This window comes from Carya illinoinensis, chromosome 7 (genome assembly GCF_018687715.1).
Source record: "Carya illinoinensis cultivar Pawnee chromosome 7, C.illinoinensisPawnee_v1, whole genome shotgun sequence".
Classification (NCBI taxonomy): Eukaryota; Viridiplantae; Streptophyta; class Magnoliopsida; order Fagales; family Juglandaceae; genus Carya; species Carya illinoinensis.
In genome coordinates this window covers 26,613,091-26,685,179 of record NC_056758.1, presented here as the reverse complement: position 1 = coordinate 26,685,179, position 72,089 = coordinate 26,613,091, and the positions used below count along the sequence as shown (strand labels likewise).

General features: G+C 35.6%; 1 protein-coding gene and 2 pseudogenes across 1 annotated transcript; 1 reads left to right on the top strand and 2 right to left on the bottom strand.

Annotated features, from left to right (window-relative positions):
- The first annotated feature begins 23,851 nt into the window (after positions 1–23,851).
- LOC122316274 lies at positions 23,852–35,630 on the top strand (annotated as a pseudogene).
- A 7,170-nt stretch (positions 35,631–42,800) lies between these two features.
- On the bottom strand, positions 42,801–44,282 carry LOC122316917 (adenylate isopentenyltransferase 3, chloroplastic). Its single transcript, XM_043133763.1, has 2 exons — positions 44,095–44,282; positions 42,801–43,913 (listed from the first exon to the last, which is right to left on the bottom strand). The coding sequence occupies exons 1-2, from the start codon at positions 44,205–44,207 to the stop codon at positions 42,899–42,901; spliced, it is 1,128 nt and encodes a 375-aa protein (XP_042989697.1). The 5' UTR covers positions 44,208–44,282; the 3' UTR covers positions 42,801–42,898.
- Positions 44,283–55,880: 11,598 nt separating this feature from the next.
- Positions 55,881–56,285, bottom strand: LOC122317376 (annotated as a pseudogene).
- Between the last annotated feature and the right edge of the window lie 15,804 nt (positions 56,286–72,089).

Here is a 72,089-nt window from a genome sequence, read left to right as displayed (position 1 = left end):
ATTATTGCAGCTTCTATTTGCATCTTCACCGAATCCTTGTTACATCATCACAATCACAACAACTATTACAATAGGAATTTAACACAGTCTTAACCCATTCTGTGTTCCTCTACTGATCGCCCTGCCATTGACCTTGACCCAGACATTTGGTTTCACCTCATGCTCCCTTCCTCTTTTGGTGTTGCACGGTGCCTTTTTCTCTCGGTAAGCCTTGCCACACGTTCTTTCCTTGCCTCTCTCAAGTGAACGTTTGCTTTTAAATGGATAGTGGGCCTTCAAGCCTTTCAGCCCATTTCAGTTAAGCATGTGCAATATTATACAAATGCCATTCAGCCAATGTACGTGGCATATGGAGCCTACTTTCAACAGATGCCTTTTAATGGTTTTTCCTTTTAGTAAATATTGGGTAGATGTCTTTTAATGAATTTTCTTTTAGCAAATATTGGGTAGCCCTCGTACAGTCTTTATAATGTACAGGTTGTAACGATTAAATTGTGCTATTGCCCTTGCTGCTCTATTACGTGTTATCTGTAATTGAAAATGTTTTCTACATTTAGGTCCAAAGTATTACAAAAACGGCCTCTAACCTTTAAGTTGGGTTGATTTCACGTGGGCCTTGTTTTTAGGTTGGGCTTATTCCTAAGTTCAACTAGTATTTTTACGTTGGACTTATTTTTATAGTAGATTGTGTTTAAGTTGGACATAGTTTATTTTTTTTATTTTTTATTTTTTATGTAAGCTCATAAACTTATATTTTTACGGTAAATACTTAGAGGTTAAAGTTAAGTTATTAAGTATTAATTTTTACAACTAAATTTTAGTAATAAATATAAAAGTTTAATTTTATTTTGAACACTTAAATATGATTTAAGTCTATCTTACTAAATTAATTTCTCTTTTTTACGTTAATTGATTTTGATATAATTATTTTATGAAGTTGTAAATTAAAGTGTAGATATGTTATTATAATTTAAATAATATTAGTATTTATTAATTCTGGAATATAACAGAATAATTATTAATGTTATTTTCAAAGTATATATTTAATTAAATAGAGTATCATAGCACATATTTTTAAAAATTTAGTGACTTTAATACTTCGTAGAGGTGAAGAACTAAGAAGTGAAAATTCAAAAGCAGCGCTATGAGATAAGGCCAGTTCTTTAGAAGCCAATATTTACGTACCAATCATGTCATGATATCTGCAAACAATTCATTCAATATCATACATGATCACGTTTAATTTTACATTTTACAACTATGTATGTTATGTATGTCATACATCTCACATTGTATAAAATACTTAAACTTTCATAATATCAAGTGTAAGACAAAGATCATATTAATGAGATGTTCATTTAGATGTATGGTACCAATGCAATTAGGATAGATGTGTAAGCCACATATTCAAGCGTGGTTTACCATAGTATATTACTATCAGATTAGCAGTTTCCCTTGTAGCCACATGATGTGGGACTAGTACACAATCTTGCATGCAAGATTAAGTTTGTTGGCCAGTCAGATCAATCAAATAAATCAGATAAGTCAAGATTAGTTATGATAAGAAAAGTTATGCATATCATACGCATATGCATGAATAGTCATGATTTTAATTATCTCAAGCATGAAACATTTTATCAAAAACCTATATTTATTATGTTTATGTTGTGATAGGTTTCTTATAGAGTTTTCGACTCATTTTAGTCTTATTTCATGTTTTTAACCACTTAGGTGAGGATTATGATAAGTACGAGAAGGTGGGTCAGACATAGATGGAGCAGACTGCTAAGATTTAGTTATAGGCTTTTTAGTTAGTTTTTATAACAGACATTTCCCAATTCAATTATTTGAAGACTCTGATTTAATTTTTCAAAACATGTTTTATTTATAAATTTTTTATGTAATAAATATTTATTATAGTAATTTATTAGATCCATTGCCTGACATTATTTATGTAAATACATGACATTCTTAACCTAAGGAAATGGGGTGTTATGTTGCTCATATGAACAGTGACATGAACATATGAGGAAGATGACTTCTTGGGTCACTAGGGTGTCAAATGGGTCCCATTCTCGTGTTTTCTAAAAGAACAAAAACTTAAACCCTTTTTTTTTGGTACAACTCAAGAGGCTTGTAGCCTAACATCGGACTTGTTTTTTTTAGCCTAACCCAAGTGGCTCATTACTGGGCTTAGACAATTTTCTTTTAAAACAAGAAAAATAAGCCAAGTGAACTAACGGTTTGGATCCCAAAACCTACAGGCCAGCAAGAGGTAGGTGCCCCTCACTAGCTTATGTATTCCTTTATTGTAGTTATGCTAAAAATAAAATTTAATTATTATTATTTTATTTTTTGGCATACCTATTTATTCTCATATATTACTGTTTTATATGTGTATTCCATGTTACTATATAAGATTTATTATTTGATATGAAATTTCATGTGAATTGTTTTTAATTGATAACATGTGATTTATGAAAATATTTTATCACAAAGTTTGTTAGGTTATTTATTTATTTTGGCCTACAAATGTTTTTGGGAAGTGATAAATAGTGGAAGTATGGTTGAAATTAAATTGGATTTTAATCTCCCTTACAACTTAAATTTGCCCAAGAATTAAGTTGAAAGTTAATAATTAGACATTATGGCGCAATAGATTATTAGGAAGCTTAGCGAATTTTTAACACCTAAATGATCACATTGCCTTTGAGAATTAGCTCAAGAATGATCGATGTGCTCGCTTTACTATGTTAAGTAGCATACGCAACAACCTTATTGGTGAGTTTGAGAACTACAACAATGCTTAGAATATGTGGCATCACTAAAAGTGAAGTTCGAGGGAACTTTTACCATGAGGTTGCACAAGTTGATCATGAGGTATAATTCCTACAAGATATGTTTTGAATACACGATACAACAAAAACTTAGAGCGATGCAATCCATGATCTGAAAACTCAAGGTGGCCAAAACAATCTAACTGATGAGCAACTAGTATAGACAATGATAAGAAAAAATTTCACGCATAATGAGAACATCAAAACCTTTGATGATGTGTCGTGTCATTTGGAAATTGAGACTGAACGCCTAGAGGTTATGAAGCCCAAACATTCATCCTATATGGTTGAATCTGGCCCGTGCAAGGTATTTAGGCATAAGCACAACACCAAGATTGGGGTAGCTACTAGACATTTGCAGAAGGAGCCACGACCTTCTAAGTGTGGCAAGAGAGGTAAGTGTGAGACGCAAAATTCTAAGCTAGACTGCTTCAATTGTGGAAAGAAAGGCCAATTTGCTTGTGATTGCACTGAGCCAAAGAAGGTACCACATGACTATTCTCTTTTTATTTATGTGACAAGTCATATAATGTTGCTCACTCATTCCCCATGTGGATTGTTGATTCAGGAGCAACCAAGCACATAGCACGAGATAGAGTTAGATTTGTAGAGTATTGTCGGATTCCAATTGGGTGTCTTGATATCAAGATAAGGAATGGAACTATCATGGAGGTGCTGGGGGTTGGTACATGCATGCTAGACTTGCAAGGCACTAGCACTTGATTACTCAACGATGTGTCATACACTCCTGAAATAGGATGAAACTTGTTTGACGTAGTTACTTTAGTTGGACTTGGTTTCCCTATTTTATTTCAAATGATGGCATTTCTATTTGTTTGGGCAATGTTTCTTATGGTTGTGCTTTTCTTCTAGACGATTTTATGATACTGAATTTGGGTTATTCAAATGTGAGTGAATATGCTATTTTTCTTATTGCATCTAATAATTTAAATCTATATAAATGGCATGCTAGGTTTAGACATATTGGGCAAGAAATGATGGCTAGGTTAGCTAGAGAAGATCTAATAGGCAATCTCACTAAACTCATATTACCCAAATATGAACATTGTTTGATGGGGAAAAAAAAAAAAAAAAAAAGAAACCGTTTGGAAAGCAATGAGGGCATCTTTTATATTGGAACTAGTCCATTATGATATTTGAAACCCAATGAGTATGGGGACTATATATAGGGCTATCAATTTCATTACATTTATAGATTATTTTTCGTGATATGGTTATGTCTATTTGATCTCCCATAAGTCTAAAGCGTAGGACTACTTCAGACAATACGTAATCTTGGTTGAATTCAATTAGACATGAGTGTAAAGACTCTAAGAACTAACCGTAGACATGAATACCTATTAGAAGTAGTTTGAAAAGCTATTTGATAAAAAAAGCAATTAAAAGGTTGCTTACGATGCCATATACACTATAGCAAAATGGCATAGCTTACAGTATAAATCAAACACTGCTAGAGAGGATTAGGTCGACAAAGGCACAAGCAAACCTACTAATATTATATTGGAGGACACACTTTTAACTACTAGCATGGTGTACAGTATACATTGAACATTACTTGTAATGATTAGGTCGATGAAGGTATAAGTAAATCTACTAATATTATATTGGGAGGACACATTTTTTACTACAAATTACATCCATAATCAAGTACCCTCCAAATCAATACCTTCCACTCTGTATAAATTTTGGACCAATGAGAAACCTAACTTGAGTAACTTGGAGCCATGGGGTTAAACAAAGTTTTGTCTATGATTCTTCTCATAAATATGGGACCTAGATGAAATAAGTGTATCTTATAAGGTAGATTGACCACTCTAAATGACATGTATTGATAGATGAAGAACCTGATGGAACTGCATCTGAAATTGAGCCATGAGATGTGAATTTCATCGAAAATGTATTTCTCATTAGAACTCCAAAATGTTGTGGATCAAGAGGAAGCTACTCTAAGTATCCTAGTTGAGAATGAGAGACTTTCCGAAGTTAATAGGAATAGTAGAAGTGACTTGGCTCCAAGTGGTAATACATCACTTGTGGTCATCCGTAATAGCCTCTACCACGTAGAAACTCACGTGGAAATGTTCCTCATCGTTGAATTGAAATTGTAGGAGAAACTTGATGATGATGAGTCTATGACTATTTAAGAGGCTCTCACATCTTCTACTAAACATGAGTGGATGAAAGCACTAAATGATAAAATAGAGTCCATGAGGACTATTTAGGTCTCAAATTTGCTTGACCTATTGCTAAGGTGAAATGTCATTGGGAACAAATGGGTTCTAAAAGTCAAATGCAAAGCGGACATGTCAAATGAGAGGTATAAGGCTCGTTGAGTGCCAGAAGGATATAACCAACAAAATGGTGTAGACTATGAGGGAAGTCTCTATCCAGTAGTAAGGTTTGCCTCAATTTACTTAATTGTTGCCATATTAGAATATTTAGATTTGGAACTCTACTAGATAGATGTTAAGATGACTTTCCTTAATGGAGAGAGATGAAGAGACAGACCAACCTAAGGCCTTTGTAGTCAAAGGTCAGGAGCGTAAAATGTGTAAACTCAAGTGATCTATATATGGTCTAAAGCAATAATTTAGACAATAGTATTTCAAATTTCATAGAGACATTCTCTCAAATGAGTTTTATACTATTGTCATTGTACGTTGACGATATTCTATTGGTTGGAAATGATTGTTGCTAGTAAGGAGTGGTTGTCTCTCAACTTTAAGATGAAGGACAAGGATGAATCAGAATACATTTAGGAGTTAAGATTTATAGAGATTATTCAAAGAGACTTTTATTTTTATCTTAAAAGACTTATATAAAGAATATTTTTTAGCATTTCCAAATGAATGAATGAAAACATATTGACACCCCTACTACCAAAGGCGAGCTTATGCCAAGAATGTGTCCTAAGACTCCAGGAGAAAAGGAAAAGGTGGCCCATGTTCCCTGTGCTAACACTATTGGAAAACTGATCTACATAAAAATGTGTACTCAACCAAGCATATGCTATGCAATTAACTTTGTCAATAGGTTCCAATCTAACCCCAGACTGGCTCATTGGAAAATATTATGCTATTAAGGTTTAGATTTGTAGCGGCAATGCTACATCAATGTTGATTGGGCAGTGACCTAGATGAGTGCAAATCTACAATTGGGTATGTTTTCTTGCTAAACAATGGCGTCATTACATAGAGTAGCAATAAACAACCCTACATAACCTTATCCTATGTGGAGGCATAGTACATAGCATGCTTAGCAACAATTCAAATAGTTGTTCAGCTAAGGAGGTTCTCTCAGCGCCTAGACATCGATGTAGATACTTATGATGCATTGATGAATTTTTACGACAGCCTAGCTGGTCTCACATATGCCAAGGACCTAAATAATCATGGAAGAACAATATACATTGATATCCAATACCACTTTATTAGAGATATGATGGCACAAAAGGATGTGATTCTTAAACATCTTCCTACAAGTTGCATGGTTGATGATCTCATTACAAAGTCGATAGTGAAAGATGCTTTTACAACTCATGTTAGGATTTTATGACTGCGTAGATTGTAATTATAGTTTTTTTAGTTGATAAAGAAATGTAAACTTTTCTTTGAGATATTAATGCAATATGATATTGTTTCAATTTGTCTTTATCATATAGCATGGCTTGTACACATAAACAAGACATGTCAACAGGCTTAAATCAGCTCACTCAAACAATTGATTGCCTTTGGTACTATGAAAAGGTAAAAATCATAGATGAGACATCGTGTCTCTTGGTAATTATCCAAAAAGAGAGAAGTTGCATGACACAAAAGATATGTTGTCTTAGTGGATGCTAAGATGAGGACCTTCAAATTTAAGAAGACCATGCCTGGACACCCTACAATCTATGTAGCCTATAGTTAGCTAGATGCAAGATCCTCTTTGTTACTTTGGAGGCGAGTAAATAAAAAGACTTGAGTTAGAAGTAGAAATAGTGTTTGTAATAAGATTTACTTAAGATTTGATATGAACATATGCTCTTTGAGGAAAAAAAATATATCGTAACATGTATTTCATACTAAATACAAGGCTCAAAAAATCATAATCGAGTTCAGAATTGGGGATAAGGATCAATTCAATGAATTGGAAAATTTGACAAATTGAATTGGACGATTCATAACAATCTTGAATCGAATGACTTCATATTTATAAAAAACTACTTTGTGTAGTCCAAAGGCTCTAAACATCTAAAATCATTTACAAATGAGTTAAAAATATTGATTAATTGGAAAGAAATATTATATAAATCAAACAAGTTGGGAAAAAAACCTTAGAGAAATACTAAACTAAAAGTCTTTCAAGATTTCAAACATGTAATAAAATCATATCCCTATATCATTTTTTGTTCAATTCCAAAAGATATAAAGTACAAATATAAAGTTCAAAATTTATAGCTCTAAGTTAGGCACATTTTTTTTTGTTCAACCGTCATCGCCCAAGTTAAGTCTTGCATCTACCAAGTCATGTGTACGATGAATGCTTATATGTTAAGCCAAATTCTAAATTTGTCACATCATGCACAAAATAAGGTCCACCTTCAACATAAGAGTTTGGATCACTTGTGTTAAGATGACCATCATCTTTAAATATAGTATTTGTATCATCAGTTGGGTCCTACGTACATATATGGAGTTATGAGTAAAAATTATTAGATCATATTCGTTATTGAGAATAAAAAGAAATCTACTATACTTTGGCTTGTTCAACAATTTAATGATCATCTCCTTGAAACCATTCATCCAATGGATTCCTAAGTAATTCATGTTCTATGATGGCATCATAAGTCTTTCTACATTAACAAATTCATCAATTTACCAAAGAGTTATTTAGTTGAAAATAAACTTATACTTTAAGAAAATTATAGTAATAAAAATAATAACATTTTTGTACAGCTTTTGAAATTTTCTTGTGCAGATAAAATAAATTTAACAAATACCTCCATAAAGTTCTCTCGATAACGAAGCACTGGATTAAAAAAGTAAGATGCTACATGAAATGGATGATGGAGTTGGTCTTCCCATCTCTTCTCAATGATAGTCGAAAAAAGTGTGATACTCCTACATCCTCATGACTGTCATGCATACGCTTCTTTTAACTCTCTTTTGTCCTTTTGCATGCCTTAATAAATTTTTTGCATTGAAATGAGCTATTCACTACCAATATTTTGGACGACTTTCACAAGGGGCTCAATTGATTTAAAGGCAAAATTCATCTTTCTCCAAAAGGAAGCATTTGAAACAATCCATTCCACTTCTTTTTCTTCTTTGGAACTAGCTAACCTTAAATTCACCCACGAATCTGATAGAAATATTTTTTTTCGAGCCGTATGTGTTTATGCTTGCAAAGGCTCCCAATGGGAATGAAATGGGTGGCAAATCGCAGGGATGCACCTTGCATGTGGAGCTTTTTTACACGCTGCAACATATCCTAGCCTTTTTACAATATGTCGATTTGATCGGAATATTCTACATACTTTTTTTCCATAGTAATTACATTTGATATTTTTCTTTAAATGGTTGAATGTTGTCGCATTTTTCTTTAAATGATTCAATCTTCTTTAGAAGTGATTCTTCACATTCCTATTTCAAGCAAAGCATGTGGAATTTCCAAATATTGAATTTAAACTCACCTATCAATGATAATAATTAATATATTGGTGAAAAGTGTGAAAAAATATGTATTGACTTGAGAATTCATGGCTGGCTTTTGCACAACTCTTTTGTCATGATTATCTTACTAATATCTGGTATCTTTAGCCTCTTGGCTACATGTATAAGCAAAAAACTGATAAATAGACTACTTTGTCAGTCATGGGCGGCATAAGGAACTCTAGAGTCTAGGTATAGTTGCAAGTAGTTATCTTCGACATGATATATTCCAAAGTTCTAAAGAAAATAAATTCTCAAAGATCAATGATATTAATCTAGAAAGTTTAGAAAAGAAATTTGGGTGGACTCAACTAAATTCAAAGTCTTTCCCTAGCAAGCTTGCAATTTCAATCAACTTCATTGCTACAAAAATAAAGTTGATCAAAATAAATAGGTGTTGCATCAAACTGTTCATAGAAGAAAAAAAAATACTTCAGCGAAATTATGATGTACCCAAACTAAATATAAATAACACACGAAATTAAGCAAAGTAGACTAAGGGCTTGTTTGAGAAATGAGATGAATAAAGAATTCTATAAATAATAGTGAAATAGTTTAAGTTAAGTTGTTTTATTGAGTTTTGGAAAAAGAGAGAAAAAAAGGTTGTGAAATAAAATATTATAAAATTAAAATATTATTAGAATAAATTTTTTAATATTATTATTATTTTAAAATTTGAAAAAGTTGTATTTTCTTTGTGTTTTGTTTGAAAGTTTAGAAAAGTGTAATGATTAGATGAAAAGGTTGAAGATTTGAAATTGGAAAGTATTTGTATTTAAGTGATGTTTAGAAAAAAAATTATGAAGAGTCTTGAGATAAAATGAAATCATCTCACTTCCCAAACAAGCCCAAAAATTAGTACAGATATGATCTATTGAGGTCCAGTACAATGATCAGAAAATTGAAATGAATTGCAAGATATAAAAAAATATGGCAGTTGAACAAACAAAGAGAATGCGCAAATCTATGAATCCAAAAAATTGTAGACTATAAAGAGGTTGAGGGATATTTTCAAATGTTGAGAGCTAAGACTTATTGGGAGAGACATTAAAATAAAGAACATTCAGAAAAGTATGAGATCGAAACGCGAAAGACTCCTCACTATCCTCAACGTCGGCATTTGGTCGTCAGTAGTCAGAGTTAAGAGTCGAGACTTTTTTTTTTGTTTTTTTTGTTTTTTAAGTTTTTCACTTTTTCCCTTTTGATTTATCACTTTGATTCAATGCATGAATCGGTTAAAACTAGTTTGGTTCGGTCTAAATATGCTGGTTCAACCGATTCTTTGATCAAACCAATTTTATTACTAAAATCAATTCAGTTTTTGCCAAATCAAATTGAACCGGCCAATTCATACCAAACTGGACCCATTTTTCAAGCCTTGACTTCATGTGCTTTTTCGGCAAAATGTGGAATTGGGAGAATGGTTCCCTTTTCTTCACTGTGTGAGTCTCATTCTTACTTTTTAGTGCTCTTCTTGACTTTTGACTATGTTATAAGATAGAGGTTCTAATGTTAGACTAAAGTTGAGTGACATGAGGGTAAAGGAAAAACTATTCGACAACACATCCTCGATTATGTTTGTAGACGTCAAATTTTGGCATTGCAATATGGAAGTGACAAAATTTTTGAATACATAGGGATAGTTTAGAAGTGATCAAGCATGGTTTTGAGTTTTTTTTTGGAACTTGGAAGGAATCAAAGATACTCGATTAGATGCAATCAAATAAGTCTAGGATATACGAGACACTTTAGGGATGTTGCTATACTGGTTTTCTCTAGAAGAGATTTGGTATGGTGCTCTCACACATTTTTTTGTCAGGTGTACTCGGTAATCGCACAACCTATTTGTGTATATGAATAAGATTGAGAACACTTAAGAGATACATGCTTGGGGCATGCCTACTCTATACAAGTAGGAGATGTAATAAAGGAGGGAGGGGTGCCTTTAGTGGGCAAGCCCCTGGTCATTTCCTTTTGAGTTGTCAAGCGGTAGCGCCTGATGTTACTCTTGGAGTTAAGGAGCAATGAAGGGCTGTTATTTATAAATTAGTCCTTCTTCCCATATCAGTGGTTAATTGTTTTTATTCATTTCTTGAAACAACCCTTAAAAATTTGTTCTATGTGGAAAAGGGCATTTTGAGTGTCTCTAAATCATTTATGTAGGTACATTCACGAATCGTAGATTAGTAAACTGAATTCCAAAAATTGAGCTTGAGGAATTTTTCTTTCCGCTATAAATATTTTTTTTTTGGTATATAACATCTAGGAATAATGTGTGGGAGCATGAATAAGTAGCGCTCATTCTCCACATGCTTCAGGTCAGAGGTTGAATATGGAGAAAATCTCAATATTTTTCAGTAGGAATACTAGATCAGAAGTGAAAAATCTTATAATGGCTGCAGTAGGAATTAAAGCACCACATTCATATAAGAAATACCTAGGCTTACCCTTATATGTGGGCAGGAACAGATCCAAAGCTCTCAACCCAATTTTGGACAAAATCAGTGGCAAAATGAGCAACTGGAGGTGAAATTCTTATCTTAAGCTGAAAAAGAAATTATACTTTAATCTGTAATTTAGGCCATTCCTACCTACAACATGGGGCTTTTCAAAATCCCCAAAGTCTTATTGTGAGAGATCATTGGAGTTATGCAAAAGTTCTAGTGGGGGCAAGGGGCTAAGAGATCTAAAATCTATTGGCTTAGTTGGCAACAGTTAAAGTGCTAAAAATGTTGTTGGATTGGGCTTTTGAAAATTTCAACTTAGCTTACCTGCAAAGCAGGGGTGGAGAGTCATTAAGCAACTTAATTCATTGGATTCAAAGGTTTTAAAGGTAGAGTATTTTTCTTGGACTAATTTTCTCAATTCTAAACTTGGAAACAATGTATCCTTCATATGGAAGAGTATAATAGCAGTAAAACATTTGTTATTTGAAAGTTTGATATGGAAAATTGGGAATGGAGATTCGGTGAAGATTTGGCATGACAAATGGGTGCCTACACCAACTTCTTTCATAATTCAATCACTAGTGAGATTATTAGATGAGGATACAAGGGTTAAAGATCTAATTGACCCTAACACAAAGTATTGGAACTTGGCCTTACTAAAGGATATATTCCTAAAACCTGAGTATAAGACTATCTCGATGTAATACCCATTTCCCTAAGGTTAGAGATGTGAAGTGCTTATGTACATATAGCCAGGGAAGAGACTTGTATAATTTAATGAAACATTATTCATCACTTAAAAGAGTTTATAAAATAAACTGTCTTAACAAAACATAACCATAATTCTCAAATTGACTGAAATGAGAATCACACAACAAAGTCATTAAGTTCATAGTCTGTTCCTACTAAACTTGGCCCGCTTGCTCGTAAAGATCATTGTTCTTACCTGGGTGGTTAAAAACATGAAATAAAACTAAAATGAGTCGAAGACTCAGTAAGAAACCCATCACAATGCAAACATAATAAACGTAAGGATTTTCATAAAAGTTTTCATACTGAGAGTCTAAAATCATGACTAATTGTACTGATGCTTATGCTATGCGTGACTTGTATTGATTTATCTGAATTAATTGACTGATTTGATTTATTCTAAATGATCTGACTTATTTGACTGATATGATTTATTTGATTAATCTGAGTGGCTAACACACTTAACCCTGTGTGCAAGGTTGTGTACTAACTTCCCCCACTACAGAAAAGGAAGCCGACTGTGCAGTACTCTGGCGTACTACGGTGGACCACACTTGAGTCCATGGCTTGCACATCCACCTTGATCTGAACTATATCGATACCATTCATCTTATGGCTATCTGATTTATTGATTAACTGATTTGATCTTATCTTGCACTTAAACTTAAGGTAGCTTATGTATCTTATGCGACATAAGATCTATGACATATATACTGATATAAATAACTATAAATTTTTTAATCTGAACATGATTTGAATGATATGATCTTGTGCTTTGTTAGTGACATGCTTGCATATGACATGAGTGGTACATAAAGATGGCTGTTAAAGAACTGGTTTTAATAATAATTTATATAAGCTAAACTGTGATGATCCTAATTTGTGATCAAATTACTTACCTTGTCGCATAGCTTCCTAAATCCTACTTTGTAGCTTGTTACGGGAGTGGGAAGCACTGTGTGACAGGGGAACTCCAAAACCCACCAAGAGATAAGGAGACACGATGGAGTTGGGTGAGGTGGACGGTGGCGATCACGGCAGTAGAGCATGAGGCTGTGTGAGGCTAAATGCAGTGAATTGATCGATAGTTTCTATGGCTTTTTGGGTGGTTTCTGGCTAGAGGAGTTGTGGGTATCTTAGGCTCCTGCATTTAGGCCTTTCTCCGTGGTCCTTCGACATGATGGGTGACGTCGGCTTTTGTTTGCCATGAGGGACCTAGGGTGGTTTGTGGTTGGAAAACATCGACTTGCTGATCATCTGTGGTGGAGAAGGTAGTGCCAGAACTGCCCAGAAACACACTTACACACAAGATAGAGACAATATTTAAGTGGTTCAGAAATTTTCCTATGCCTATTGGAGCGGAAAAATTTGATTTCAATATATTTGTACAAAATTTACAAACACTAAAAACAACATCTCTATCTCTCAATAGCCCTTTTTCTTCATCTTGCTCACACCCTACATTTCACACACACCTCCTACCTTGATCACTCACCTATGTGAGGATGCTCTTACATCATTGCAATGACCTCTTTTTATAAGAGGAGCTTCACCAACTCCAACCACCATTTTTGACAAATGGTTTATGTTCACACGATGTTGAAATGGCTACTATTCACACGTGTTCGAAAGGCGCTTGTTTAGGCGCTTGTTCACACGCTGTTCAAATGGCTGTTGTTCACACTTGGGGATTTCACACATGGATGGATTTTCAATAGAGGAGTGCGTCATGCGGGCTATCATGCATGGGACTGATCACTTGGGGTGGTTTTTCTTGCAGTTTGGGTTTGGTTTTCCTTGTGGTTTACGTGCAAATAATTGTCGTCACTGGTTGTGTAAAAGACCTTCTTGGGTTGAGCTAGGCAGCGTCCTAACTGTGGTGTTGTGGTCTCATTGGGTGGTTTCCAGTGTAATTTTTCATGGTATAAGTGTGCTCTGTTTCATGAGAGTAAACAAAGACTTGCTCTTTTGCTTGTTCCGTGCGATGGTGATTCTACTGTGTTGTGCAGGCGGTGGGAGGTCTACTGCATGCTATTGTGTGGCTTGATGAGTCTTCTATTGGCCGTGGGTAGGAGGTTGCTCTATTTTGTGGTTTATAAAACAGAGAACATCGTGTGTGTGATGGTGCTGTTTCAACTATCAGGTTGTCGTGTGGTTTGCTTGCTTCATGAGGGTTCATAGTGCAGTCGACAACGTCCTCTGTATAGACTATTTTAGATTTTCAAGCAGGGGCTACTGCAAGTTAGGAGGTCACTTGTGTTTGCTCGTCTTTATGGTGTAGTGGTACGGTTATGACTTTCACAGCGGCACACAGTTGGATAAAGGAGTAGCGTGGCTTCAACGTGGGTTCTTCCACGATGGATGTGAATGATCTTCATGGTTGGCTTGTGTTTAGGGTTCGGTTTGATGTGCTAAGGGTTCATTGCATACATCGATTATAGATAGGAAATCTTTCAACTAAGGAATCGTACGAGAGATATATGCTTGATAGATGCAATGGCATGTACATACACGGTTGTTGAATATACAAAAGTGATTTGGCTTTTTCAATGGTTTCGGGTCTGTGATTATCCAATACATTATAATTGGGCTCTCCAATATTATTCATCAACCGTAATCTAGGCCTAATAAAAGTATCCTTATAATTATTGTTATTGGGCTGGGTTGTTATACACAAGAATCCCCATCAATGTTTGCAACAATCTAGATAGGTTGGGATGGAGGTGTAGATTACAAGTTCTTAGTTAAATGTACTTACCATATTCAAGGTGAATTATAGGCAAGAAGGACAGGACAGTCATCAAATACCATGCTGAATGCAAGAATATGGTCTAAGCTGTGGAAACTTAAAGTGACAAATGCTGTAAAAAAAATTTCAAAGGAGAGCCAGCTTAGAGTTCATTCCAACAGAGCTTAATCTGTTTAAACGAAAGGTAGTGGAATCCTCAAATTGTCCTATTTCTCTGACTGAACCTGAATTTGTTATTCATCATTTATGGAGTTGTAAATCCGCTTAGGATGTTTGGGATTCATGTTCTAGGAGGTTACAAAAGTGTAGTGTGGAAGTGTCCTTATTCCAGAATTTGTTATCTCATTTTTTTCTTCTCAATGCCAAGTGAGGTCTTAGATGAAGTAGCAATGATAGCATACCAAATGTGGAGGAGAAGGAATTCTTTTGTATTTGAAGGAAATTTTATATCACCTGATAAGCTTATTCTTTAGTCTCTTCATGCTTTGGAGGATTATAGAAGCTCAATGAAAGGGTTTTAGGCCTGAGCAAAGGATAATAGAACACTAGTTTAGAATGGGAAGCTCCACCTCCTAACACTTTCAAGATCAACTGGGATGCAACCATCGACAAAATTTAGTGCAAAGTGAGGGTATAAGTGATTGTTAGAGACAGTGAAGGTCAAGTGTTAGCTACACTTAGATCATCAAGAGGGATATTTCCAGATGCTCAGTTAGGGGAGTCCATTACAATGCTTAAAGCTACACTTTTGAGCATTGAACTGGAGATATAGCAAGTGATTTTTTAAGGTTCAGTAGTCAATGCTATAAACAGTGCAGAAGAGAAGTGGAGTTCAGATGCAATGATTATCAGGGATGTAAAAATTCTTTTATTAAAAACTCATAAATGGTCTGTTAGGCATAATCCTAGGGGCATTAATAACGTTGCCCATGCTTTAGCCAATGATGTATTACTTGAAGATCCCTTGCAAGTTCTAGATGAGCCAATCACAAAGTTAAGAGCTAAGAAGATCAAGGAAGCAATACAAGAATTGGTGCAATCCACTTGGGCTGAGTTTGAAAATTTATCAAGCAAGACCCCAACATTCAAGATGAGCTTGAAATAAGAAGAACCAGCTTTTATCCATGTGATACAAGCTACAAAGGGGCGGCATAGCCTAGTGGTTTAGTGTAGACTCTTTATTTAATTAAGTATAGGCGTGTGGGCCTATTTTGTGTTTCTATGGTTGTAGGCGTTTGGGCCTATTTAATTCATTAAGTGGACTTATTTTAATTAGTTATAGGCGTGTAGTTAGGATGTTTTGGGCTTGAAGATGTTCAGCCCATGTTTTTTAATTAATGAAGGTCTTAGTCGATCTTAGGGTTTCATAGAGGGGATTAAAAATAGACTTGTCGCCACATTTTCTATAAGTTCATCGTGAATGAAATTTCTTCATAGAGAACTTTCAGTTTTCTCTAATGTTTCTTGATTGAACTAAGAACTTATCAAAAGAGTTTGTGGCGTTCTCACCCAATCTAGATTCTTGAAAGAAGATTTTGACGGATCTAGATCATCTTAACTTGATTCTTGGCTTTCTTGTGTAAGTTTCAATTTGATTGTGGGTTTAAGAAGTTTCAATTTGATTGTGGGTTTAAGGGATTTCAATCCCACAGGTTCATATCATTTGGTACAAGAGCTTAGACTCCAAATCAGGTTTGATTTATCATTTTAATTCTTGCATTTGGGTTTTGTCTTAGGTGTGTTCTAGGGTTCTCTATTTTGGCCTACGATTCTGTCTTTATTCTTTTCAATTTCGTGTGTTTGAATTCAGATATGTAATTTTCACAATTGATTACTCATATACTTGATTCAAGAATTTAGATCTGTGAATTATTTAATTGATTATACAAATCTTTGCTTTAATTTCCATATTTGTAAGTTCTAGATTTGAATTCCATTTTGTTTTCGATTGTCCTTTGTCTATTTTCATTTCTTGTTGTTGAAATCAGATTTTTTGTTTTGTTTTGTAAATTGCAATTAATTTTGCTGCTTGTTACTGAATCTATATTAAAAAAAGATAAAAAAAGGTAGCATATTCAAAGGTTTCTGCATAGTTATAAAAAAACAAAGAAAGAAAGAAAGAAAGAAAGAAATTGCAAAAATGGCTGTTTGATATACTTTGCAATCCAAAAATTGAAGCGATTTGATGTTGATTGATCTTTATCTTCAAATAGGTCAGATATATCATCTTTAGTATCTTGTTTCCTAATTACTCCTTTTCTCGTACAGATTCATTGAGATTCATGTCCTTTTATTCCTTTCTTATTTCTTGAATCTATTGTTGGTTGGAATAACACAAGGTTGTGTCTTGATGTAGTTCAACTAGTTCTTAAAGAACTTGAAAAGGAAAATAAGTGAGGTAAAAGGAAAGAGTGGGTGAAAATAGTATTGGAAAAGGCCAAAAGAGTGAAACACGAGTAGAGTGATAATATTTGAGCCTAAACATGTAAGGGAGTATGTAAGGTTTTACCACTAATATTCTTATTTTTGCAGCGCATTAAAAATACCTCATAAGAGTGACTGGACACCTGAGGAGGATGTAGATAACTCATTCTTTCTGTTGTAGATCATGCAACAACATTTTAAACAGTTGAATTTGGTATTAGGGGAGGAGAAGGATAGGATGGATCAACAAGTAGTGATTAGAAATTTGTAATGTGGGCGAGATAGGAGGAGATGTGAGCCTAGCATTGAAATTGAGTATGAAAACGAAGAAGATGATGAGGATGAGGAAGACATAGTATTTGAAGTTGGAATGGGTGGAGTGGGTAGACCTAGAGGAGGTAGGCATGCAAGAGGACCAAGGAGAAATCCAAGGGGTCGAGATAGGGTAGATAGTAGGGGGGAGATCGGTCCGGTCCGGTCCGGTTCCGGGGGGTTTGATGGACCGGACCGGACCTATTCGGTCCAGGGATTCCCTACCCTGGACCGGACCGAATCTCAATGGAACCGGGCGGTCCGGTCCCATTCGGGACGGTCCGGTCCGGTCGGTCCAATCGGTCCGACCAGACTCCAAATGGGCCAATGGCCCAATTTTTTTCTTACATCAATTTCGGCCCAACAGTTAAAATCCACTAATAATTTATCTAATTTGAAGCCCAAAATACCAAAAAAATACTTAGAAAGAAAAATAAAAATAACCATTAAAAAAAATTATCTATATACAATAAATTTGAATAAAATATTTTACTACCAAATGAAGAAAAATTTCTATATACGTTCTAAACAATTTAAAGATCAATCAATTATAGTATATACTATTTAATATTTATCATATATCTAAAAAAGGAAAGAAAGCTCTTCTAACAAGAGAAAAATATAGCAAAAATCGATTTTCATGTATCTTACTTTACATACATGATACATGGTACATCAAATTATTACAATCTGCATTCTAAAAGGCCAGAAAAATAAAAATCCATTCCCAAGCAATCTGCAAGCATATTTAAAAAATTCAAACCTGCAAGCATATTTAAAAACTAAAAATTAAAAAGTCTTAAAAAAAAGAACTATCAAAGATTAGAAGTTATATTTAATAATTTACATCAAAAGCACTGATGCACAGTGCACTATAACAGACTAACACTAGCATAAATTACGTAAAAAATAAAAAAAAGACCAACAGTAGCATCTAAAAGTTAACATAATTACATCAAAACAAAATACAAATTATACAATTAGGTAATTGTTTAATCAGTCCCTGACTATTAGCAAATTCCTCACGATCAATTTCTCCATCAAGGTTGAGATCACGATTCACAGATCTGCAGATAAAAAAGTAAAAAACCAAGGCGTTAACCTATTGGTGAACATAATAAAAATCAACCTTTAAACATTAGGTTAGTCTGTTATAAAATAAATCAACTCAGTTGGTGCAGCATTTGAGTTGGTACAAAACAAGATGATATTGGTGAACATAAAATAAATCAACCTTTAGTTAGCCTTTTACACAAGCTGTAACTGAGTCTTTTTACCATGCACTTCTTCAAAGTGCAGCAATTAATGACACAAGGCCTAGATAAGATGGTTTTAGGAGAGGATTAATGACACAAGGCCTTGATATGTACAGAATCACTATAAAACAAGATGTTTATTGAGTTTAACTTGTGAATTTTTCAAGTATTAAAGTCCAAATATAATAGAGAAGCAGATTTTACAAACAAATCACATCTAGAAAGAAATAAAATTGGGAAAAATAAATATAGATTTTAAACAGAATTCATGTCTTACATGATTACATCAACATTGGGTTAAGACTCGGTAGCCATTTCATTTGATCCTTCTGCAGAATAAGCCAATTCCCCAACAAGTTCTCCTTCAATCCATAAAAATTTAATACAAAACAAATGAAATAAAGTTAAAATAATATAGAAGATAAAACAAAATATACCACAAAATAAATCAAAGTTAATTGATTACATACCCATATCTATCTGCTTCTCAAATTCCTCCACTTCATCCATTAAAGTCCTAAGGCTTATTGGAGTAGAGGAAGAACGGAGCCAATTTTGTGCACATATGAGAGCCTCAACCATCATCGGATTTAAACTACTTCGGAAAGGGTCAAGTACACGACCTGCAGTGCTGAATGTAGATTCAGAGGCCACAGTAGATACCGGTATTGCAAGTACATCACGTGCAACCTTTGAAAGTATGCGATATCTAACTGAATTCACCTTCCACCAATTTAGTAGGTCAAAATTATCACCTTCATCCTCACATTTTTCAGCTAGATATCTATCAACCTCTGACCTGCTTTCCAAAGAGTCTTCTGACTGTAACTCTTGCTTAAATTGGGCCATCAATGCAGCATGTCTATTCGTAGACTGAGTTGTGGAAGGACTCGCATCTTCACGTGGGGAACTTGTGCGTTGAGGAGAACTCCCTTCTTCATTTTGGATGTATGCCTCATACATGCGGATAAATGCATTTTTCACCTTCCAACTCATATCAATGATTTTTGATTGATCATATGCATACATTTTTCTCAACCCAAAGTCAAGATATCGCATCTTGTAACGAGGATCAAGAACAATCCCAACGTACAACAGCATATTCTGATTATCCATATTCTCCCAATACTTTTCAAACTTTCTCTTCATATTTGAGGCCATTAATCCCACCACGGGACTTCCTTCTTCACACTCTATGTTAATGGCATTTTTAATATTCACCAACTCCGAAAAAAATGTATTGCAAGTTACATACTCACCCCCCGAGAAGCGTAAAGTTGCATCATGAAATAATGCAAGAAACTTCTCAAACAACCGTACCTTATCCCAATCGGATGCATTGGGAGGCCCTAACTTCTTTGACTTTCTTCTAGTTACCACATCACCTTCATCATCGTCATCATCATCATCTCCAATACTACTTAAAAAGCACATATCTTCTTCCTCCAACCGATCAAAAGCTTTTCTAAATTTCCCAGCCCTCTCCAACATAAGATAGGTGGAGTTCCACCTAGTTGGTACATCTAGGCAAACATGACTTTTGCATTTAATCTCTTCCAATGCCACACACTTCTTAAATGTATCCCACCTTTGAGGGGAGGATTTAACATACTTCACAACACCCCTCACCTTCGCAATAGACTCCTCATACTCTTTCAATCCCTCACGCACAATTAAATTTAGAATGTGTGCACAACATCGAACATGCAAGAATTCATGTTCCAAGACCGTATCCCTCCTATACTTGGTTTTTTTTTTCAAATAAGAAATGGCCCCATTATTGGAACTTGCATTATCAAGAGTGATAGCAAGTATTTTCGGTCGCCCCCAATCATGCAAACACAACTCTATGCCCTTACCAAGTGTATCACCCTTGTGATTTTCAACCAAAGAAAAGGAAAGAATCCTCTTATGTAGCTTCCAGTCATCATCAATAAAATGTGCTGTAAGACACATATAATTAAGATTTTGCACGGATGTCCATGTATCCGTGGTGAGGGAAATTCGTTGCCCTCGAAGAGCACTTTTTAATTTTATTTTTTCACTGATAAACAAATTAAAACAATCCTTCGCAATCGTCCAACGGGATGGAATCCCTACCCACTTAGGGCAAACCACAAGCATAAACTTTCTAAAACCCTCCCCTTCAACAAACCTAAATGGCAACTCATCAACAATAATCATCTCTGTCAAGGCTTGTCGGCAAGCCTCAACACTAAATGAAATGGGCACAAGTCCCCCACCACCACTACCTCCCTCCATTTTCCAACCTAGAGTCGTCTGGGACTTATCCGTATTCTTAAATGGACCTTTCTTACATTGCTTCTCAATGTGATGCTTCATAGACTTTGTACCATTGATCTTTGTATCACACGCATACGAAGCACCACAGTAATTACATGCAGCCCTAGGTTTAGTGGGATCCCCTTTTGATATTCTTGTAAAGTGATCCCAAACCATTGACCTAACTCTACCACTTTGTGACCCACCAATGTTAGATTTATCACTTACATTGGGTGGGGGTGGGGGTGGGGGCGGAGGCATACCAGGGCTTTGTATTGACTCTTGCACCTCATTGGTTGAAGTTGACGAATCCATCTAGAAAAATAAACAACCAACAATTAGTGTAATAAGTTTTTCTAGAACAATTGGCTGTTCGTAGCCTGGAAACAACCCTAATATCCACCACTATCCAACACACAAACAACCCTAATATCCATCCAGGCATCCACATTGGCTTCATCAAAGCCATCTTCAAAAATTGATGAAAAGTACAAGTTTTCCATAAATATAAGACCTTTCTATCCATAATCCCACATTGGATTAGCCATTTGATTCATCAAAATGATAATATAAATTTATTTTTATAATAATAATTTTATAAAAAAAATAAGATTTTTCAGTTCGCTCGAGCGGAATGTCGAGCGAGAGTCGAGCGCTCAACTCTGCCTGAGTTCGCTCGAGCGGAATGTCGAGCGAGAGTCGAGCGCTCAACTCTGCCTGAGTTCGCTCGAGCGGAATGTCGAGCGAGAGTCGAGCGCTCAACTCTGCCTGATTTCGCTCGAGCGGAATGTCGAGCGAGAGTCGAGCGCTCAACTCTGCCTGATTTCGCTCGAGCGGAATGTCGAGCGAGAGTCGAGCGCTCAACTCTGCCTGATTTCGCTCGAGCAGAATGTCGAGCGAGAGTCGAGCGCTCAACTCTGCCTGAGTTCGCTCGAGCTGAAAGTCAAGCGAGCGTCGAGCGCTCCACTCTGCCTGGGTTCGCTCGAGCGGCAAGTACGCGAGGCTCGAGCGAACCCATCTGTTTTCCAGAAATGGGCACAAGTCGCCAATGCTCTAAAATCCACAACTATCCAGCACACAAACAAGCCTAATATCCACAACTATCAAGCAAATTAACAAAAATAATAACTAATAGGTAAGATATAAAAATAATAGAGAGAGAGAGAGAGAGAGAGAGAGAGAGAGAGAGAGAGAGAGAGAGAGAGAGAGAGGCACCTCGTTTGAGATGCGACGGAGGGGCAAGTGGGCAACGGCACAGCGTCGGCAATGGGTTACGGCTTGGAGGGGATGCGCACGGCACGGGGCTAGGATCTGTAGAATCAAGTGAGCGTCGACTGAGAGTTGAGAGAGAAAGTGAAGAGTGAAGACTGAAGGAGGAGTGGAGGGAATCGGGGGGGAGGGGGGGGAAAGGGAAATTATGTGCTGAAACGGCGCCGTTTCAGCACATAATTTCAGAAAAAAATATATGGGTTGCGTGAAACGGCGCCGTTTCACCCAACCCATATAACTTCTTCTAAAATCTAATTCTAAACAATAAAAAAAAATTAATAAGTTGGTAAAAATATATTTAAGTTAGTAAAAATAAAATTAGGTAAACTATTTAATGTGTATTATTTAATTAAATCATTAAAAAAATCACTAGTTAATTGTTAATTTAGTTAATTATTAGTTATTACTAACTTAGAGAGTTTTTTTTTGTTTTTGAAATTTACTAACTTAGTAATAGTAATTTACTATTATACTAATACTATTAGTCTATTAGTAATTTAGTATATAGTAAATTAGTAATATTTATTAACTTATTTACTATAGTCTAATAACTAGATAGTCTAGATGTAATAACTAGTAACTAATAATATTAATATGTAATAACACTAGTTAGTAGTTACACTAGTACTAATAGATAATAACTTAAATATATTAATTTAATATATAACTAATAGTATACTATAATTACTATTATATATATTAGTAATTTACTATATACTAAATTACTAATAGACTATTATACTAATATAGTAATACTATTAGTCTATTAATATATAGTAAATTAGTAATATTTATTAACTTATTTATTATAAGTTTATAAATTATAACTAATAACTAGATGTAAATATCATGTAATACTAATAACTAGTAGTCATTTATTAATATAGACGGTTAGTGATTTAGTCTTAGTCTTAGTAAGTTAGTATAAATATTATTATATTAGTATTATTGTATTAGTATAAAATTATATATATTAATAATTAGTATGATAAATATTAGCCTATTAGGTAAGATAAAAATTATAAATAATTATAGATTATATACAATTATAAATAATTATATACAATTATAAAAATTATAAATAATTATATATAATTATAATTATTATATAAATAATAAAATATATTAATATTCATTCGGTTCGGTTCGGTCCGGTCCGGGGCAAAACCCCCCTGAACCGGGACCGAACCGAAACCTGTCGGTCCAGAGAAAATAGGACCGAAACCGACCGGACATTCTACCGGTTCGGTTCGGTCCGGACCGAAACTGCCGGTCCGGTCGGTTTTGCCGGTCCGGACCGTCCGATACTCTCCCCTAGTAGATAGGAACCTGAGGAGCATCAAAATGAAAATTCCATCTTTTCAACGTAGGAATGACCCTGAAATCTATTTAGAGTGGGAGAAGAAATTAGTGTTGATTTTTGCTTATCACACTTATTCAGAGGAGAAGAAGGTGAAGCTAGCGGTAATTGAGTTCACTGGTTATGCAGTTATTTGGTGGGATCAATTAATGACCAATAGGAGAAGGAATCATGAGAGACCTATAGAAACATGGGGTGAGTTGAAAACTCTCATGAGGTGAAGATTTGTACCTAACCACTACTATAGAGATCTCTACCAAAAATTACAAAACCTTACACAAGGTTCTTGGAGTGTAGAGGATTACCATAAGGAGATAGAGGTGGCTATGATTCGGGCTAATTTAGAGGAGGATCGGGAGACCACAATAGCTAGATTTAAGTGGTTTGAATAGGGACATAGCCAATGTAGTTGAGTTGTAGCATTATGTGGAGGTAGAAGACAAGGTGTATATGGCTATGAAGGTGAAGAGACAGTTAAATAGAAAGCGGGTAGCAAGGTATACTTCAGTTTCTAGCACTCATTGGAAACTAAAGTGGGATAGAAATGATCAAGCTGAAGTAAAGGGAAAGGCTGAACCACTTAGGGGAAACGAAGAGGGAACTAGCAAGAACAAACCCAAGGTAGATTTTCAACTTTCAAGGAACAGAGATATTAGATGTTTGGGTTCAAGGCACATTGCGTCTCAATGTCCAAACAAGCGAGTAATAATTTTACATGACAATGAGGAGGTGATGATTGAGAGTGAGGGTCATAGTAATGAGATGCTTGAGTTGGTTGATGTTTGTGATGATGATGGAGTGAAATATTTCGTAGAAGGTAAGTCTCTTGTTGCCAGGCGTGCTCTCAATACGCAAATTAAGGTAGATGATATGAAGTAGCATAGAGTGAAAATATTTCATACTAGATGTTAAGTAAACAAGGTGTGTAGTATGATTATATGTAACAGCCCGCTAGAAATTTAATTGTGAAATTTCTATTAACTTTAAGAATCTCGTGAAAACCCCATAAGTTTTCACGAATCCATTAATCATATAGGTTTTTGTCTAACTATATAGTTAGTATTATTATTTACTATGGTATCAGAAGTGTGTTTTTGATTATTGGAGATAGTTAGAAGTGTCAAAATGTATTATGGTTTGTGCCATTAGACTCGGAGGGTTATTTAAAGTCTTATGGCGCAATAACATTTTTTCATATTTTCGGTCAAAAGGTCTGTTTAAAACTGTAGATATTATTGGATAAAAAGAAATATCTTGAGGTAATTTTCATGAATATTATTGGGTAAAAATATTTTGAGTTGATTTTTATAGATATTATTAGATAAAAATATCTTAAGTTGATTTTTTGTAGATACTATTGGATAGAATATTATGAGATAATCTTTTATAGATATTTTGGGTAGGAGAAAACTACACTCAACTCTCAACTCCAGCCTCATCTCTTCCATATCTCATCCATAATTATCTCCAGCCACCTCTCCCCATGAAATTATCTTCAATTACACATTCCAATAAAAGATTATCAAACACTCTCTCTCGGACAGCTTTTAGGAGGTCTTTTGCACGCCCATTTCGAAGCTGTTGTAAGTGTTTTATCATAAAGTCTCCTTCATATACGTTGTTCCTTTTTGAGTCTAGTTTACATGGATATCTTATTTGCCCCATTTGAAGATCATTTGGTCAGTAAAATATTGTACAAACTATAGAAAGGTCATTCTGGGAGATAAACTGGAGAATATGTTATAGTTTGGAGTTTTTGACCAAGCTAATGGATAGATATTGGTCCGAAATTTTTATGGAGTATTGTTAACATGTATATATGACTATTGGTTGAGGATTTTTGCATGATTAAAGGTTTTGATGAAAGATTTTCTTAGATTTAGAAACTTAGAAACTGGAAGAGGAAAAACAGATTCTGTTTTGAGAAAGTTTAACTCTTTGGTGGTCTAAACCTATTCTAATGACTTTAATAATTTTATTGGAGGATCCTAAGTATCTTATATACATGTTATATTATTATTTTGAAGATATTTGATGTTAGTTTTAAAGATATGAAATTTTATGCAAAGAGATATTCAAATAAGCCAAAGTGTGGATATTCTTGGCTAAATTTATGTTTTGGTTAATTTCTAACCATGTGATCTTGAATTAGAAACTTATATATGTTTTAGGACATCTTTTTAAACCATGTGATGGTTTGGTTTGAAGATCATATATTTATAAGTCATAGATCAAGAGATTTATCAAAACTAGTTGAGGAAAAAGTTTCTGTTTTTGGACTAAGTGTAAAACCAAAAACTCCAAATGTTATTTTGTGATTTTGGTGACTTTAGTTTGATGATTTAAAGCATGGTTGATGTTAGGATGATATTATGAATATGTTAGAAGTAAGATTTGATTTTTGAAATTCTTGGAGATGTTTTGATTTAAGGTCAAAACTTGTGATTCAAGTGCTTGGATCTTTTTACAAAAAAGTTTGGTGTTAATTATTAGCTTTTTCTAAATGGATGTTTTAAGTATGATTTTGAACTTAGGATTGGAAGATGTTTGTTGCAAAATTTTGGTTTAAGCATGAGTTTTGAAATTTGAAGGAATTGCAACAAAAAAATCAATGGAAATGGCCTATGGATGTTTCGGCCATAATGTGTTCTTCATAGTTGTGTTTTGTTTTAAATTTTTCTGAGTTGATATTTAAGTTTAGGACAAAATTTACATGATGAATGTAAATTTTGGAAACTTTTGGAATTAGTATGCAAAATCCTTAAGTTATGGGTAAAACGGTCATTTTCCCACATGTAGAGAGTAAAATGAAAATTTTACTCTTTAAGTTAGTATTTTCCATATTTCAAATTATTAGTGATTTAGTTCTAACTTTTAGAATCACTAATTACAGTTCCTCGTGATCGCACTTGAAGTTTTATAAGAAACGCGGAGATCGAGGTAAGTTAGCTTTTAACTTACTAGCAGTCTACTGTGTATGTGTGCTAAGTAAAAGAATTACAGTGTATGTATGTATGTTATCATATATGTCATGCCATGCCAAGTTATCATGTAATTGTCTATTATACAGAATTTATTCTGTCATAAATTTTTATCTGTTACACAATATATTCTGTCATGTATTACAATACATTACAAATATGTCATGTTAAATATGTTGTCTGTTATATGTTATGCCATGTTACGAAATGTTACTATCTCAAGTTGGTTATGTATTTCAAATTATGTTCAAGTCACGTTATGTTACGTCAGGGCTTCAGTCCTTTCATATTCCAGTCATGTTTCATCTTGAGTATATTCAGTTTATGTAGAATACATGGGGCCACAACAACTGTGGAGTATGTATTTAACTGCATAGTGATGTGTAGAATACATGGGGCCACAACAACTGTGGAGTATGTATTTACACATAGAATACATGGGGCCACAACAACTGTGGAGTATGTATTTTTCATGTTAAGTCAAGTTTATGTAGAATACATGGTGCCACAACAACTGTGGAGTATGTATTTATACATAGAATACATGGGGCCACAACAACTGTGGAGTATGTATTTTTCATGTTAAGTCAAGTTTATGTAGAATACATGGGGCCACAACAACTGTGGAGTATGTATTTAACTGCATTATGATGTGTAGAATGCATGGGGCCACAACAACTGTGGAGTATGTATTTACACATAGAATACATGGGGCCACAACAACTGTGGAGTATGTATTTTTCATGTTAAGTCAAGTTTGTATAGAATACATGGGGCCACAACAATTGTGGAGTATGTATTTTCATGTTAATTCAAGTTTCAGAGCAAGTTCATGCTAAGTCAAGTTGCAAGTCAAGTTCAGTTCATGTTTCAATTTAAGTTATGTCAATTATGCTATGTTGTATGTCAAGTTATGCTTTAATTACTTATGAATTTGATTATGCATTTATGCTTTTACTGTCATACATGCATTATTAGTCTGTATGGAAGTTTTTTGTTAACTTGCTGAGATTTGTAATCAAATCTCACTGTGGTAGTCCCAACTACTATTCCCCCCGAATGGTAGATCTTGTTACAGGACCTGAAGGAGGATCAGGAGCTGACCAACTAGACACAGTCGACTGAACGACGATGCGTCGTTAATGTTAATATAGTAGTTAAATTACTACTTGTACGATGGAGTTGCATCTCCAGTACTATTGGATCATAACTATTTTGGAATAGTGCTGTGATCTTAGTTATTCAATGGATCTTTATGTATGAAGTATGTTTTAAGTATTGGGATATTTCCAGTTTGGTGCATAGTATTGCTAAAGAAAAAAATTATCCGCTGCGAATATTGCATAATGTTAGATGCATGTTAGGATTATTGCATCTTATATGTCATGAACGGGGGCAGGTAACCTTGTGTTGCATGTCTCGACACTTCAAATGTCCGTCCTATCCCAAACGGAATTTGGGGGCATCACATTATAGATGAGGGAAGTTATACCAATGTAGCTAGTACCAACCTAGTTGAGAAGTTGAGCATACCTTTATTGAAGCATCCTAGACCTTAAAAGTTGTAGTGGTTGAATGAATATGGGGAGGTTAAGGTCAATAAGCAGGTTTTGGTGGCTTTTACCATTGAGAGGTATAGTGATGAGGTGCTTTGTGATGTAGATCCTATGCATGCTGGCCAAATTTTGTTGGGGAGGCCATGACAGTATGATAGGAGGGTGATTCATGACGGGTTTAGAAACATGTATAACTTTGTAAAGGATAGAAAAACAATCAAACTTACTCATTTAATCCCAAAATAGGTCTATGAGGACCAACTGAATTTGAAAAGTAAGATTGAACAAAAAAGAATGGGCAAGGCCAAAACCTTAAGAAAAGGAGAGAGTGAAAAAGAAAATAGAGGGGTGGCTGGAAAAAAAAAAAAAAAAGAGTGGTGCCACAAGAGAAAAAAAGAAAGAGAACCTGCAGAGAGAAAATGAAAGACAAAGATGAATTTTTATGCAAAGGAGAGTGAGGTTCAGAGGGTCTTCTTAGCTGATCAGCCCATGATTTTTCTTTTTTACAAAGAGTCTTATCTTAATCTTGATGAAACTAACTAATCTCTTTCTAGTTTGACTGTTTATTTGTTACATGAGTTCTATAATGTATTTCTAAAGGAGATGCCGAGTGAGTTGTAGCCCATTAGAGGCATTGAGTATCAAATTGATTTCGTACTTGGAGCTGCTACTCCAAACCGACTAGCCTATAGGAGTAAACTAGAGGAGACAAAGGAATTTTAAAGGCAAATTGAAGATTTGATGAGCAAGGCGTACGTGAGAGAGAGCATGATTCCATGTGCAATACTAGTGCTACTAGTGCCAAAAAATGATGAAACTTGGAGGATGTGTGTTGATTGCAGAGTGGTCAGCAACAGATAGGCAGCCCATAACCTTCTTTAGTGAAAAGCTAAGTGGGGCAGTCCTAAATTATCCCACTTATGATAAAGAACTTTATGCTCTTATTTGCGCTCTAGAGACGTGACAACACTTCCTTTGGCGTAAGAAGTTTGTAATCCACACTGATCAGGAATCATTGAAGCATCTCAAGGGTCAAAGTAAATTAAATAAGAGACATGCTAGATGGACGGAATACATCGAGACCTTTCCTTATGTCATCCGTTACAGGTAATAAGGATAACATTGTTGCCAATGCTTTATCATGGAGGTATGTACTTCTTACTTCTATGAGTGCTAAAATGCTTGAGTTTGAATATGTGAAATACGTGTATGCTAATAACGTTGATTTTTCTGATGTGTATGTGGCGTGTGATAAAGCGGTATTTGATAAGTTTTACAAACATGATGGTTATTTGTTTAAAGAAAGTAAATTGTGTGTGTCAAATTGTTCAATGCGTGAATTATTGGTGCGTGAGGCACATGGTGAGGAATTAATGGGACACTTTGGTATTAAGAAAACTTTAAAAATTTTACATGAACATTTATTTTGGCATAGGATAAGAAGAGACGTCACTCGAATATGTGGTAGGTGCATTACATGTAGAAATGTCAAATCTAAGATTTTATTACATGGGTTGTATACACCCTTACCCGTTCCTAGTGAGCCATGGATAGATATATTTATGGATTTTATTTTGGAGCTGCCTAGTACAAAAAATGGTAGAGATTCTATTTTTGTGGTAGTGGACAAATTTAATAAAATAACACATTTCATTCCATGCTATAAAATAGATGATGTCACAAACATAGTTAATTTGTTTTTCAAGGAAATAGTGCAACTCCTAGGTGTACTTAGGAGTATTATTTCTGATATGAATGTTAAATTCCTTGACTATTTTTGGAAGGTTTAATTTCTTTTATGCTACACTTAGAAAAATCTTAAGTTTAGGCAAAAATTTTAGAAAAGTTAGTTTACAAAGTAATGTGGATTAATATGGTATATTAGATTATATGAAATTCTTTTTACTGCAAAATAGATATACTATATTACCTTATTCTATGTCACTTTTTAAACTTATTTATTTTTAAGAATCTTTTTAAACCTAGAACTTCTCTAACTCAAGACTGAGGTTCTATTTGGATATTAAGAGTATCTTAGATGATCTGTGAATAATAATAAAATAATTTATATATAATAGTATAAATAATAGTGAATAGTTTATTAATAATAAATAAATAATTTATAAATAATAGTAAAATAATCTAAAAATATTTAAAACAATTGTATTTTCAATAAGATCGTGAAACCACCGAGTCAATGCCACCTGCCAAGATAAATTCAAAAGGCAATGAATATTTGTTGCAAGAGAGTGGACTGCACGTGCGTGTGGGAGTACTAGTCAAAACAAAAGCTCTTAATAAAAACAATAATAATATTTGTAATTATAAAATATGTAAATACTATATATTTATATTTTAAAAAGTAAGTAAATATGAAGATTATATTAAAAAATTATTTTTTTCATAACAAATTTTTTTTTTTTTTTAAATAAATGTATAATATTTATATAATTTATGATTATATATCACATTATTCCCTATAAATAAAAAATAAAAAGTGAAAACAATGAAACTACTACTCGAGTGATTGAAATCATTCAACTAGATAATCACAATTACCAGGTACCTTATAATGATAAGCATTAATGGTATTATGGTACTATATATTCTTGTCCTTAATAATAAATGCTACTTTAGACCCCCTAGCTAGTGTAGTGCTCGAATAGGCTGAGATGACATTATTTTGGGCATGCTATAACTTATATGATTATGTCCATTAAATAACCCGACTTCCATTGTACTATGAGTAATAGTATATATCGTTATAGATTGTATAAGCGTTACGTATTTTGTTAAGTTTATTATTAAAAAATTAAATTTTTTTAATATAAATTCTATATTAATTTACTTTTTCAAGAGAAGTATATAATGTTTATACAATCTATAACTATAAATATCATTTTTCTTAAATTTTATATATGACAATGGCCATTAACATAATATTTCTAAAATTCAATATGTTTTTTTTAGACACAAAAGAAAATAAAAATTATGTTATTCGAGTTTGTGCTTTTGCCCATATTTTCCCGGTGGGGTACTTTGGGCCAATTTTATCGGATCGCATTATTCTCAGTGGGGGAAAAAAAGAAATAGTAATGCCATAACTTTAGATCTGCTCTTGTTACATGCCAAAACACACTACTTTCTCATTGAAGCCGGCCAACTTGGTTTCCCACCCGGAATTGTTCTCCAGCTTTGCCCTCATGTATATGTATATTATATTTTCAAGTTAATGTGTGGAGCACCTTCAGTAAAGTGCTTACACAACGTAATCAAGATTAATAAATGCTTTTTTTTTATCAATATTTTAATTGATGAGATGATCAGTATGTATTCGCAACTTTTTTGCAAAGTTCACATATCAACCCATGCAACAAGAATCCCAAGGGATTCTTTGAAGATAACAAAATTAGGTTCGATCCAAAACAATGATAGATAGTGAACTATATTTTGTCGTATTTGTTTTATTCGACAGCTACGTACGTATAGTATATACTTTTATATACAATAAGAATAATTTAATTGAATGTTACAACTTGGTTGGAATAGCATGCACGCATGCAGTCGGTGTCAAGTCTCTCCATATATTTGCACAAGTTTAAGATAATATTACGAATTACATAGCAAACCAAAAGGAAACAAAAAGGAGTACATTAACATTAATTTTTACGATCGAGAATAATAGTACTGTTTCTCATTTTGATTTATGTCATTTTCAGTCACATTTAATGACATGTCGAAGAAATCGTTCGAAATGTGATAACTCACCATATGTAATTGCGGATGTGTTCCTATATCAGCTCCTATTGAATGGTTAATATTCATTGGAACCTTTCAATGTATAAGATGAAAGAGAAGTTGATCACTTTGGCACTGTTTATGTTTGTGGATCTATGAGCGCGCATATGATCATTAAGCCGTTATGTGTTTTTATTTTGTGATTGGAATCATTATAAAGATTGAATATGACAATGGTTATGGGTGGGACAAAGACAAAAACAATGTGTATTGATGTTCCTACACTCATTCTCTTTTCAAATCCCATTTCGATGGGGAATAGATTCTATCATTATCCTAGACATTGAGGTATGTAGTGAAGAAGACATTGGATGCATATCAACCCTTAAAACGCGGATATAGACACGCTAGCTAGAATAGTGGTCATGTTGACAAATCGTATATGTGAAGGAGTACTCATCCATTTTTAAGATTAACGTGCATTATTTGGAAAATGAAATATTAGGAACCAACTTTGGAAAATATTTCATAAGACCCACTAGATCATACTAAGTACACACCATTATTGATAAATAAAGAGTTTTGTTATATATAAAGTGTATGAAGGGAACACATTGATATAAAGTAGTGCTTACTTATTTTTTACACTGATTAATATGGTAGATTTCACCATTAGTAATATATTTCATAGAGTAATACTATATACAGTCATCTTTGCATATTCTTTGTATATTCTACTGATGTGATTGGTCGCATTATGTTTTTTTTAATACTCATGCAGTCAATCACATAATGGAGGTATAAAAGAGTACACAAAAGTAACTATACATAATATTTTTGCAATTGATATATCGACAAGTGAATTTGAAAAATATGGCTTGTCATACATAAATGAAATATTCTATTATCAAGACGGTGTATGGAGCACATCTAATAAAATACTCACATGACATTATTTAATTTAAAAGATAAATTTTAAAATTTAAATCTTATAAATTAAATTTTATAATTTAAATTATATCATTTACATATCGACTGAAAAATAAAATAACCTTAAAAAAAATCTATCCATTATTAATGATCTCTATCCAGAGTAATGAGATTTCATATCTCCTTTCTCAGGCTAAATAAATGCTAACTTTTTATTTAAATTTTATATAATCAAAATCCAATAATAACAATGAGTGCATGTCCTCGTGATTGTCTTGATGAAAATAAAGCATAAACAAATGAGGAGGACGACTTAATTGGGGTTTACTATATATAGCTAGGGGAGGGAGGAGTCAACGCGCACGATCGCTGGGTAAGCGTACGAAAAAGATTGGGGGAAGACCGCGGCATGCGCGCGAGCGCAAAGCTAGCTGTGGGTTGTCGCGGGGAGCACCACGTCCATATCTCATGATCACACCATGCATGATTTTCTTTTTAGGATTTTGGGGGAAGAAAAATGCCATCCTACTGTACGGCCACTAACGTATAGATAAAAGGAAAAAGGGTGATGAAATTTATACTAGTTAAATATGTAAGCGTCATATAATCATTTTAAAAAAATTGAATAAATACAGAACATACTTGATAAAAAAACTAATTTTTTAATAATATAACTCATTATTTTTCAAACGAATTATAAGATAATTATACACTCTATAACTGTATTTAACGTTATTAAAAAAATAAAGCCATATTTAGATGCGATAGATATATTATCCTCGTGTTATAACCGTGTGATTGTGATGAGTGGACCAGCTCATTTGAGATGCTTTAGAATATATTCATCTCCTTCGCAACATCCTTGAATTAATCATTGCTCAATCCTTGAATTCATGGGATCCTCACGTCGTAACCGTGTGATTGGGATGAGTGAACCAGCTCATTTGAGATGCTTTAGAATATATTCATCTCCTTCGCAACAACCTTTTATTAATCATTGCTCAATCCTCGAATTCATGGGATCCCGGTGTCGTAACCGTGTGACTGGGATGAGTGGCCGGACTAGTTCATTTGAAATGCTTTAGAATATATTCATCTCCTTTGCAACAACCTTGAATTAATTATTGCTCAATTCTTGAATTCATGGGCAGAATGAGTATTTCTATATAGAGTAATGCTACTCATAATTTTTTTTTTACCACCATTCTTTCATCATTTTATGATGTAGTATTAAATAAATAAAAACTATTTATTATGTTTCACATGTGAGTCTATCATTTAATGACATATCAAGAGATGTTGAGAGGATGATGATAAATAGAGTTTTCCTGTATTTAACATAAGAGTAGTTCTATTTAAAGGTCTTTACACCACACACTATTTACGTGGCATAGTTTGATTTAAAAAATAAATTTTAAATTTGAATATTACAAACCAAATTATGTCATGTGGATCGTGTGTACATAGTGTAAAAAGCATTCAAATAACACTACCTATCATTATCCCACTCTAATATTTTTTTAATAGCATTTGAAAATTTAGGGCCAAAATTGTAATTTCTTAAGAAAATTTTAATTTTTTTCCCTCTAAAATTAACATGTAATTAGATTTTGAATTTTAACAAAAATTTAATATATATATATATATATATGTTTTGATTATTATAGATTCTTGAGTTGTTTCTATATTTTCAAGGGGTAAAGAATAACTTCTATAATTCTTAAAAAGAGATTAATTAAGGGGAAGAAGTATTTGCTTAAAATGGACAATGCTATGGTGCACAATAAATGTGCACCCCAAATATACACCAGTATAAATGGTTTTTTATTTTTCTTTAAAGCATTTTTTAAACATGCTTAACCATTAAAAAAATAAAAATATTAAAGTGGATACATTTAGTAGACATATTTGAAAGTCATAGTACTAGCATTTTCCTAAAAAATTTAGAGGCGCCTTAATTCCCCTAGATACGTCCCTATTACAATTCTCATTATGCCCTAAATAGTTTTACATATGGTTATTGACAATAATAATAATATTAATAACAACTTTACAAGTTTTGTCCAATTTGACCGGCATTTATAGATTTAGGAATTTTTTTTGGCAATATTTGATATAAGAAAAATGCTTCTTGCAACCGGCCTGTAAAACTGGTGGGGAGTCTCCACATCATTAATGAAATATAGTGTTTCATTTTTGCGCATTGCAGTAAGTAGGAAGAAGAAAATCTAGCTAACGCTGGCAGAATTTCATCTTCTTCTCCACAAAGCCACAGAAGGCCACTCACCCCTTTGTCTCTCCACAAACCCATGAAGCCATAGCTACTCCCCAAGAGGCACTTCCATTGGTCAACTAAAGCCGTTGAGGAAGAGAAAAAAGAAGATGATAAGGTGTTGGGCCGGGACCTGTAGCTGTTGCAGCCCAAGCACAAAGGAGAAAATTTTAAGCTGTGGTAGTTTTGAGGGTTCGATCGGTTTTCGCTTTTGGAAGGAACTGCTCGAATCTACCTCTGGGTCTCGGTTCCCGAGTGGTGGGACCCTCTTTGGGCATCGGTGTGGTCGCGTTCATATTGCCTTCCAAAGGGATCCCAATTCTCAATTTACCTTATTTATTGAGCTTGCTACTCCAATTAGTGTCCTGGTTTGAGAAATGGCATTTGGGTTGGTTTGAATTGCATTGGAGTGTGGTAGGGAAAAGGAAGAAGAAAATAAGGTTGTGAGATTGCTTGAAGAGCCGGCATGGAGGACTGATTGCAATGGGAAGACGTGCAGGTTTGCAACAATGAGAGAATGTGGGGCCAAGGAATTGTAGGTCTTGAAGGCTGTGGAGCCAATTTCAATAGTGCTGCTATTTTGCCTAGCAATGAAGCTGAAGCTACATCCGACGGAGAGCTAATGTACATGAGGGCCAAGTTTAAGTTTAAGATAATTGTAGGGTCTTGGGATTCTGAAGCTTTCTACATGATGAATCCTAATAGCAATGGATCGAGCTCCTGAGCTTAGTATCTACTTGCTCAGAGTCTAAGCAGTACTTGCTTAAGACTTGCCCCACCCATGGCATTGTACGCATACCAAAGATAAAGAGAGGGGAAGCAGCCCCAATCTTTTTGGTGGGTCCCTTTTTTTCTTTTTCCTTTTTTTGAAATACTGATCTCATTAACCATGAAATAAAGGAACACAACTCTCTACGGTCCAAAGTGACATAGAGTTACTTGTTTACATCATTTCTTTGTGTACAATAGGGAAAACACAACTTGGACAACTTTCAACTTCATAGACATCTGCCATCTCTATAGCTACTTTTGCAAGTTGGTGTGCTACCATGTTTGCCTCTTTATGGACATGAGATGCTGTCCAGTTGACACTTGAATTCAGTACCCTTCTTGCATCTTCAATAAGGCACCCCCTAAGCTCCAATCCAGTGCTTTGCTCTGCAGCACATCCACCACACGTTTAGCATCACCCTCTAAACAGATCTGTTGCAGTCCCAAGTCTTTGCAAAACACCGCTGCAACTAACAGTCAACTAACAGTCCATAAGCTTCAGCATCGAAAGGAGTCCCTCTTAAAGGTCTCTAAGCTCTTATAGTACCAACCACCTGGCCTTGGTAGTCTTTGACTATCACTCCTATCCCAACTCTTCCCTCCTTTGCTTTAATAATTGCATCCCAATTGAGCTTGTAAAAATTCTGCCTTGGTTTGGACCACTTATGCCCTGTTGCACCAACCTATTTCTTTGTTCCTTGGTCCGTTACAATGGTTTCTCTGAAAGTGGACAACTCTTCAATGGCCTGTTGATATAGTCTAGTCGGATGAGTGAATCCTTTCCCATGATAGAGCTCATTTCTTCTCATCTAGATCATTTTCAGTGTAATTGCAGCCTCTTCTAGCTCAGCAGCATCTAGATTTTCTACTAGAACGGACCAAATATCAAAGAAGAGGTCACTATGGTAGGTTATTTTTTGGACCTTTCTGTAGCTTTATTTGCACACATCCTGAGTAGCAACACAGCTCCACAAGGCATGACTTGAGGTTTCAGTGGCTCGTGTGCAGATAAAACAACTACTTTCCTCTATAATTTTCCTTCTCTTCAGGTTTGCTAGTGTTGGTAGGGCCTCATTGCATGCTCTCTACGTGAACTATTTGACACTTGGAGTAGTCCTTAGCTTCCATATACTCTTCCATATATGCTTGACTTGTGTTCTTCTAGATGATTCCTCTTGAAGATCAGCTTCCATTTATCGGTGAACATGGTAACCACTCTTTATTGAATACTGACCATTGGTGGTGAAATGCCAAACCATCCTATCTTCCCTACCTCTAATATTGAGGGGTATTGTTTTTACAGCTTCATACTCCTGTGTGGATAGCAGCTCCTGGATGAGAGGATGTTTCCATGTTTTGAGGTCACTGTCAATTAGATCACTTACCTTTTCATATTCACAACCCACTGGTCGAGTAGAGAATACTTTTTTTTATGGGAAAGAAGTTATCCACCAGTCCTTCCAAATGTTAATTTTGTGCCCATTGCCCACCCTCCACACGAGTCCTTCTTTTAGAACTTCCAGACCTGCACACACTCCTCTCCACGCAAAGGAAGGTCTTGACCCCAGTGTAGCATCTAACAACCCAGATTTTGAGAAGTACTTTTGTTTTAAGACCATAGCAGCTAAAGAGGATGGATTCTGTAAAATCCTCCACCCTTGTTTAGCAAGCAAAGCAAGGTTGAAACTTCTAAAATCTCTGAAACCAAGACCACCTGCCTCTTTGCTGTAGTTGAGTTGATTCCACCTGACCCATTGTATCTTTGAAGTATCCTCATTGTAGCCCCACCAAAACTTCCTGATAAGTTGGTTCAGCTTATTTGTAATCGAGGTTGGCACCATGAAAATCCTCATTGCATAAGTGGGAATGGCCTGTAGCACTGCTTTTAAGAGGACTTCATTCCCTGCATTTGATAAAAACTTATTCTTCCAGTTGGCCATCCTAGCCCAGGTTTTATCAATGAGTGTATGAAAGTTTGCCACTTTCTGCCTCCCTACTACAGCTGGTAGTACCAAGTACTTCTCGAAATTGCTGGTAGCTTTAACACCTGCTTGCTGCAAAATTTATGTCCTAACCATTGTCTGTGCATTCTTGCTGAATAGGATTGTGGATTTTTCTTTGTTCAAGACTTGACCCGATGCCTTTCCATAAACTTCAAGGACTTTGAGGACACATGAGAGCTCCTTGTTTGTTGCTTGACAAAAAAGTATGCTATCATCTACAAAAAACAGATGATTAACTGTGATGGGGCCTCTTCCAATAGGTGCAGGAGTAATCTGTCCAACTTGTTTAGCTCTTTTCAGAAGTGAAGTAAGGGCTTCTGCACACATGATGAAAATGTAAGGAGACACAGGGTCTCCTTGTCTAAGTCCCCTTGATGGCATGAATTTCCTTTGTGGTTCTCCATTAACCAAAATAGAATAGGATACTGAGTTAAGGCAAGATTGAATGAGCCTAATCCATCTTAGTGGGAATTCCATCTTAACCATTATAGCTTCTACAAAACTCCACTCTACCCTGTCATATGCCTTACTCATGTCAAGTTTTAGTGCCATACATCCTCTTTTTCCTTTCATTCTTGAGTTCATAGAGTGTAGAACTTCATAAGCTACTAATATGTTGTCTGAAATGAGCCTACCCGGGACACAAGCACTTTGATTCAATAAGATAAGGTTGTGGAGAATACCTTTCATTTTGTTAGCAAGGGTTTTAGAGACAATTTTGTACAACACATTACAAAGACTAATTGGTCTAAACTCAGCTACTTTCTTGAGGTTTTTCACTTTGGGAATAAGGGACATGTAAGTGTCATTAACATCTTGAAGGGACCTACTACAATTGGGGACTTCGAGTGCATAAGAATATACCTCCTCACCCACCACTTGCCAATGTTTTTGATAAAACTGTGCTGGGAAGCCATCAGATCCTGGTGACCCTAATGGATTCATCTTAAACACAACACCTCTGACTTCCTCTTGGGTGAATGGCCTTGAGAGCCAAGACTTCATATCAACTGTTAGTTTTGACTCCATGGCATGCAAGCAGTCATCAAAACCAGTGGGGCAAGAGATAGAAAATAGTGAAGAGAAATAACTAGTGAAAACTTCACCTATTCCTGCCTGGTCAGCAACTACTCTCCCTTGTTGATCCTCTATGCTTCTAATTGTGTTGGTTCTTCTTCTTTGAGAGGCCTGCTGATGGAAGAAGTGTGTGTTTTTGTCACCAAGTTTTAGCCAGTATTGCTTTGCCCTTTGGCACCATTTCACATCCTTTGCAACTAGAGAGGATTCTACTCTCTTTTGGAGTTGTTGCATTTCTGTTACATGGGAGCCAGTTCCAGTGTTCTGAAGATGGCTTATTCTTTTTAGTGTCTCTGCATTGATATTATGGTTTTCTTGCTGTGTTCTTTTCCTCCATTGTTGTAGAGCCTTTTGACATGTTTCCAGTTTGTGTCTCACTGTGTAGCCTGAAACACCTGCTGAGCTGGTGCTCTTCCACCCATTTACCACTATGTTATGACAATCTTCATGTAGATCCCACGCAGCTTCATACCTAAATTCTGGACTCCACCTTTTCCTGCACTGGTTTGGGACCTGTGTGTTTATGTAGAGGGGGGAGTGGTCTAATTTTACTGTTGCTAGAGCAGTACATGTTGCATATCTGAAGAGTTCTTTCCACTCCTTGTTAGCCATAGCTTGATCTATTCTTTCCTTGGTAAACTCCTTGCCCCTTCTGTTGTTAGACGAGGTAAAATGTTGTCCCAGGTGATGCACATCATAAAGTCCACATCTATCAACAGCTTGTCTAAATGCTACAATTTGGTTGTATGGTCTGCTAGCTGCTCCTTCCTTTTCTTTTTGATGCAGCACTTCATTGAAATCTCCTGCGCACAACCAAGCCACAGGTGATAAAGGCTTTAACATCTCAAGTAACTGGTAACTACTTTTTCTTTTGGCTGTCTCGGGGTGGCCATAAAACCTAGTGAATTGCCATGTTCTGTCACAAAGCTCTTCCTTAACCACTGCACTAATGTGCCATCTGGTATAACTAACCACTTTGACCTGCCATGCTTCCTTCCATAGCAAAGCAATTCCTCCATTCACTCCCACACTTTTAACAGCAAAGCATCCATCCATTTTCAGAGACCTCCTGACTGCCTCCATTCTTTGTTTGCTACTCTTAGTTTCCACAAAGAAAATTAAGAATGAGCCCTTTTCCTTAGCAAGTTTGCTAAGGATTCTAATTGACCAAGGGTTCCCAAGCCCTCGGCAATTCCACACTAGGATGCTCATTATTTTTGGTAGGGTTGGAAGCCAGCCTCTGCCATTGTGTTGTTGTTCTCCTTGGGATCATTCTTCCTCTTTTGGCGTTTTGGTTTAACATCATTCACTGCAATATTCCTCTTTTGGCTACTTCTGGTTCGACATTTGAGAGGGTAATTTGATACATCTTCCAAAGCCACCATCCCACCACCTTCATCTTGGTCTAAACCTCCTCTAGCAAGCCTTTTCCACTTCCTTATTTGTGTTTTCTCAGTCCCCTTAACTAACTCCTTATCTGTTCTTTTGTCATTCAAGATACCTTTGACTAGTCCTCCAAGAGTAATTAGTTCCTTATTAGTTTCATCTAAATTGTTTATTACTGCATTTTGAGCACCATTAGGCCCTTTATTTGAGATAGGGTCAAGTTCCATACTAGAGGGGTATGAAGTATTTTGTATCTCAAGTTCAGTTTCCAGAAAGGTTACCTCGTGCATGTGCACTGTTTCCTGAGCACTGAGAGTTTGACTGTCCAGCTATCTTGTGATGGGAGGTTCATCCATATGACCTGTTACATCTTCATTGGTCAGTTTCACGCCCATATCTTGCTGCTTTTTACTAATTCCGTGGACTTGTTCCTGCCTTTCCTATTTAGTCACATCCTGTTTTAGCGCCAAAGTTTCCTGTTTGAAAACATGGCTTTCTGGCCTGGACTTCTCCTTTACACCGTGTTCTTTGACTCCATGCTGCTGTCGATGCTAGTTACCACCCTTAGCGTTGCCGTACCTGCGCCCGTTGAAGACATTATTGTGCATAGGTTGAGCTCTAAGCCATGCACCAAATTGCTGATGTTCTTGTTCATTTCTTTGTGGTTCATAGCACTGCCTTATGCAATTCTTTCCCTTGTGAAACAATGTACCACATTGAAAACAAAACCTCTGCAGCCTCTCATACTTGAAGGAGATCCAGATTTTTTGGTCATTGAAAAACAACCATTTCTCCCTTAAAAGTGGTCTATGGAGGTTCACTGCAATCCTAACCGGTAAACATATTCCCTATGCACGACCATCTGCCTCCACCTCCACTCTGATGACATGCCCGATGGAGGCCCCTAGCTCTTCACTTACTTCTTCCGTCATTGTGTCTAACGGAAGGTTGTGAAGTTGGATCCAAAAAGGTTTGTATTTGAACTTTAGACCATTGATGGATTCCGTGCCATCCAGTTCTTGTAAAGTTAACAGGCTTTTATCATAAAACCAAGGTCTTCCATTCAGCACTTTATCTTTGTCTTCTCTATTCTGAATCTCGATCAAAAAACTCTGGTCTCCAAGTTCCTTAAAACTAACCCATCCCTCAAGCCTCCAAACTTGGGACATAGTTTCTCTAAATCCCTCACGGTTAACATTCTTCTCGGTTAGAGATTTATCCACAATGCAATGCTTTTCTAGTCTGCTATCATTCTTGAGACCCTCTTTTTTCACGTGGAAGTATAAGTTCTCATCCGTAGATAATTGTATTCTCTCCCACCGTTTTGCCAGTTTGTCTACTTCCATTCGTTCCCTCAAAGACGTTGGATAATAACAACAGACCACAATAACTGTAGCTCACAGGGTGTGAGACCTAAAGTTTTTGGAGACCAAAAGTACTGAAGTTTTACTTTGTCTCACGAGAGGTGAGAAAACACTGCTATTACGACATCTTCTTACACTCCTCAAGCTTTAAAGACTTTTGGGTCCCTTTTTTTCTTAATCTAACAAATGGATAAACAAAACAAAACAAAAAAATAAAATAAAAACAGCCAGTCGCACCGTAGTTTTGCTTGGTTGGTTGTACCTAACAAAATTGTTGATATAAAGATGAGAAGTGTTACAAGTACAAAAAGAATTTATAAAGATAAATTGATCATAAACTGATATAATTTTATATAATATGTTAGATTTATTTTACAATAAAAATAAATTTATAATTTTATGTATCACATCAACTCAAGTAATTTGTTAATTTAATTTTGTGATCAAATCTCATTATAGATAAAGCATATATAGAGATGTTTTTGGGATGCAATTTCCAGCCGTTGGATTATCAAATGATGGTTTGGTTTTGAGCGGTACGGGCCATTAATTATTTGCTTTGAAGTTTAATTACTTCAAATATTGGACGATAATTAAATGTTTAAAAAACTCTGAATTAATATCCTTAATTAAATAATAGCTATATATCATTAATTATTCACTACACTTTTATTTCTCACCTCACAATTATTTATAACTGATCAATTGACAATTATAATGATAAGAAAAAGAAACCATAAAAAAAAAAAAAAACAAAAACCACCTATAGATAATAGGGTAATGATATATTTCTACTTCTTTTACTATTATTTTACTATCCAGTTATTTGTTTTTCTCTGTTTTTCTATTTGAACCTGGATTGAAAATTCTAAAACATGAACTTCTTGTATAATATAGAAGAAAATAATTTCAATTAACCAAGATATTTATGTAATTTAATTTTATAAAATTGACTCAAAAAGCAAAAGAAGATTTATTTTTAATTAAATTACATGATTTATATGTTGGTTGATTAAATTTATTTTCTTCTAGATTATGCAAGAAGATCATTTCTTTATATTTTCAATCCAGATTCAAATGAATTAAAAAAAAAAAAAATAACTAGATAGTAAAATAGTAATAAAGAAAGTGTAAAGGTATCATTATCCTATATAATATATATATCGATTATATATATGTGTATATATATATATATGTATATATATATATATAGAAATGATATTTACAGTCGTAATTGTACAAGCGGTGTGCAGTCGTTTTGAAAAAAATGAATTAATATGGGACCCACATGAAAAAAAAATTAACTTTTTAATCATGGACCCCACTTTTTTTTAAAGCGATTGCGCGACGTTTGCAATTCCACGACTGTACATAACATTGCTCATATATATATATATATATATATATATATCTCTCTCTCTAGTAAGTTGCGCTTGCAACAGCAGTTCCTACATTATTCCTGACTTTAATCCCCGCAACATGAGTTGTAGGGGCCATGGAAGCGGCAACATGATTGTAAAGAAACTGGCCAACAATCACTCTGCTTGGTCCAGCCACCACCTGTTCCCATATTGCCTCATCTGCTTCTGAGGATCTTCCTTTCTTTTGGAACACTTCCGTGGCATCAATCCTATGCATATTCCACCCCTTCATGTTTCTCAGACGATGGATTTTCCCCAGTTGTCGGCATGCTAATTTGCATGTGTTCTCCTTCATTTGATTGATTGCTTCTTGGAGTAAAATCCCACGTTGTTTTCTGTCTAAAAATGGTTCATTTCTGAAATACTGATCGAATTCTGGAACCCCAATTGCTCTTCTGATCCCCCTTGAATTGTCTGCATTGGGATCAAACATGTTTCTCAGCTCATCCACCATCCCATTCTCAACCATTTGATCCACTCTCTTGGAAACAAATGAGTGCAGCACAGGCATTGACACATCCACCCAAAGAAAGCAGCAGTCATACTTTGATCGGAGCATGTAATCATCGTTTTCAACTAAGGCCTCCATGTAAGAATTCGAGCCTCCGACTATGATCGGAAGCCTGCCTCGTCCCAAGATCGACTCGACCGCGATAGAGGCCTTGTCACAGAAGTTTGTTACAGTGAAATCTGCAGTGGGATTCAGTATCCCTAGCAAATGGTGTGGCACCCCACGTTGCTCTTCCTCGGTTACTTTGTTGGTGACTATGTGAAGTCCCTCGTACACTTGCATTTTATCGGAGTTTATGATTTCTGCCGGAAATCGGGTGGCGAGATCAATGGAGAGTCTTGACTTCCCGGTTCCGGTTGCTCCCATTACAATGACTACCTTTTCTTTATGTCTGATCCGGTGAGGATTGAAGACATCCATTTTCAGCCCTCCAGATGGAAACTCTAATAATGGTTGTACTGTTTGTTTGCACATGAGCATGGAGGAGAATCCCATGATGCAACTATTGAAAGAAAAGGGTAAAAAAAAAAAAAAAAAACAGCAACAAAATTAGAAATAATAATTAAATAAAGCTTTCCTTCTAGACTTTATCAAACATCAAACTAGAAAGAAATCATGAGAAAAAGAAAAAAGAAACAGCAACATGCATACATGGTGGATGAATAATTTAGAAGAAACCTAACCTTTCTTGGAGAAGTTTATGGTGATTATCAATTACAACAAGCTGGATCAAAACTGGGATCAGAGAATGTAGTGTTGGGCCTGTGGCAAACAAAAACTTGCAGATTAATATCATAGGTCTTGAAGGTGAGCTATATATATATATATATGAGGATACAAAGCTACAAGAATGAGAAGGCTGAAAAATTATTGGGGTTTCAAGCTAGGCCAAGTGGATCAATTGGGTAATCTCTCACTCACTTTAAGCTTGGAATTTAATTTAATCATAGTCAACATAATGATCGATAAAAGGTGGTCTTAACAGTATTCCTTTCAAGTTAATTTCTTCTATTTTTCCTCATTTTCCTTAGCATAGATTAATGATTTTTAAAGGCATATGTTGATTGCATTCTTTTTTTTTTTTTTTTTGGGGGGGGGGGGGGGGGGGGGGGGTTGGGAAGTGTATAATATGGACTTCTGAGTAACATGGAAGGGGCGCATAATGTTTTCGAGAAAGCGATGGGCGGACATATAAAAGTTCTTTTTTAGTGGTTTCATGCATGCAATTTGGATATGCAGCAAATTGCATGGGAATATGGTTGATTTTGAGTGATCATATGCATTTCCACGTAGGCTAGCTAGCTATTTAATTTTCACAAGATAATTTAATTAAAGAGCTAGCATATAGTAGTACTATAATATTTAAGGAGTTTTTAAAAGAACATGGTATATATATAGTTTTAATTTTTTTTTAACATTTTATGAATATATATATATATATATATAAAGTACAAATTTGATGCAGCATGCGGGGTGGTTCACACTTTGTCAGTGGCATTTGAAATATTGCTGCATTAAGATAGGAAAGAAATCTGCCATGATGGTTAACTGTAGTTAGCATTAACAACAGTAAGACACTTGCCACTAAAACCTTAAAAATAAAATAAAAAAGGTGACATGCAGTAATATTCTTAATTCCATGACAGCATGTACTTTAATTTATAATCCACACGTACGCTTGCTTAAGATTCTGATCATAACTAAAGCCGATTGTTGTGTTGCAATATTCAAGCAAGCAACAAATTGCACTTATTTCTAACAAATAGCCGATTCTCTTGCCCCAAGTACTTGACAAAATCAACTTTTAGTCCAGTTTTCGCATCGATTCTAATTTCAGCAATGCTAGTAATCAACCGCATCGTTATTCCATCAATATTCCATTATATATATATATATATATATATCATGTTGAGAGGGATATATATCTCATGCAACAGTACTGTGTGATAATGTATGGCGGGATATATATTATCTAATTCGATGTTGCATGTATTTCTCAATGTGATGATAGTACTCGATCGAAGACAATACCTTATATAATTTAAGGTACTGTATGTTGATGTAAATTTCGGTACACCTTGCTACCTGTGCACAGAGAATGAATTTCGAACACCCGAGAAGGATACTTCCTATGCCGAAGTGTTTTTTTTTTTTTTGGGTCACTTTAGAAAAGGAAGATCAAAATTGTAATGTCCTGCGGCTTTCCTCTCTAATTCTTCTCTCTATATCATGGGATGTGGCACAACTTCCCGTCTCCTTGGCCTCTTGACTCTCGCGGCCTGACACCGGCAAGTCTCCCGAGTGGCCATTACGGGACATAACGATTGGACTGATATAAGGTCTGTTTGAATATTTAAAATATCTCAATTTATCTATAAATAATAATAAAATATATAGTTAAAGTTGAGATAATTCATTAATGGAATTTTGGGAAATGAACAATGTAGTTAATATATATATATATTTATAAATTAAAGAGTCCAACTAATTAAAAATCTTGAGATTTTCCTATATTGTAAGAACCAATATTAAGTGATATAAGGTCCCGTTGGGATACTTAAAATATCTTAATTTATTTGTAAATATTAATGAAATAGTTTGAGTTAAGATATTTTATTAGAGTTTTGAGAAATGAGAGAAAAAATAAATTTAAATAAAAATATTATAAAATTTAAAAAAAATGTTTGAATATAATTTTTAATACTACTTTTGTTTTAAATTTAAAGAAAAAGTTGTATTATAACTTTTTATGTTTTATTTGAAAAATCTATATAATTATTATGAAATAATTAAATGAAAATGTTAAAAATTTGAAATTAAAAAATGTTTTGAATTTGTAAGCTAGATGTTTGGAAATGAAATTTGATCTAAACATATGTAAGAATATTTAAGAAGAGTTGCATTATCAAACGTACGTAGACTTAGAATGAACATTTTGAATGCAAATAAGCATCATATATAATATATAGGATCGGATCGATAATGCTTTATCCACCGATTCCTTTGTTTTTTTTTTTTTTTTTTACTTAGTGATTAAGGAAGTGTTTTTAAATGGTATTGTGAATTTTTTAAAAAAATATATATTTAAAAATATTAAAAAAAATGTATAAAAAACAAAGAAAAAAAAACCTTACACTGGTCGGTGGCCACCTTTGGTAGAATTCATCTATGGACATAACAGCATCCTAATATATATCCTTTGGAAGATAGGCATCATAATATATATATCCTTTGGATTTTATTTTTTATTTTACCTTTCTGTTTTGTGGAAGCAGGACGCTCGATCGACTGTGGAGGCCTTTCCTTTAATATCTATAGTCAAATAGAATAAATTGAGGTTGAAAAAAACCAAATAAAGGAGGTTGAACAGAGTGGTCTAGGATACAAATTAAGTAGTCAATCAAATCAAGTCCATTTTTCATTACCATAATCTCATCAATCTGAAGATTTTTCAGTGATTTCACACAACATATGATAGATGCCTAACTATATATCATGTATGATGATAAGAATTAACTTAGAATTATAACTCGTAATTAAAAGTACTCCTATACATGATATTAATGGTCATCGATCGAAATTATTCATGACGCACTCCGCCGGGATTCTAGGCCGGTTACTACTCAAAGTCAAAGCACAGTGGCCGCCTTCCTGTCCCATCAATCACAAGAAACAGTGAAAGCATTTCATGAAACTGTTGATGCCAATGGAGGCCAGAGAGAGAAATTAATTGTACCTTCCCAATCATTGAATCGATATTACTGGCTTGAATATTGTACGTACGAAATATGGGTTAGGTTTGTCTAATGCTTGATCATAGAAAGGAAGCAAAAGGAATGAAGGCTGGTGAAAAGACTTGGAACTAAGCCGAAAGGCATAATCGGATGGAGAGATGATCATGTATGTATACATCTGTATAGAAGAAGAAAAAGAAAATGATGCATTCATCTAAAGGAAGGAAAGGCTTGAATTAGTGATTATAATGAATGATTGATTGTATCCAAAGGGTTGAATTAGTGGTTATGCATGGTTGCTTTTATTTAAAGCTAGAGAAGTCACGCTTGAGGATTGAATGTTTGCCCCATTCTTCAAGCATGATTTTTGTATAGTTCCATTGTTAATGACATTGTCATCATTCACTAATGACCAATGCCTTTGATGAGACAGATTATCAGACAAGTTTAGTTTATTTTTTCCACTTCTTTTATTTGCATCTATGTATATCCCCAATATAAGAGAACAACTTGAAGAGAGATAAAAGATAAAAGGAGTAAGGTTCAATGAATCTTGAAAAAACTATCGAATATTTTCATAATCATGTTTATTCTATCTTTGCTTAGACTAAACAGATCTTAATCTTTGTTTCCAAATTAAGATCTATTCAAGTGATTTCGCGCATGCCACGTTTGAATGATCACTAAATGATAAAAAGAAAAAAAAGGTGAATTTTAGTTTTGTAGAGAGAGCAATATGCATAGTCTTTGGATGTACTAACATTTTGAGATTTAAAACTTACATGATTGGATGTATTTATATTATGACAAATTTATTGAAAAATTATTCTTGGCTAATGATCTCAAATGAAAATCAAGTATGAGCTTAACACTGCTCATGTCTGCCAAGATAATTTTAATTTTAACTTTCCTTTCGTACTTGTTAAAAATATGACTGGCAAATTCATATTAGGGAACCAGGTAACTGGTATTAATGAATAATGAAATTAAGGACTAGACGACTGAATAAATAAAAATAATGATAAATGAAAAATAAAAGAAAGTATAAGAAAAATAATCACGTTTATTTAAAGTGAAACAACTTATAAAATATTATAAAGAAGGTGGAAAAATAGATTTCTTAATAAACTCAAAGGAGAAATACGGGTGATATGAAGGAGAGTTGGGCGAAATAGCTAGTAGAAGAAGAAGATGTTGCTCTCCTTGGGGAAAGGTCACATAGATATAAGATTGCTTTTACTATCCCGTTTGATCATTATGAGTGAAATGCTATACCTTTTGGACTCAAGAATGCTCCAAGCGAATTCCAAAACATTATGAACAACATTTTCAACTCATTCACCAATTTCAATTTCACCATTGTTTACATTGATGATATTCTCATTTACTCAAAGTCTATTGATGAATACTAAAAACTGCATGTACAATCGTTTTTAGATATCATAAGACGAAATAGTTATATATATATATTAGTAGTAGTATTGTAATGGGTCAATTTATTGTGGAGGACTGTACAAATTAATGGCATGTTGGCGTTGGGTGTACTAACAAGATGTCTTTTTAATTATGTTCATGGACTTTTGAAAGGTAAACAATTTTTTTGGATTAAATTTCGTGATCTTTGAGTGTTCTTTAATAAAACAACATCATTTTGGGAAGAAATCATTTCATCTAAGGTTTTACTTTATTTAAAAATAAAACCATGTCTTTTTAGGGTTAGGTTTAATCCTCCCCGCTTATTTTTCTTTCTCCCCTCCCGTTTCTTTCTTTCCCCTCCTTTTCTCTCTCGAGCTCTATTCCTCCCCCCAGTTGCTGTCTCTCTTTCTCCCTCTTGCCAACATGGTAGAGCCCACATTCTCTCTTGAGTCTCGTCTCCTCCTCCTCCATTTTTTCTTTTCCTCCTTCTTGAAGCACGAACGAACATGGAACCATGGCATGGAATGGTTTTGGGTTTGCAAAGAGACTCATGACCATTTATAGCCATGGCTCTTTGCTCAGAATCTCATATCTATTGTTGTTTTATTTTATTTTATTTTTTTATCTTTTCTTTTCCCAATTTGTTGTGGATGGATCTGGGTTTTGTGGATTTGTTTTTGTTTTTAGGTTTTTATTTTTGGTATTTTTTGATTATTTTTCACCATAGGTGGGCGGTGGACAGATGGTTGGGGAGCCAATCCACCCCGCAATATATGGATAGCAGCATGCACCCATAGTGGCGATGCCAGGTTACGCAAGCCCAAACTATCCTTCCTGCCCATGCGGGGTTGGGACAAGAGCATCCCCTATCTAGGAGGTGCAGATAGCACTCCAACTCAAATAAGTTCAAATTTTTTCAACAATTAAGGTTAGTCATAGCACTCCGACTCAACTAAGTTCAAATTTTTTCAACAATTAAGGTTAGTCAGCTGATTTTAAATTTAATTGAGCATGCAATGGTAAATAAAAGTGGACACTAGCTGGCCATTGTGATCTCCTTGACTAAAGTGGCCCAAATCTTTCAAGGAACGTGCTACAACTAGGGCCAATTGAATTGGGCTTGGAGTCTCAACAATCCTAACTTCTGGTTATAGTTCTAAAAGAGCCTTAACATCAACACTTTTTTTGTTTTTTTTTTTTTTTGTTTTTTTAACTGCTTACTTGCCATGTGTCAACCATTTAGAATCCAACATGTGGTATAAAAGTGACACGTTAATCATATTATTAAAATAATATAAATTTTACAAATCTACAACCGTTTAAAAAGTTAATTTTAAAAAAAGTAACAAAAACAAAAGAAAAAAAAAATAATTTTGATAATTAAAAAAGGAAAAGAAAAGGAAAACCCTTCCCTACATGTTGGGTCTTGAATATTAAGAGCATCAACAAATCAAGCATGAGTAAGAAATGAAACAAGTTTACAAATGAAACTTTAAAAGTATTTTTTATTGTTTATCACTTTCAAATTCAATAAAAATTTAAGGCTCAAAAAATATTTTTAATAAATACTCCCAAAAGATCGATTTGTATTTTCAAATGTGTATGATATAATTAAAAGTCTGAATATTTGAAAATTTGAAAGTTTATTTATTGTCCTTTCCACATGTGCATAATATATGTGAAAATCCAAAAAAATAATTTGTTAGTTTTTTTTCACAAGTGTATGTGTATGATATGATTAAAAGTTTGAAATTTAAAAATTTAAAAGAAGATTCATTATCCTTTTTAACATGTATATGATATGATTAAAAATTTGAAAATTAAAAATTTTAAAAATGGTTGATTGTCTTTTTCATAGTGTATGATATGATATGTTGAAAAATTTGAAAACCGAATTATGCTTCTTCTTCTTTTTTTGACATTTAAGTCTTTTCAAATTTCAAAATGAAAACTCATATGTCTATAAACAACTCATTTGAAACCTTCAAAACATATAACATTACAAGTTTTAAAACATTCTTTCATAAAAACCTCACAATCCTTTTTTTTTTTTTCTAGCATTGAGCCTTAACACTTATTTATTTTGAAAGATTTAGTTTTCGTTGTATTTTTTATCTCACTGAATTAGGCGTGTAATTTGATATCCTACCTACTATCAACTAGGGCTGTACAGGAACCGACCAAACCGACCGTGAACCGATCAGACCGACGGCCGGAGTACGGAACCGGCCGGAACCGGCACGAGGGAAATTGAAGAGAAACCGACATCGGCAGTTCGGCGCCGGTTTGGCCCCCTGGGAAACCGCTGAACCGACCGATCCGGTCTGTTTATTTTTTTTTCAAATATATTAATACAGTGAAACGGTGCCGTTTAGAGCATGTATGTTTTTTAAAAAATATAATAGAAGCCAAATGGCGCAATTTCAAAATGAGTTCATACCCCCCCAACCCCTCTTCTTCTTCCCCGTACCTGTTCTTCCTCTCTGCAACTCGTTCATCATCCATGGCAGACGACGGCATCGGTGTTCATTCTTCTTCCTCAGCTCCTCCTGTGACGCCCCCAAATTCCCAATCACGGACACGAGAAAATTAAGACGTCCGGATGATGACATCACGGGTCATCACCCTATTCGCTGCGTGTTTCTTCGTGCACATTTGTTGCTTTTACACACACTTGGCACACGTCGATAGGGTGATGACCCGTGATGTCATCATCCGGACGTCTCGATTTTCTCGTGTTCGTGCGTGGGGATTTGGAGGCGTCACACCTCCTCCTTCACAAAAGACACCGACGGTAGACCGACTACCGCGCCGATGCTAATCGAGACCGATATGATCGATTTTCTCTCCCCAAACCCTTGGTTTCGGCCGATTTAATAGGGACATTGAAGAGTTCGGTGGTGTTTCGGTTCGGCGCCGAAACCGACGCCGAACCCATCGGTGTACAACCCTACTATCAACTATTGTATAAATAGTAAAAAAGCTTAACTTCAAACAGGTTATGGTGTAAACACCCTTTTTACACCATCCAATAAGAAACTATCATGTCATAGTTCTATGGAAAAAAATTTACAACCAATCTCACACAAGTAAAGTACATCCCCTCCCTCTTCCATGTACTATGATTTTTTTTACTCTGCTCTCCCTCTTGCTTTCTTCCCTCTTTCCCTCTCTCTCTCTCTCTCTCTCTCAAAAGCTGAAATACACAACCACATTAACAATTGAGTGGATTAGAAAAAATCCAAAAATAAAAATTTAACAAGAACTAAAACAAAGGATACAAATAATCCTTAAATATCTCTTTCATGAAACGAACTTGGTAAACAAGCTCACTAATGTATTCTAGGGGCTGCTGTTGTGAATGTGGTTGTGGATCTAGTGTATTTCGAAGAGAGAGAGAGAGAGAGAGAGAGAGAGAGAGAGAGAGAGAGAGAGAGAGAGAGAGAGAGAGAGAGAATCACAGTAAGAGGAGGGAAGGGGGCTGTATTTTACTTGTGTGAGGCAAGTTGTAAACTTTTATCCATAAAACTATGACGTGGCAATTTCTTATTAGATGGTATAAAAGGGATTTTTACAGTCTACCCAGGTCCTAGCGTCTCTCATAGTAAAATGTGTATATAACTCTTATAAATGTAAGAGTTCTATAAAGGGAATAGCTGAATCACTACTCATAAGATGATTGTAAGTAAAAAATGTATTCTACATGAATTCTTTGAAGCATTATTGCTCAAATGTATAATAGGTTTCGCTCTGCACCTGAATGAGTTTAAATAGTAAATTTGGAAATCCTTAGGGGATAACTTTTTTTTTTTGAAGGAAAAGCCTTTGTCCCTTTCATTCCATTGAACGTAAAATATATGGAGGGTATTCCTCCATAGTAATAATACAATTTAAAATGGTAAGAGCATTTGTTGCAAGAGAGTGAGCTATAGTATTCCTGTCTCTCCTAACATGAGAGACTTCCCACTTTGAAAACTTAGTAAGACCTAATTCCGTCTCTCCTAACATGAGAGACTTCCCACTTTGTGAACTTAGTAAGACCTAATTTTGTTTCATAAAGAAACATGCTGGAACTACACCATGCCTCGTGGTCCTTCTTCAGTGCTTGTATGGCTTGGAGTGAGTCACCTTCGGGTACTATTTGTGATAGCCCCAGGTCTCTTGCAAATTGTACTGCAACTAGAGCTTCAAAGAATTCGGCCAGGAAGGGGTCTGTGAGGAGAGACTTTCTTTTCCTTAGAGTTGCTATGACCATGCCTTGGCAGTCCCTTATGACAATCCCAACCCCAATAGTTCCTTATGCTTGGTTGATAGCCCCATCCCAATTTTCTTTAAACCAGTCCTAAGGTGGTGGCCTCCATTCAGTCATGAAAGTACATGCTTTGGCTTTCATGTGAACCTGTTGGGTAACCATGCCTTATTCCCCTTGCTCCCATTGTATTTTATCATTCACTTCTTTGAGGATTACATTTGGAGTCCAGAATTCATTGTTAAAAATGAAAGCATTCCTTCTCAGCCATAGTTTTCTTGCTACTATTGTGAATTCTTAGAGATCCTCTTCAGTGAGAATCTAGAATAACCTTTCCAAAAGATATAACATGGGAGTGTGAGATAGTATGCACTTCTGGATCCCTTTGGAACACTGTCCCCACACGTCTCTGGCAGCTTCACACGTCCAGAGAACATGTAATGAGTTCTCTTCCTCTCTCTGGCATATCGGGCACAAGGGATCTTGCACTGCTTTCTTTTTATAAAGATTGGATTGGGTTGGGAGGGCTTCTTGGCATGCACGCCAGAGAAATATTCTCTCATTTGGGGTGACTTGTAGCCTTCAAATTTTGTTCCAAATTGTGTTGATATATGTGCTCGATGATGCTTGACCCTTGGCAGCCATCTCCTTTGTTTTTTTTCCAAGTGGTAAGCACTTCGAACTGAAAGGGTACCTCCTTTTGTTCTATGTCAAATTAGCTTGTCCTCTGTTCTAAGTGGGCTTATAGGTGTTTTCAGAATTAGAGCACCTTCCTCTTTGTCAAATATTTCCTTAACTAGATCATATTTCCAGCACTTGTTGTGGGGATCAATGAGGTCAAAGACAATTGCATTTGCTTCTAAGATTTTCTGAGTACTCAAGGGCTTGGTGGGTGCAGGATTGAGAATCCATTAATCTGTCCATACATGGGTCTTCTCTCCTGTGCCAATTCTCCAGTAGGACTCCTTTTCCACCACATTTCTAGTAGCTAGTAGACTCCTCCACACATAGGATGGTTTTGAACCAACCTTAGCCAGTAAGAAAGAAGACTTGGGAAAGTACTTGGCTTTTATCACCTGTGCTGCCAGGGATTTAGGATCCTGAAGGATTCTCCAACATTGCTTAGAGAGTAAAGCTTTGTTGAAAACCTCTAGGTCCCTAAATCCTAGTCCTCCATCACCCTTGGATTGCCCCATTTTTTTTCCATAATAGCCATTGCACTGTTGATTGCATGAAGGAGGCTTAAAGGCAATTTGAACACACACATTGTGTAGGTTGGCAGTGCTTGTACTACTGCTTTTAGATATATCTCTTTCTCTGCCAATGTGAGGGGCTTGGTAAACTTGCTACTCAGCTTCTATTTGATGTTGTCTAGGATTGCCTTGAAAGTTTTGACCTTATGTTGACCAACCACTAAGGGTGAACCCAAGTATCTCTCATATGGCATGGATATTCTCACTCCTGCAATTGAGGTGATATAGTCCTGGGTAGCTCTTGTTGTATATTTGCTAAAGATTATTGATGTTTTCTCAATGTTTAACCTTTGCCCCGAGGCCATTTCATAGCATTTCAAAAATCTAATCAACCTAGCCCATTCTTCAGCATTTTCCTTGCAAAAAACAAGGCTATCATCCACAAAAAAGAGATAGGAAACTCTCAATTGACCTCGGGCTACTGGGACACCATGAAGCTGCCCATTTTCCTTAGCTTTGCTTATCAAGTTGCTCAAGGCTTCTGCACATATGATGAAAAGGTAGGGTGATAATCACCCTGCCTTATGCCTTAGGATGGGGAGAATTGAGGTTGAGCTATTCCATTCACAAGGAGAGAGTACTTGACTGTTTCTATGCATTTCATCACCATTTCCACCTATTTTCTGCAAAAGCCCATATGCTAAAGGATTGCTCTGAGGAAACTCCATTCGACTTGATCATAAGCCTTACTCATATTGAGTTTGAGTGCCATGCAGCCTTCTTTACCTGTCATTGTACACTTCATAGCATGTAGTGCCTCAAAAGCCACACTACAAAAAAAGGCTAAATTGGCGGCGTTGGTTATACGCCGGCAACTATCCCAAAAAACGCCGCTACTTAATTCGCGGCGTTTTTCTAACGGCATAACCGTCCGCCGGTACTGGAGGGTCGCTATTTTCATTGTTCCGGCGTTTGCGCAAACGCCAGTATTTGTAAATCCCATTAGTGGCGTTTGTATCAATTTAGCGTCATTTTTTGAAACGCCACCACAATACCCACATTAACAGCGTTTCTGGAAACGCCGCCAATTTATCGTTGCCATCCCTAGCATATACTAGCGGCGTTACCTTAAACGCCGCTGCTACTACATTACCGATGCAGCATGCAACTTTGGCGGCATTTATTTAAATGCCACTAATAGTACATTAGCGGCGGCACATTGAATTTGTTAACGGCGTTTATATGACCGCCACCACTTTTTAAAATAGTAGCGTTACGATAAATGCCGCTACTAGTAATTTGGCAAATTTATTAACGGCATTTATTTAAACGCCGCCCCATTACGTTGCCAACGCGTCATATAAATTACTGGCATTTATTTAAATGCCACTAATAGTACATTGGCAGTGGCACATTAAATTTGTTAACGGCGTTTATATGATCGCCACCACTTTTTTAAAATAGCAGCGTTACGATAAATGCCGCTACTAGTAATTTTGACGAATTTATTAATGGCATTTATTTAAACGCCGCCCCATTACGTTGCCAACGCATCATATAAATTAGTGGCATTTATTTAAACGCCGCCCCATTACGTTGCCAACGCATCATATAAATTAGTGGCATTTATTTAAATGTCACTAATAGTACATTGACAGCATATTGAATTTATTAACGGCGTTTATCTAAACGCCACCATGAAGTTTTTAAACGCTGCCACTAATTCATTGCCGACATATTTTTTAAATTAACGACATCAATATAAACGCCATTACGAATACGTTACAGCCGCATTGCATTAATTAACAGTATTTAAAAACTAGTACAATGTGCACATTGCTTTTTTTTTTTTGTAAAAGGTATATTAGATTTTATGCCATATCCACAATTCAAACAGCCACACGTGAAAGATCATAAAGTAATTTCAATATTCATAAAACTAATGAAAGGAGTCAAAATCCTTAGACCACATTGCATCGACCTAAGAACAGTATTTCAAACACGATAATGAACTAGATTCTCTCTCCATTACTCTACTGTTGACGAACTTCAACTTTCTTTTTTTGCCAAAGGCGATCAAGCCCACTGTCAACATCTCCCTGAGCTCGAACAAATCCACAGAGAACAAAGGTGGAGAAATGGCCGTTGTACACGCCATTCTCATCCAAATGCCCGACGTTGATCTGAACGGAAGCATGGTCCTTTGAAGTAATCAACCTGTTTGTAAATATGCATTTCCTAGGAATGTAAAGCTCGGTAATAAGCCCCTCTTCGTTCTACATCTTGGCTTCTATGTAAACTACTTCTTCAAACCCTTACCAATCTGTGCACATTGCTTAAAACACCATATTCACTAATGTTTTCAGGAAGCGCGCAGTAGACCTCCATCTGCATAATGTCAAAAAATTTATGGGTAGTTCTTACAGCTTGGAAACCATATGCTATTAGATCACTATATTTGGTAATCACAGAAATGATACCACCCTTTTCAGCTTCAAATCTGCACAGATATGCCAACCGTGCACCAGCCTTATATGGAGCCACCACATATTCGTAATATATCCCAGATCTAAGAACCTGAAAAGTCACTACGGAGACATTTGTTAGCAGTGAATCTAGGTCCAAACGGAAAACAAAAAAAAAAAAAAATCTTTAAAAAAAAAAAAGTGTTGATGGAAATGAACTCGCTATCTAGAACTAGATCAAGATGCATAGACTAATAGAAATATGGCAACCTGGTACCTGTATCACTTGATGTGCCATGGATGGAGTAATACTCATTGCTCTCTGTAAGTTAAAACGGTTAAATTTTTTAAAATGTTCCATAGCTTTTGAAATAGAGAAAGCATACACAGAAACAATGCCATGAGAATAACAAAGAAGATTTTTTATGCTTATATGCAGAAACACATGGCCCAACTGCAGCAAGACATGGCCCTCGGTTGTCTCTAATAATGCTCTGTTCTTCTTGCTTAAAACAGAGGCTGGTTCGGTACTTATATGCAGGTGGTTGCTGGTTCTTGAATTGGCATCTCTGTGGCTTTCGATGCATCTTTCCAAGTGCGGAAGGTGGTGGCGTTGGTTGGAGGGACTTCCGTTGTGCAGGAGAGGACTCGGCTACATTGGGCTGCATCTCCTTGGTTGACGGCGTGTGTGTGGTGATGGTAAAATTGTTGGTTGATACTCTGAAGCCCTAGAAGCAAAAAGAAGGAATAAGATGTACTTATAAGCTGGAAAGCGGAACGTCTGTAGTGTGTAAGCCGTGGGAGGGAAATTTAAATTTTATGAAAATTTGAGGAACGTTTAGGGCGCCAACTTAGTTTTTGTTTTGACCATATTTTGAGGGAAATTATATGTGTGGGTATGTACGAATATTTGAGGTGGGCTGAAGGCGCCAACTTATAATATTATGCTTGCTTATTACTCTTTGATCTAAATATTCCAATCTTATGTATAATTGAGATGTTAATATAATATTTTTTATAAATTATATTATATAATATATATAATTATGTTATATAAAAGATAATGTTATTATAATTTTATGTTAATATAAAAAATATATATAAGACAATTATTAATTTATTATAATCTTAAACATGAATATTTATTTAATCATATGCTTTAAATATAACATATATATTAATAACATTTTATCGTTTAATAAATTTTCAATATATTCTTCTTGATAATTATATTAGTTACTAATGTATATTAATTAGTATATAATGTATCTTAATTACAATTTATACTTTATGGCCTTATACTAACAATCTAATACCATTATAAGTAATATACTTTATGCTTATATTAGACATTCTGCTTGAGTTTGCTCGAGCTCAGTGTCGAGCGAAAGTCGAGCATTCCAATCTGCCTAAGTTAGCTCGAGCGCAGTGTCGAGCGAGTGTCGAGCATTCAACTCTGTCTGATTTCGCTCGAGCGCCGTGTCGAGCGAGTGTCGAGCGTTCAACTCTGTCTGAGTTCGCTTGAGCGCCATGTCTAGCGAGGGTCGAGCGTTCAACTCTGTCTGAGTTCGCTCGAGCGCCCTGTTGAGCGAGGGTCGAGCGAAAACATCTCACATGGTTTTATAAAACTCATGCTGTTAATGTGCATCCATCCGGAACTCGAAGCAATTACTACACATTTGCATCCAATTCTTTGCCACATATAAAAAATCGATGCAAAAAGCCATATTCTTTGTAGTGCTAATACTATATCACTATTGAAAAAGCAGTGGTTCTACACAACACTACACCTAGAGGGGGGGTGAATAGGTGTAGTCTAATTTTTATGGCCTTTTGAAAATTAATCAAACAAGCAGATAATAAATGAAACAAATAACACAAATAATCAACACATGATTTTGTTCACGGAGTGGAAACTCATTTGAAGAACCTCTTCAAAATCTAAAACCACTCCGGGTGTAAGACACCACCTCAAATCCACTATAGAAACTTTAGTTTGTTACAACCAATTTAGAACACTCACAAAACCTTTGTAGTAGCTAAACTTGGCTTGCAACACCACGAGTGACCCACTCGATCTCTACACGCATGTAGTGTCGGAACTCCGACCTTCCTATAGCTTCCCACGAGAACCTCTCGATCTCTGCATCAACGGCAGCTCCGGACTCTTCCGGCCAACAAAAATGTCCACTTCAATGGACTCAAGTAAAAGCTGATTTTTGTGTATGTTGTGGTGGAGAAATGTTTTTCCAAGAAAGAATCAATCAAATGGGGGAGAGATTGCTCTAAGATGTTCTTGGAGGCCCTTAGGGTTTTTGCTCTGATTCTCTACACATAGAACAGAAGCTAACATGTTCTATTTATAGTTCCCATCAAATGAGGCGTTCAAAACCCTACATTGTAAGTGATCTGGAACATTGGCTCGAGCGAAGTGTCGAGCGAAGGTCGAGCACCGAAATCTGCCTGAGTTCGCTCGAGCGCCATGTCGAGCGAGTATCGAGCGGTCGACTCTGCCTGAGTTCGCTCGAGCTCAGTGTCGAGCGAGGGTCGAGCGACACACTCTGCCTGGGTTCGCTTGAGCTCAGCTCGAGCGCTCTGTCGAGCGAGGGTCGAGCGAAGTCGCTTCTTTTGACCAATAATGAGCACACTTCCAGCCCACTTCAAGCCTTCCGCAACAACACTTGTTACAACACTATTTTACACAGGTTTTCACAAGAATATGCCAACATGCTCATTTTTCCCTCAACAACTATGATACTATTAATTATAGTGATATAGTAATACTAAACTATTAATGATATAAACATACTACCAACACAAACTTTTCAACACGATACTATAATGCCAATCAAATTGTGGCAGCCTAGCCAGAGTACAAGGCTAACGCTTGTAGATCAAATGATCAAGAAATTTCTTAAGATCTTCGACAGCAAATATAATATATATATTAATAACATTTTATCGCTTAATTAATAAATTCTCAATATATTCATTTTAATGACTATATTAGTACATTAGTAATACTAATATACATTAGTATATAATGTATATTAATTACAATTTATACTTTATGGTCTTATACTAATACGTACTCTAATTCTATTAGTAATATAATTTAAGTCTATATATAAATTATTATATAAATCACTATACTAATACTATATCACTTATGAAAATGCTTGTACAAGGCTAATGCTTGAAAATCAAATGATTAAGAAATTGCTTAAGATCTTCGACAACAAATATATAGAACTTGATCACTAGACCTTAAAGAAACTCTTAACTCCTAGTTTTAAATAATAAAATGTAGTTCGATTGAAATCTTTCTTGAAACAACTTGACCACTAAACCTTAATATATGAAATATAATTCACTCAAATTTACTAGAACCATTTATTTGTCTAAAACTAAATTAAGCCAATAACTAATAACAGGAAATAAATCCTTATAATAAAGTCAACTAAGCTCTACTTATAGAAAATAAAGAGATTCTTAAATAGATTTAACATTCCATAGTTAATTATCTCACGCATACTTAAATCTTCAAGGATCTGCACCCATAAACGTCACATTCCAATGATCAAAGTATTTTCTCAATAATTATTTATAGCCATGTCGGGTATTTAATTTATTGCATGTTGATTATTATTTTTTTCCACCACCAGCGTTGTAATATCTTGCCGTTTGATCTTCCCCATAATTAACATGGCTAGGGTTGCCGCCACACGTACACTTCTCTCGTGCATTACGTTCCGACAGAGCAACGGCTCAACAGAGCGTCCCTTCACATCGCCCGGCCTAATCACATCTTATCCTCCACAGAACAACGTCCCCACACGGAAACCCGCTCAAACCAAGTGCAATTTCTCTGTCGCAGTGTCCATCGATTGATAGAAGACAGGCTCTGTTTTGTAGGTTCAAAACAGAGCACTCCATATTGTGCATATCGAAAGCCACGGTACACGGTAATACAGAGGCTGTAGTAGAGGGCGCCATATACGTACAGGTCAGTACCAAATTTATTGCGTTTTTATTTAGAAGTTGATGGTTTCTCAACACAGTTGATGGTTTCCCATTTTATTTACAAGTTCCCTAGCTACAAACTATTATCACTGATATAGTTATTTAAGTATGATTGGTAGATTTTCTTTTGTTTGGTTTCCATGAAAACAGAGGAATAGAACGAGTAAGAGCAAATGGTTGTCGGGGCGGCCTGTCTTCTTGTGTTAATGCTAATGGTTTAATCCTTAATGGCTTTTTTTTAGGTTTAGCGATTAGATCAAGGACGTAGCACAATTGGGCACAAAGCAATAATGTCTATATTCTAAGTTTTAGATTTTCGTATTTGTTTCATGAATCTGCTTTCTTTCGGACATGAGTTGTTGTCTTTGTTGTGTAGTTGTAAAAAATGTTTGATTTATGGAGATGGGGGGTTCCACAAGGCACTTTTTAAAATGGGACTTATTTCATTGCTAATGGTAATAACAGAGTTTGGTATACAGACACTGCTCCAGTGCCAACCATAAGATTAACCATCTTATAAGGTTATTTATGTGAGGGTTTGGGGAGCAGAGGAGAGAAAGCATCTTACTTCGAATTTCAACATGAATAACATTTGCTCATGTTGGAATTGTAAAGATGAAAGTTTGTCACTTTAATGAGATTTATAGATTTAACATCATTTGCAATACCATAGATATAAAACGCCCACCACCAAGTGCAATTTCATATGAGTGAATAAGAGCTTCCTCTACTAATTTCTGCTTATGTGATAAGCCCACCATGCCTTGATTAATTAGAGACTCCAAATCCAAAGAAAGCAACTGAAAAATCCAAAGAAATTATGTTTATAATATTATTGTCTTAATACAGTAGAACATTAATACATGTTGAGGGAGAAATCTTTGTCTCTCAAATTGTTAACTTTTGGTGCTTGTTAATTTGTTTGTTGTCGGCTCCATGTAGTACACCTTACTTCTAGAAGGAAATTATTATAGGCCTTTAAACCATCACCATCGTTTAATTAAACCATCTCCCAATCCGTATCTCAACATGTATTATAATTTATTCTATTTATAATCGAAGTTTAAAATTATTGATGATCTTGCATTTTGATTCTATTTTGTTTTCATATTTATTATATAGTTAAGCTATGGATAGAAGTTGGATGAAAAAACCTCGACATACACAAGAGTATGTCGATGGTGTCAATGACTTTTTGAAGTTTGCATGCGAGCATTGTGATACAGATTCGCCGATTTGTTGCCCATGTAGAACATGTGGATTACGTAAGATGTTCATGCCCCACATGGTATATGATCATTTGATTAGCTATGGAATTTCTCAAGGTTACACCATTTGGCATGCTCATGGGGAGAGAATAGGGGAGGCATCTTACCATGCTACTGATGCCCAAAATAATAATGAGCAAATAAATGAAGGCTCTGGTGGGATGACAACCATGTTACATGATGTTTTCCCCATGTTTGATCCTGAAATAGTGGAGGGTGGGCCTGAAATAGGTGTGGATGCTGGAGAGGCTGGAGTGCAAAATGAAAATCGACAAGGTTCTAGCGAAAGAGTTAATAAATTTTACAATATGTTGAAAGATGCTGATGAACCATTATATGAAGGGTGCACAAAACATACTAAGTTTAGTGCTATTGTACGTCTCTGGAATATGAAGTGTTTGGGTGGATTGAGTAATAGCATATTCACAGAACTACTTGAATTTGTGAATGAGTTGCTCCCACCAGGAGCATCATTTCCTAAAAATACGTACGAGGCGAAGAAGTACATGAATGAGTTAGGTCTTGGATACGAGAAGATCTTAGTATGTCCCAATGGTTGTATGTTATTTTGGAAGGACAATGAGAATCTGGAAACATGCGTGGTATGCGGAGCGTCAAAATGGAAGCAAAAAGAGTCTATGGATGATAAGTCTAGAAAAGGTAAAAGAAGTCCAGCTAAAATATTACGGTGGTTTCCGTTAAAGACAAGGTTGCAAAGGCTTTTTATGTCATCGAAGACTTCTTCACAAATGAAATGGCATGCTATAGGCCGCAGTAATGATGGGGTACTAAGGCATCCAGCAGATGGCATGGCTTGGAAGACGTTTGATTCACAACATGATGATTTTGCGTCTGACCCCCGCAATGTTAGGCTTGGTTTATCTGCAGATGGCTTTAATCCTTTTGGAAACATGAGCATTTCCTATAGTACTTGGCCGGTTATGTTGGTACCTTACAATTTACCTCCTTGGATGTGCATGAAACGATCAAGTTTCATGCTATCGTTGATTATACCGGGACCATCATCACCTTCAATGAATATAGATGTATACTTAGAGCCTCTAATATCAGAATTAAAGGAATTATGGGAGGTTGGAGCACCAACCTATGATGTTTGCTCCAAAGAGATCTTCACAATGCGGGCGGTTTTAATGTGGACGATAAATGATTTCCCTGCGTATGGTGATTTGTCTGGGTGGAGTACGAAAGGTCGTTTAGCATGTCCTTGTTGTATGGGTAACACACGATCTAGATGGCTGAAACATGGAAAAAAGTTTTCCTATATGGGGCATAGACGATTCTTGCCAAGTGATCATAGGTGGAGAATGATGGCAAAAACATTTGATGGGACACGAGAAATTGATCCTTCACCTACTATGCCAACACCTGATGAAATTTTGGAACAGTTAGATGATTTAAATTGCAATGATAGAACAGATCGTAAAAGAAAAAGAGTTGTGGGGTCGACTAATGTTAAGGAACACTCATGGAAGAAATGTAGTATTTTCTTTAGTTTGCCTTACTGGAAAGATAATTTATTGCGTCATAATCTTGATGTGATGCACATAGAAAAAAATGTGGTGGATAACATTGTCGGCACACTGTTGAATATTGATACAAAATCAAAGGATGGCATAAAGGCACGCCTTGACTTACAAGAGATGGGTTTGAGACCACAACTTCATCCGATTATAACAGCTGCAGAGAAGACATATTTGCCTCCAGCTATTTTCACAATGAGTAACAAAGAGAAAGAAGACTTGTTGAAGGTTATACAAAATGTAAAAGTACCAGACGGTTATTCTTCAAATGTTTCACGTTGTGTCAAGCTTCAACACCGTACTATAGTGGGCATGAAGAGTCATGATTGCCACATACTGATGCAACAACTCCTGCCAATTGCATTACGTGGGTCATTATCTAAGAAGGTAATAGAACCATTAATCGAGCTATCTGGATTCTTCAGGGGAATTTGTTCCAAAACATTGCGGCTTGAAGATTTGGACCGATTGGAATCTAGAATACCTTACATATTGTGCCAATTAGAAATGATATTTCCGCCATCATTTTTCACGGTTATGGTGCACTTGACTATACATTTAGTTGCAGAATGTAAGCTTGGAGGACCTGTTCATTATCGATGGATGTATCCCGTTGAAAGGTATGCTATAGTTATTGAATTAAAAACACATAAATATCAGTTGAATGAGATTTGTTTTTTTAAAAAAAAATAGTAAAAGTCATCTAATGATTTATGTGGTAGGTACCTACACCGACTTAAGTTTCATGTGCGTAACAAAGCTGCACCAGAAGGTTCCATTGCTGAAGGGTATTTGTTGGAGGAATTATTGACGTTTTGTTCTCGTTATTTAGAATCCGCTCAAACGGTTTTCAATAGACCGTCTAGAAACCTGGATGATTCTAAAGGGAAAGTAATTGACGCCCGACTCGATTTTACATCGTGGACCCAAGCACATCGCTATATTCTCTTCAACTCTGACGATTTCACTCCATTCCGCATGTGAGTTGCAATGCTTAATACGTACGAATCAAATTATGTTTCATTCATATTGTGTAATTATAACATACATTTGTGATGTCGTGAACATATATAGGATGCACTTGGAAATAATACGGAATACAGTTGATGGGAATCATTTATCGAATGATGAATTACAGAAGAGGCACGAAGACCAATTTTGTAATTGGTTCCAAGACTATGTAAGGATTACACCTAAGGCCAATTTTATTATGCCTCTGTAGCTTTTTTTCGTCATTTTAATCAATGCTAATAATCCAACCTTTCAGGTAATGAAAATGGATGACAATGGAAGAAGTGAATTGGGCCATAAAGTCGTAATGCATTCTAAAGGTCCCATGCAAGTTGCCAAAGAATTTAAGCGATTTGTCATTAATGGCACAAAATTTCGCACTAGGAATTATGAAAATGGGAAGAAAACTCAGAATTGTGGTGTTAGTGTATGTACTGATCAAGATGGCCCTGCTTGGTATGGCCAATTAACACGCATAATTGAGGTTATGTATTATGATGGGTCCCGATATGTGTTATTCAAATGTGATTGGGCAGACGTTGCTCGGGGTAGAGGTTTGAAGGTGGACGAGTTTGGCTTTACTCTTGTAAATTTTTCTCATTTAGTACACTGGTAGTCGGATAACTGATGATCCGTTTGTTTTATCTTCCCAAGTATCTCAAGTATTTTATGTGGCAGATGAAAGATGCCCAAATTGGGTTGTGGTTGTTAAGACAAAACCAAGAGACGTGTATGACACTGGTGAAGAGGAAGTGACTGACGATGATGAGGATGAATATTTAGTCAACGAATATTGTATTAACACTTCCAACCATGAAGCTATTGAACCCGGTATTGACGATGTTGTGTGGACACGAAATGATATAGATGGAATGACGATCGAAACTCCCCAATAGTGTTGAGTAAGAAATATATTATTATGTTATTATCATGCTCTAAATATTATTATTTCGTTTGATTTGCATAAATGTAAATTTGTTTTTGTATAGGTACAATGGGTCCAAAAAAGAAGGCAAAGATGTCCATACCACAGTTGCGAAGACAATCTACAAGACTACAAGCTGTCCATAGTGAGCCACAATCTGATAGGGCAGCCCATTCATTACCCTCTGTCGATGGGCCACCCCTTTCCGTTGATAGGATGGTGGAGTCACCACCTTCTATAGATTGTCCTTCCCAACCATCATTATCTTCACAGCAAGGGACCCAATCTCCTATAGAACCATCATTATCTTCACAGCAAGGGACCCAACCTTCTATAGATTGTCCTTCCCAACCATTACCATCTTACCAGCAAGGGACCCAACCTTCCACATCGAGCCAAATGGGAGGCCAACTATCCACACACATGGAGATGAGCAGAGAGACCGAGCCATGCACATCTGTACCAATAGCACCTAGTTCGGAAGCAGAAAATGTCGAAATGTGTTCTGACAATGGAGATCGCTTTCTCATCATCGTCGGTATGTTTTTGTTTTTCTTACTTATTATTTATTTCACAATGACTGCAGATTTACGAAATACTAACACTGTAACTAAATCTATTTTTGCAGATAGTAATGGAGATCGAGTAAAGAGATTATTGCACTCTATTCATGACATTTGGCATCTTCCAGAAGGGGAGAGAATTGAAATGGAGCTCAACAATCTTGGTCAGCCCATCAAAAAGCAAGACTCAAAGGTGGTAAGGTTTGGTGGTCTGATAGCGAGAAGTAATAAGTTGGTTCCGATAATTTACAAAGATTGGAGGTCAGCACCTAAAACCATAAAGGAGGAAGCGTGGGGTCTTATAAAGGTATATATGATTTTTCATATTTAAATATTATTATTATTTAAATAGGTATATTTTGAAAATTTTGTTAGAAAGCTAGTTACTCGTGTAAATTTATTTTGACTGTAGGGCAAGTTTAAAGTTCCTGATGACAAATTGGATGTATTCAAAAAATGGATACTAAAGGACTTGGGAAAGAAATGGAAAGACTATAAGCATGAATTGAAGAAAAAGCTGCTTAATGAAAAAGACACCTCTGCAGCACAAGTTGTGGCAAGGGCAAGTCCCGATATGGTGGACTTAGAGCAACTAGCAGAGTTGGCCAATCTCTGGTTTGATCCAGAATATATGGTAACAATGCGTGTATTTCTATTATAGATTTATAAAGTCAACCAACTAGTTATTTTAATTATAATTCTCATAATATTTTACATGTTGCAGTCCAAATGTAATAAAAACAAGGTGTGTCGTAAGAAGCAGGTGGTTGTTCATAGTGGAGGATCAAAAAGTTTAGCAAGATATGCCCATGATATGGTATTTATTTATTTAATATTTATTTATTGTTGAATATTTGTTAGTTCTTTGTTTTCGATATATGTGTTTAATCTAAAATATTGGACGTAGAAAAAATCAACTGGGGCAATGCCAAGTCGAGCCCAGTTGTTTGTCAAGACCCATAAGAAAAAGGATGGCACACACTACAATGATGACACGAGGAAGAAAGTGGTATGTTTATTTTCAAATTTATAACTTTTTTAATTTTAAAGGTTTTATAAATGAAGAATAATGTGTATTTTTTATTATCTATTACAGGTTGAGATGGAGGAACTTTTAACACAGGACACGAATTCTATAGACATGGGGTCTGGAGGAACCATGACTTGGGCATCAGATGATGTTTATTCAAAAGTCATGGGACCAGAACGGCCTGGACGTGTGCGTGGTTTGGGTTTTGGGCCAACCCCTACAAAGCAAACTTGTCAACATTCACTACCGACTTCAAACCAAGAAGATGGTGTATCAAAGGAAGAGTTTGAGAAAATGCGTAACGAATTAGCTGAATTACGGAACTTAGTAAACACATTCGTGCATGCACAGGTGAGCACCCCACATATGTTTAGTCGATATAAATCAACCTTCTATTGAAATTTTTGGACCCTCATTTGAATTTATATTCAGGCTTCAGGACAAAATCGAAAAGAGAATGAAGAGGAAGAGAAAGATGAAGAAGAGGAAAATTCTGAAGAGGAAGAAGATCAAGAGGAAGATGAAGAAGAGGAAGAGAATGAAGAGGACGATGATTGAGGGTCGGGATTATAAGTGAGACTATAATTGAGACTATATTTATGGTATTTGCAATATATCGACATTTGCTTTGTTTTGGTGGTATTCACAACTTTCCTTAATTGAGACTATATTTATGGTTATGCCATATATCGACGTTTGCTATGTTTTGTTAAGTTGGAATTAGGATGAATTATGAAATTAAAGGAGAAGTGTTGGATTATGCATTATTTTTACTACTCTTGTTGGAAGTTGTGAATCTTAGTATGATGTTTAACATATCTTGTCATAAAGTTTGCAAGCAACACACACTTTTTTTAAAAAAAGAATAAATATAAGATCCATATTAAAAGATTAAATTTTAAATAATAGACTCTATTATTTTCAAAAGAAATATTGTACGAGACTTGCACAATTTTTGGGTGTATTTTCGTATCATTTAAATAAGTTATTTTATTTTATTTTATTTATTTTATTACCAATAAATCTATAATAGTTTTACCGGCGTTTCATTGATCAAATTTTGACATTTTATAAGCGCCGCCAATGTATATAATTATTTCCGGCGTAACAATATAAACGCCGGCGTAAAATTAACCAATGGCCAGCATTTATTTAAACGATATAAACGTTGAAAAACTCAATACTTTGTCGGCGTAAACTCTATCAATTGTCGGCATTTTGTGAAACGCCGCTGATGTTATATGTTATTACCGCCGGTATATTAGAAACGCCGACAAACACGGTTAATATAACGGCGTATAATTAATAAATTATTGGCATTTGTTTAAACGCCAACAAAAAAAAATATTATTTCCAGCGTAACAAAATAAACGCCGCCAACGCCATTAATGTCCCGGCGCATCATTACTATATTGGCGGCGTTGTTATATACGCCGCCAACGCCATAAATTATTATCGACGTAAAAATTTAAACGCCAGGAAGTTCAATAATTTACTGGCGGAAAAATTATTCGCCGGAAAATTTATATATCTACTGGCGCATAAACAAACGCCGTGCTTATAAACGCCGCCAATTTAGCCTTTTTTTGTAGTGCCACCACTATGTTATTAGTTTAAGTCTAGAAGGTATGAAAGCTGACTGTGATGGTGATATAATACAAGGCAGGACTTTCTTTAGTTTGTTAGCAATCATTTTGGATATGATCTTATAGATTACATTACATAAAGAAATGGGTCTAAAGTCTATTACCCTCATTGACTCCTTCTTTTTTGGTATTAGGGAGATGAGGGTGTTGTTGATATCCTCCATGCTGCCTTTTGAGCTGAGCATTGAGCATAGCTCCCATGACTAGGTCCCTTACAATATTCCAATGTTTTTTTTTGTAGAAGATGGCTGTGAAGCCATCAGGTCCTGGTGAGCTCAGTCCATCCATGTGGAAAATGGCCTCTTCTACTTCCTATCTATTGTATGCAGTGGTCAGCATCACATTTTGTTGGTTGGTTACTTTTGCTTCCAAGGATGACAAACATTCAATTTCAAAATTAGGATGTGAGGAAGTGAAAAGCTTAGTGTGATAATCTTGAAAGAGTCCATTGATCCCTTCTTTTGAGTCTATCATTTGGTCCTAGTTATCAAGTAGTCTTTTAATGAGGTTGGTTTTCCTTCTCTGTGTGGCAGCTTAATGGAAAAACCTAGTGTTTTTGTCTCCGTCTGTGACGCTCCCAAATCCCCACGCCCGGACACGGGGAAATCGAGACGTCCCGATGGTGACATCGCGGGTCACCACCCTATCGATAAGTGCCAAGTGTGTGTAAAAGCAACAAATGTGCTCGAAGAAACACGCAGCGGATAGTAAAGTCATATAACTAAGTACTAGAATTTTTCTTAATATAATACAAAACTGTTCAAAACATACATAATAAAATCTTAAGAATTACAAATATTATTCAAAGCAACAACAAGATATAACTTCAACTCAGAACTCCGGCGGAGCCGCATCCTTGGGCTCAGCCTCCTCCTCTTCCTCAAACTCTGCACCAAAATCTACGGTATCAAAAATGGTACCGCAGGTAAGTAAAATCCAAACACCACTAGATTAAACATATAAAACTCAAACAATATGCATGAAAGGATGCCAATGCTTAAAACCCATAAAATCATATTTTTCCACGCACGCCAAAAATACCATTTGGCCCAAAAACATATCCTTTCCAATTATCTGCTTAACTTATACCCTTAACATCAGTAAATAGTTATCGCTTAAAGCTTTGTACTGAAAATGACCTTAAACCTGCTAATAATCCATTCCCAAAAGTCTCCGGAACATAAGGTCTCAACTTCAATCGAATTCAATACCAACAATTAAACTATTGTTTCCAAAACCTCGATGGATCTATTTCTTCCGAACCGATAAAAATCATTTCCTAAAATCTATTACTACAACCTCGAGTTAACAATAGTCATTTTCTGAACTAAGTCAATATCTACAATCCTCAAAGAAGTATACGAGCTAGATCATTACCTTCCATCCTCAAAGAAATGTACCCCAGAAAAAATTTCATATCAATAACTCAACTCTGATCAACCCCATTTTAATGGTTGCAAACTAATCATTCTCCAGAGTAAATCAAGCTACCACACCAAGTCTGTAAAACTAAGAACTCAACTCTTATTATAAATTGGTCCTTCAACTCTGCAATTCTAAAACCTTAAATCAAATAAGAATAATTTCTAGAATTTCTAAGATCAATGAGCTTACACCTCATAATAGAACAATCGACTCCCAAATCTTTTAAAAATCTAAAACATTAACGGATAATAAATTATTTTCTGAAATCCTCAAGATTGATGGCTTTAATCCAAAACATTCACCTTAAAAACTTGTAAATTTTAAAACCCCAATTGCCACCAAATTGCTCATCCAAATCAGCGAAATTTAAAACTTGAAATTTAATTATTTCCCCCAAAGCTTGTCGAACCTAACACCTTAATTACCAAAATCTTATTTCCTAAAATCTATAAGTCCTCAAACCTTAGATAAAATTCTCTTAAACCAATCTTTAAAGTTCATTGAATCTACACTCTCCTATTCTATAGCCTCATTACATAAATTCTACAAAACCTAAGATTTCAATCATCTTAAGTGACTTAAAGCTAACTCCCCTCCTTAGTTGCAACTTACATTCCTACTCCCAAGAGATCGCCTAACCCATGTCGTTCCCTTCTAGCCACAATATTATAAAAGTAACACACCTCTATAAAATTCAACCCTACTACACTAAGTACTTATTCCTACCAACGACATTCTCGATAGTACCGTCCTCCTGCCATAGCATAATCCTCAACCCCACTTTTTAACTCCGGACAAAACAAAACAAAACAACTTAAAACAAAATAAATAAAATAACATACATTGAAATAACTAAAAAAAATAAAACAACATCAAATCAAACCAAACCAAACCAAATCAAATGGGGTTAAATAAAATAAATTCAAATAAAATAAAATCGAATCAAGTAAAAGAAAAACAATTCAACTTAAATAAATTAAAATAATTTTAACTCAAGCTTTTAAAACTTTCTGGTACTCCACCTATGGGACATATGGTTTTACCCAGAGCCGAACCGCTCTGATACCACCTGTGACGCCCCCAAATCTTCACGCCCGGATACGGAGAAATTGAGACGTCTGGATGGTGACATCGCGGGTCACCACCCTATCGACGAGTGCCAAGTGTGTGTAAAAGCAACAAATGTGCTCGAAGAAACACGCAGCGGATAGTAAAATCATATAACTAAGTACCAGAATTTTTCTTAATATAATACAAAGTTGTTCAAAACATACATAATAAAATATTAAGAATTACAAATATTATTCAAAGCAACAACAAGATATAACTTCAACTCAGAACTCCGGCGGAGCCGCATCCTCGGGCTCAACCTCCTCCTCTTCCTCGAACTCTGCATCAAAATCTACGGTACCAAAAATGGTGCCGCAGGTAAGTAAAATCCAAACACTACTAGATAAAAACATATAAACTCAAACAATATGCATGAAAGGATGCCAATGCTCAAAACCCATAAAATCATATTTTTCCACGCACGCCAAAAATCCCATTTGGCCCAAAAACATATCCTTTCCAATTATCACGCCAAAAGTCACATTTGGCCCATATCTGAATCAAACCGTTAACCAATTAATCCGTATGCACCATGACCTCCCCTAGGGGTCATCCGCACACCTTGGCTCCTGTGCCACACTGCAGGTAACGACCACGCATGTGACACATAAACGAGCGATGCCCAATTCCGCACCCCGCGCGTTTGTAGCCAAGCATCCTCTAGCCCTCGCCAGCGAAGAGCCACGGAGTCAGTGCGTAGAGCGATGCCCAGTTCCCGCCCGGCGCGTTCGTAGCCAAGCATCCCTTAGCCCCCGCTCCCATCGTCGCCCAGCGACAACTCAAGGGACGTCACTCAGTTTATTACGCTCCCGAATGACCAGAGGAGCTCCACCGAGATAATACCCCATCCTGGTTTGGGGTCGTGATACACATGCACCCGAAAATCCATTTACGCCAATAAAATAGGATTTTCTCAATTTAATAAAATGCACATGTATGCAATATGTAACGCACGTCTTATGGCACAAATAACCAAGCAATCACAAACCAAGCACTCCGTCCTCAATCCATCCGACCCCCGAACTCCTCGGACTTAGTCTGGAATCAACCGACCAGCAGATAAATATTTAGTGTAAAAG

Bases quoted from the DNA above. Each gene is read 5' to 3' on its own strand.
- LOC122316917 (XM_043133763.1), bottom strand. From the start codon at position 44,207: ATGATATTAATCTGCAAGTTTTTGTTTGCCACAGGCCCAACACTACAT. The intron at 43,914-44,094 runs GTTAGGTTTCTT...TTCTTTCAATAG, and splicing joins CATAAACTTCTCCAAGAAAG to TTGCATCATGGGATTCTCCT.